At 36.3% G+C, this 72,089-nt stretch overlaps 1 protein-coding gene across 1 annotated transcript; it reads right to left on the reverse strand.

Annotated features, from left to right (window-relative positions):
• Nucleotides 1–527: 527 nt before the first annotated feature.
• LOC130232962 (cadherin-related family member 5-like) lies at nucleotides 528–25,704 on the reverse strand. Its single transcript, XM_056462949.1, is given in 15 exon segments — nucleotides 528–1,030; nucleotides 1,033–1,360; nucleotides 1,528–1,685; nucleotides 6,195–6,261; nucleotides 6,652–6,765; nucleotides 7,206–7,412; nucleotides 13,421–13,518; nucleotides 13,923–14,013; nucleotides 14,132–14,317; nucleotides 14,409–14,513; nucleotides 16,128–16,214; nucleotides 17,066–17,155; nucleotides 19,755–19,817; nucleotides 20,735–20,910; nucleotides 25,513–25,704. Coding segments are annotated over 15 exon segments (2,184 nt in total). The 5' UTR covers nucleotides 25,685–25,704; the 3' UTR covers nucleotides 528–788.
• Nucleotides 25,705–72,089: the final 46,385 nt, after the last annotated feature.

Raw genomic sequence — 72,089 nt, forward strand, 5'->3', positions numbered from 1 at the left:
GTACTATATGCATAAAAGCACTTTGGTGCATGGACATGCATTTTTATAGAGATTTATTTATCTGACATATAATCTTTGTTTGTTTGTTTGTTTTTTCAAAGCCAACCAGAACAAATAATGAAAAGCATCACACTCTAGGCCCAGCCTGATAACTACTCTTTTTTATTTTGCTCAGAGAAGTGTTGGTGTAATGCAGTCAGGAGTCATGCTAACGGGGCCCTCAAGTGGTAGGTATTAGTTGGTGCCACACATTTATCTTTGAAGGTTGTTCTAAACACTAAGAAATGCAGTTATATACTGCACAAAAGATGCCCATGAGGCAACTTTTGTATACACTTAACAAAAAATAAAATACATTTTAAAAAGCCTTTGGTTTGTCAAGGTTTGAAGGTTTCTCATATAAAATGCTGTCTGATGCATCAGTGAAGGAGCTTATATTTATTTCTTAACTAAGTTTTTCATTCATTCACACTACATCAAATGCAGATACATTCCCAATAGATTCAGATTCAATTTATTCTGTATATCTTCCACATAATCAAATAATTTACATAATTATACAAAATACTGTATTCAACAATATATTAACATGAAACAAGCAAAAATTCTGAGCAGTTAAATTATAAACACATGTCATTAGTTTAGCATTAGATTTGCATATCACACAACGGGGAAAACTGCATTGACAAATATAAATATCGGTGTCATTAATTACCACGTTTTATTTGAATAAACATGTATTATTTCAGCTAAGCTGGAAATTCAGTCTCTGATGTGTGAAGGCAACTTTACTGGTCTCTTCTGTCTGTGTTCAGTCCATCTCTGCTATCAGTAATGGCTGTTTCCCTGCTTCTCGAGTCCTGTATATTCAACATGGTCAACTCCCCTAGTACCATTTCACCGTCTTCTGGTGGATGGGAAGCAAAATCCCCTTCGACTCTTTCCTCGTTGTCTTCAGTCTTAAGCCCTATCGTGTCCGGAATGATCTCCACCTCGATATCGGACGAGTCCTCGCTCTCTTTGAACCAACTGTCTTTTTGTCATCTTTCCTCCTCTCCTTGGCCAGAATGGATTTGACCCTATGTTTACTGGGCTTTTCTTTGACCTGGACGCCAGGACTGTGGTGTGAATGGTTGGCGTGCACCTGGAATCCGCAGGAGCTGCAGTGCCTCTGTCTCTCACGAGGAATCACTCGAACCCTCGCCCCTTGAACCGCATCCAGCCTCCGTTCCCTCAGGTCAGCACGCCTGGATCTGGATCTCCCCATGTCCCCTTCATTCAAGAAACCATCATTGGTGAACTGCATGCTATCTCTTGGCCTGTTAGGGGGCTGAGTAAACTTCAAGCATGGCCCTAAACACTGAATGAGGGCAGAGGGTTAATCTCACAATTTCATGAGCTGCACATTACCTGCTGAAGTACATGGTTATGGAGTTCTTAGGGAATGTTTTTTTTTTAACTGTCAGTTCTTTTACAAAGGGGACACTCAGAGCTGGACTCACTGAGCTTTGATGGGAAGATGCTGACCTCAGACAAATTGAATGCGTCAGGATTCCCCTTCTTGACACGGGATATCAGATAGCCGATCACAATGAGGCAGAGCACTAGTACAGCTGCCATTACAAAGCCCAGCAAAGCCATGTCTCCTGCACGGTAGCTCTCGTCTTGTGACTGGATGCCCACTGCTGGATGGCAGAAATGTAGAGGGATATTAAGCAGACTGAATGCTGGAAAGATAGAACTCCTGAAGGGTTAGTTCGACTAAAAATGTTAATTCTGTTGTAAATTACTCATCCTCATCTTGTTTCAAGACCTTCGTTTAACTTCCGAAAAGAAATTAAGATATTTTTGATCATTGGTTCTCAACCACATTTATGGAGGACCACCAGCTCTGCACATTTTCTATTGCTCCGTTCCAGTTTGCATACTATCCTTCCTAAAGAGTATTTGAAAATAGAATTAGTAGGTTCCAAATCATAATGTTGAAAAGAGTATGCCAAAGGCTCCCGAATGGTTTACTATTTCCGGTAAAAACTCGAAGTGTAAAAGCGTCCATACTCTAACTGCTAATATTGCACACAATACATTGCATGCTGGACGTGAATTTGATTAGAACTACAAACGTGAGTGAAAAGTGTAAATAAACTACAAACATGATGGACATGCGAGACCAACCGTCAAGTAGAGAGGATTCGGTAAAGATGCTTATATGACTGTTAATTAATATCTAGCCAATTGGAACATGTTTAAATTGCGTTTTCTGTGTTATTTTTTATCTGCAACAACAATACTGAACTTAAATGTAGCAGGCCAGTTAGTGAAGTGCTGTGCAGGTAAACCTTACTCCTTTGACCACTAAAGGTGCTCTAGCAACGGACGCTAGAGGCCATGGTTTTTAGCCTCCTTGGTAGAACAACCAACTCCCATGTGGAAAGTTGCAAGTTTGATCCCAGCCTGAAGCGGGTTAGGAGGTGTTGAACCGTGGGGTTACATATATAAAGACGTGTTTGGACATTAATGTCTGAATGCATAATTATCCAATGACCTGAGGAGATTTCTCTGCATGAAAGAATTGTGAATAGGATATTACTCTACTGCTGCTTCTCCAATAAGGTAGGTACTGTAATTAAATATGACAGAAATGTGGAGAATGTGTGGATGATTAACAGGGGACAAAACTAAGCAACATAACGATCTGTTAACAAGGAAGTAGTATGTCCCAAAGCTTGCATACTCTTCTGTTACACACTCAAAAGTATATACTTTTCCTACACAAAAAAGTACATACTTTTAGGGCATAGCATAAATATGCAAATTGGGACGCAGCATATGTCTCCTTAACAAGCACATCTGATTAAATTCATCAGCTAATTAGAGGAGACCAAAGACCTGTGCTGCATCCCAATTTACATACTTATATTACGCCCTAAAAAGTATGTTATTTTTGTGAAGGAAAAGTACATTTGAGTGTGTAACAGAAGAGTATTCAAGCTTTGGGACAAACTACTTCCTCGTTAACAGATCGTTATGATGCTTAGTTATGTCCCCTGTCAATTATCCACACATCATCCACATTTCTGTCATATTTAATTTCCTATCTTATTACAAATTCAGCTGTGTGTTAATCTGCCATTCGTGAGTCTTTCATGCAGAGAAATCTCCTCAGGTCTTTGGGTAAGTATACATTCAGAAGTTAATGTTCAAACATATCTTTATTTAAGTTCAGTATTGTTGTTGCAGATGAAATATAACACAGATGCAATTGAAACATGTTCCAGTTGGCAAGATATTAATTAACAGTCATTCAAACAAGTTTACCGAAGTCTCTACTTGACAGTTGTCTCCCCCATTTGCCATATTTGTAGTTTATTTACACTTTTCACCCACGTTTGCAGTTCTAATCAAATTCATGTCCAACGTGCAATGTATTGTGGGCAATATCAGCGGTTAGAGTATGGACACTTCTACACATCTGGAAACCTCTGCATACTCTTTTCAACATACCATGGTTTGGGGCATACTACTATTTTCAAATACTATTTAGGATGGATAATATGTGAATTTTCACTCAGCACTGGGCTGCGTCTGAAACTCGAGTATGTACTACATTTGAATTTGAAAGCACTACATGACCGTTAGAAAATATGTGCTATAGCTAATAGTATGAATGGAACTCGGATGTACTACATCCACCATTTTCCATAATCATGTGACCTACTCACATCAGTTGTGTCGTTTCACTTCCATTCATGAGTTTTCTCGTGTGGCATTATGGGATATCGTAGCTTTCATCGAATGATAACTTCCGCATCTTGCCGGATGTAGTAGGTCATTCGAGTATTTCTTGCATACTGTTTTTCGAATGCTATGAATTTGGACACACTACTCGGCTCACATAAGCTGTGTCCCAAATAGCACACTATACACTATGCACTTATGCACTTACACAGTCAACAGCATAGTATTTGTATGTAGTGTCATCTCAAATGGAACACTAATGTTTTTTTACTAAGCAGAAATTTAAACCGTTTCTCTGATGATGTTTGACGGTTGCCAAATTAGTGAAATAAATGACCAAACTACCAAATAATACCTGCAATGAGTATAACCGCATTCATCATCGGGAGGCGCTATAATCACTCTCGTAGGAGAATTTTGCTTTGACAATCCAAAATAAAATAATGTAATCTAACATAATAATAATAATAATTCCTTACATTTATATAGCGCTTTTCTAGACACTTAAAGCACTTTACACTATGGGGGGATCTCCTCATCCTCCACCAGTGTGTAGCATCCACCTGGATGATGCGACGGCAGCCATATTGCACCAGACTGCACACCACACACCAGCTGATTGGTGGAGAGGAGACAGAGTGATGAAGCCAATTATGATATGGGGATAGTTAGGAGATGATGGACAGAGGCCAGTGGGCAAATTTGGCCAGGTTGCCAGGGTTAAACCCCTACTCTTTTTCAAAGGACATTCTGGGATTTTTAATGACCACAGAGAATCAAGACCTCGGTTTATCATCTCATCCGAAAGACGGGAACATGAACAAGAGCACTCGAAAGCTCCACTTCTTCTGCTATGTAAGCCAAACAGCGGCCGTTGAGTGTGTGAAGCGGCCATCCTTCCACACTTCTTTTTACCGGTTGAATAAGTGCATCATCCAGGTAATTAAAGTGCACTCCTTATTTTTAGAGTTTTTAGTGTGAACGCTCTACTTACACTATTTATACTACAAAATGGCATAGAATGGTGTACAAGTATGGGATATAGGATGCACCTATACTGTTTTTAATGTACTATAAAGTAAGGAAGTATGCAATTTCAGACACAGCCCTGAAATGGGATGACAGAAAAATTAGACATGTAGTGTACAACATGCAGTGCTGGTGGTCCTGCAGGAACGTGGTTGAGAAACAGTGTTTTAAATCAAATCAGAGAGCTCCCTCATCCTTCATAACAGCTATGGTTCTGAGACGCTCAGAGTCCAGAAAACGAGCCAAAGAATGGTCAAAACATTCCATGTGAGCTGATTGGTTCAACTGTAATCATACAAAGCTCCAAGAACACATTTGTGCACTTAAAAAATGACTTTGTTCGCCTATGTCTTCTTTTCTGTGACAAGGCTGCATGTTTACTATGGGTAGTACGACATATTGCCATTAGAGCCCATAAAAGCTCAACATGCAAGCATTGTATTGATCAAAGGAAATGTGATGCGTAAAACATAAAATAGTTCTTAAAACATAAAAAACATTTTAAAAAAGTGTTCTTGGAGCTTTATATGACTACAGTTGAATCACTGAATCACGTGTGTTGATTCAGTGATGTTTTGACAATGTCTTTGGTTACCTTTTCTGGACTTTGAACATTTCAAGACCATTGCTGTTATATAGGATGAGAGAGCACTTGGATTTCATCTAAAATAACTTCATTGTGTTACGAAGATGAATAAAGGTCTCGGAGAGTTGAAACGACATGAAAGTGAGCAATTAATTACAGAAATGTTAATTTTTGGGTGAAATAATGCTTTAAGGGGCTATATGTAAAATATCTTGTTATTAGTGTCACCAGTGGTCATTATGTGTGTTGCAGTCAGCTACTTGCTGCTCATGTTTTTGCATGTGATATACTAATAATGAATATCCAGAGTGACGCTTAGATGAATATATAAATATAGGTCACCCAATTTCTTCACAATACTTATATCACCACTAAACAAAAAAATAAATACATTTGCATAAGAAATGATCTGATCACAATACACTATACAATTCACTGGCATCATACTGTATGTAAAGTAGATTTTTCTATTATTTATTGTCAATTATGTGTATATCTGACTGTAGATTTTGCCATGTAAGACTGACATTGACATGACTGTTTAAAATAGTTTTTTTTTAAAGAAAAAAAGCATATTGATCATGCAATTATTGATGTTCCACAGAATATAACATAACTTAAATGTGGCTCCCTGGATCTCACATACGCGCCAATGTTTTTTTTTTTTCATTTTCATCCTTTTGCCACATAAAAATCAGTCAACACACTTTCATACAATTTAGGAAAGCGAAGTTCCCTTACAAGCTGTTCATACACTGACAACAAAAAGAGGATAATAGTATATCAAATCCTTACATATAGCCCCTTTCACAAGGTGGTACATTTTTGTAAGAAAACTTACGTGGTAATACAGCCACAGAGAGAGCAGCTGTCCCTGACTCACCAGTAGAAACATCTACTGCCCGAAGCTGGAGATTAAAGAAAGAATTAGCCTTAACCAAGACAGTATTAAGCAACAAAGCGACAAGTCTTTTGGACCTACTTGCTGTCAAAGATTTGGACTAATTAAGATTCATTAAAATTTAAATTTAAAAGAACTTTCTTATCCACCAAGGCTGCAATTCTTCAATTAAAAATAAAGTAAACACTAATAATTTGATTAAACCATGTTTAAAATTATATTATTCATTTTTGTGATCACAGGAATACATTAAAATATATTAAAACAGTTTTGTTAAAATGCAATAATGTTTAACATGTATAATCATATATTAGGACTCTTGTAAAGGTTGAACATGCAAAAAACTTCAGTGTTTAAAATATTCTTGAAATAGATTCAATAAAATATAATCACTTGCCTGCAAAGCGAAGGCATCAGTCCGAACTGCTTTTTTCAAAAGTATAAAGCCATCTGTAGTAATATTAACGTAGCTGCTATACTGCACTTCATATCTAATGTCAGGATTGATTCCCTGAAAAATAAAGGCAGGAATTTTATAAGAATAATATGAACCATTACTGTATTGTTAATGTCCATTTATAATATTTTGATGGTCCTGGAAGAACATACTAGCAAATGTACCGTAAGTATCAACTTTTTTTCCCAAAACCAACAAGACGTCATGTTGCTTTACAATCAATTGAACATGCAGTATTTGCATACATAATGCTTTAAAATCAAATCTCTAATAACACTGATCATATTAAAATGATTCACCCAAGAAAGGTAGTTCTAAAAGCCAGCAGCACATGACATCTGTCGTAAGAATAAAATGTATTGTGTTTTCCAAAATGCTTCAAAATATCTTTAAATAGTCTTCAAAATATGAAAAGAAACTCAAAAAGCTTTGCAACAAGTCGAGGATTAGTAAATTCTAAGAATAATCACTTTAAATGTGGTTTTCAAACTTACACTTGCGAAATCTTCATCTCTTGCTCTGACTCTGAAGGGTTTGTTGGACGTCCTGTCCCTTAACACCATGTTTTCAGGGCCTGAGTTACTGTAAACATACCCTTCGTATCTTTCCTTCTCAAACCTAGGAGGATTCCTGCTCTTTTTCATTACATCAATGGTGACTGAAGTGGTGGCAAACTGATCTCTGTTTAATAACTGGGAAGCCTGTGGTGGACAAATAAAGGAGCGTTGCCATTATCAAATAAAGCAGTGATTTTGGTAAAGACTAGAGTAGACATTGAAAAAAATGTGCATAATTCAATGGTTCTCAACCATGTTCCTGGAACCACCCCAGCACTGCAAATTTTGCATGTCTTATTTGTCTCACATCCATTTCAGGTCCTAGGGTACTTCTCAATTCGTATTTATACATCTTTGTTTCTTTTCCTTGCTTCCTTTCCTCACAGCCTTAGATTTGAGAGAACGATGCAAGAAAAAAGATGCGAATACAAAGGAAATAAATTCAGTGAATTTATATATCTTCTCTTCCTTTTAGCATCATTTTAAAGAATTCAAAGCATTGCATTTAATGAATACTGTACACCACTGATTTTGCTTGCATGTCAGGATTCTTGAATATTATAAATAATTATTTATACTTTAATAGTTTCAACCTCCACAAAACACTAAATTTGTTTGTATTTTGTTTATTTTCCCTGTTATTATTAACAATGGAGGATCATGTGCTTATGATTGATCACAGCTGGTCCCGCATTAACTAATGCATGATTCACCAATCAGATGATTCCTAACTTACTATAAATAATCCCCTTCGGAAGGGGAACTTCAATGCTATGTGGAGAATCCACTATGGGTATTTGAGTCAGAAAGCCAATCGTCTGAAAGAGTATATAATCGGGCCAATGAAATGCAAATTAGTTGGCAGCATCAGCTTGCGCAGCTGATGCTTGTTACAATCAATTTGGCAATATAAGCACAGCGAGAGCAAGGTGAGGCATCCTTTTCGCTTCAGAGACTTCACAGCCTTCTGAGAGAGTTGATGGGGGTTCCTCCTGCTGATCTACAGCGATTTTGAGTGAACGAGAGCGATCTCCCGGTCCCGGAGTTTGATACACGTGGCGGCAGATGGTCTAGCTGGGTTTTCTCCCTTGCCTGGCGTTCTTTGGCATGTCTGTTGCGCAGTTCAGATCGCGGCTCGCTCTTGCAAAAGAGCAACCCAGCCCTGTTGTCCCCCGCTCCGTGGCTGGGCACTCGGGCAGATCTGAGGTTTACAGGGGGAGTAAATCTGTCGCCCTCTGGCTTGCGGACCTCTCGCTCCTCCACGCGCTCCATCCAAGCTTTGAGTGAGAGAAGCGCTCCGTCCTCGGATGGCTCCGCCTTCTCACTTGATGACACCGAGGCTCAGATGTCCACCGCTGATGGTTTATCCCCCAGCCCCACAGCTGGACCGACTAGATGGGTATGTGGAGGGCTAAAAAGGCAAGACCTTCTAGCCTCCCATCCCTTTTTCCCGGAAGTGCACAGTGGGCTCACACGGTCTTGGAGGGCACCTTTCTCTGCGCGATCTGCGTGCACCTCTGCCTCACCACCCTTGATGGTGGAGCAACCAGGGTGTACGAGTCGATTCCCCAGATTGAGAGTGCCACTGCGGACCCACGTGGTGCCTCTTTCTGCTGGAGTCAGCCTCGTCTCCCGTCCAAAGCATGTTGGTCTTCTGCCTTCCCGGAGCTCCCACACAGCCGTGGGCCAAGCTGCTTCCACACTGCACACTAGGGTCCATGCGCACACGCTGGCCCAGCGGCTCGAGGGTGGTTTCAACCCAGGCTTGTTCACTGCGTGTGCCCTGGAAAGGACGATGGCCACATTACTGGTCCAGAAGGGCCACCCTGGGCTAACCTGGCAAAAGATATGCATGGAGTTGACAAAGTTTGCTTTCTTGACTCCCACACATCCCAGGCTGGTCTGTTCGGCGACACCGTCGGTGGATTCACCCAGTAATTAACGGCGGTGCAGTCGGATAAGGGTCATCTATCGGCGGGGATGTAAAACCGCTCCCCCCGCCGAACCATCCACATCCACTTCTTGTCGCGAGAGCGCCCGTCTACAAGAGCTGCCCCGCCCCGCCTGCGCCTCCGGCCAAGTGGCAGCATCGAGCACCTCGCAGGAAACCAACGCTTCCTGCCCCAGGGCGCCACTAAGTCCAGTAAAACGAACCGCAAAGCTCTCCTGAGGCGGGCCATCTGGAGAAGAGGGAACTTGCTCTCTCCCCGTTTGGGGGCTGGGCTCTTCTTCCAACGGCGCTTAAAAAACTTCACCAAACCTCAGAGAGAGAGCACTTTCCCACTCCCCCGAATGTGTGGTATTTAGACACGAGGAAGACTTAGGTAACCTACCGACTCCTGTGGTTAATACCATCACTCAGGCTAGAGCCCCCGAGAGGAGGTGCGCCTATGCCCTGAAGTGGATATCTATTCATATCTATTCGCAGAGAAGACCTCCAAACTTGCCAGATCAATGTGCTTTCAATGTGCTGGAGAGAAGGCTGTCGCCCTCCACACTCAAGATTTATGTGGCTGCCATCTCCGCTCACCATGACATGATGGCTGGCAGCACCGTGGGAAGGCATAACCTTATCATCCGGTTGCTCAAGAGGTGCTAGGCGAATTAATTCACCCCGCCCCCTCTCATGCCCTCTTGGGATCTCACCCTCATTCTCACGAGCCTGAGTACAGATCCCTTCGAACCACTCGACTCAGTATCTTTAAGATTTCTGTCCCTGAAGACATCTCTGCTGGTCGCGTTGGCATCGATTAAGAGGGTCGGGGACCTGGAAGCACTTTCGGTCAGTGACTCGTGCCTGGAATTCAGGGGGGCCTACTTTCACGATGTCCTGAGACCCCAGCCTGGATATGTGCCCAAGGTTCCTACCACACCATTTAAAGACCAGGTAGTGAGCCTGCAAGCACTGCCTTCAGAGGAGGCAGACCCAGCCCTTTCATTACTTTGTCCAGTTTGCACTTTGCAAATCTATCTGGACCGCACTCAGAGCTTAGATCATCTAAGCAGCTCTTCGTCTGTTGCGGTGGTCGGCAAAAGGGAAGTGCCATATCTAAACAGATCTGTAATGTTGTAGGTCTGCCCGCTGGTCAGCCCGCATTCCTAGCTATAGGTGCCTGCTATGCGCAATCCCCACTAGACAATCCCATTTGCTTATTCAGCCACGGTGCAGTCCCCCCTCACAGATGGACCCGTGTCTTCCCTCACCACTAACCATCTTAATTTCATATGCGTCCTCCCCCTTCTCAGGGCTAGTCCATATGCTCTCTTGCCACCATATCTCCCAATTTAGGTAGCAGGTGGCCTCTGCAGCATCCTCCCTATCGGGACTGCACGCTTTCCCAACGTACTGTTATATTTAAATTCCTAGTATTATCTAGACGCTTTGCTGCTCCCGAAAAATATATCTAAATCCGTAAATCTTCTGTTGAAGTGGGATAAGTAAGGGCCAGGGAACACGTTGGACGACCGCGCCCCTAGGTGATGTAGGTGCGCTCACGCTTTCTTTCGCCTGGCAAACCTCTCATCGGGGGCGAAGGTAAGGTTCAATCATTATGGCGTTTTCCAGACATTTCCCCATAGTGGCTTCTCCACAAAGCATTGAAATTGCCCTTCTGAAGGGGAAAGCTCCAGTTACTAAAGTAACCCTCCTTCCCAGAGGGGGGGAACGGAAATGCTATGTTCCATCGCCATAATGATTGCCCCTTAGCTGTGAGTTTAAGTCTCTTTAGCTACAAAAGGATGCCTCACCTTGCTGTCGCTGTGCTTATATTGCCAAATTGATTGCAACGAGCATCAGCTGCGCAAGCTGACGCTGCCAAGTCATTGGCATTTTATTGGCTCGATTATATACTCTTTCAGATGATTGGCTTTCTGAACGAAATCCCCATAGTGGATTCTCCACATAACATTTCCACCCCCCCCCCCCCCCACCCCCCTCGGGGAACAAGGGTTACTTTAGTAACCGGAGTGTTTCTTACCTCAGTTATCTTCACCTTGAAGAATCCCCCCTTTCACCCCTACTCCTCCACCTTTCCCTTTATAGGGTGGCATGGTGGTCCAGTGGTTAACACTGTTGACTCACAACAAGAACATCACTGGTTCAAATCCTTAACAAGCCAGTTGTCGTTTCAGTGCAGAGTTTACATGTTCTTCCCATGCTCACGTGGGTTTCCCCCGGGTTATCCGGTTTCTTCTGACAGTCCAAAAACATGTGTCATAAGTAAATTGATCAATCCAAATTAGCACTATAGTCATATTATATAGTATATACTATAGTAGTATATCTCTACATAGCAATTTAGAATCTGTTATCAGCTCTAAATAAAGGGGGAGTTCTTGAGACCTTTCTGAGCTCAAACTCCCCTCCTGCCCAAATGGAAGTGAGCCCCGGGCTCAAAGATCTTTTGAGCTCAGGACTCTGTCCCGGGACAGCATACCAAACACGCATTATAATCAATCATCAGCTAAGTGTGATCTCTTGAAAGAATATCGAGTCAATAAAACACTTCCCCAAAGGATCCACCTGTGTATGCTCACTCACGCCTCCTCAGAAAGGATCTCCTCAATCCTTGCCACCTCGTGGTGCAGTTAGAGTCTTGAGATGTCCAGCAAGATGGCTGGATAGGTTTTTGGTAGAATGGAGAATGGAGGATTAAGGAAACGAGAAAACGTGATATTGAAAAGCACCCATGGAGTCTTTGCTAATGAGCTGATGAGTTGAATCAGATGTGCTTGACTAAGGAGACATGCAAAACGTGATAGGCTCCAGGAACGTGGTTAAGAACCACTGATATAATCAATCAATCAATAAATCAATCAATAAAAAGATAAAGAAGCGCATATTTTTAAGTGTTCATCCAAAAAAAAAAAATCATCATCATCATTTATTCATCCTCAAGTGGTTAAAGGGTTCCAAAATATCTTCCATTGTGTTCAACTGAAGAAGCTCATAAAGGTTAGAAACAAGTAAAGGGTGAGAAAATGATGACATAATTTCCATTTTTAAGCAAACTATTCCCTTTAAGCAAGAATGGGCAAAAATATAGCATGGAATATAGCACTATATCTCTTTATTGTGTTTCTATCCATTGCGTTGCCAGTAAAATTGACACCATCTTTTAACATTAACAGTCTTTTATTTTAAAAGGATGATATATGAAGAGGTTATTTAATTTTTTTTTTTTTGCAATATAAAATACTATTACAATTGTTTTTGCAATTGAAATCTTCAATACTTAATGTATAAACATGATTTTTTGAAAACAGCCAATAAAGTATTGTAGGTACTTATAAGTTGTAGGACTTATATTAATGTTGTTTGTCTTATTTTCTTGCCATCTACATCAGCAATCCATCCAAAACTACAATTATTTGTGCTGTGCAGTTTACTCTTTCTACCAAGTGTTTTTCAGTTCTTCTTTAACTGGAAGAGTCTCAGTTTACCCCTATAGTGAACACCAGTGCACCATCTTTAGGTGTTTTTATATTTCTAAACTTCCTTTGCATTTCCGCCTGCAGCACTGAGACTAAGAATGATTATGTGCTAAAGGCTCCATATTCCTGTTTTTTGACTGATATTTTATTCCATCTAATTTCCTAAGCAAATATGCTGATGCTAAATTGTACACTATACTGCCATTACATATTACTGGAGCATTGTGCAGTATACTATTTCCAATGACTGTGAAATTGCTTCCAAATATACCTATGCCATTTGTCCCTTATTATCTTTATGTGTGCTTAATTTCAATCCATACTCCAAGCATTGACCACTTTCTTTAATATCAGTCAGTTTTGTGTTCTGACCTGAAATCTAGGCAAATAACTGAGAAAACACCAATCAGAGGCCACATTTTGATGATGTCATTATGTAAACTTCTTACAAAGTATTTTACAGTATTTTAAAAATACATATTTGTACCCCATCAAATACAAATTACAAAATAATATTTTGTATTTGAAATACGTATCTGAAATACATAAATACTGCCCATCTCTGCCTTTAAGAAAAAAAAATTTAACCACTAAGAATATTTTGTGGAATGAAAAGACTCCATGTGTGTTATGAAACCATCAATGTCAATAGTGAAACTTTTTTTTAAGAGTTGAAACTAAAATTTCCAAAGTCTTCAAAATATGAACAACAAACTCACCAAAACTAAAAGGGATATAGGACCTGCTATGTCTGCTGGTTTCAGCATGGATATGTTTCCAGAATTCTCATCAATCTGAAATATGTTGTCTTCATTTCCTAGGAGATCGTAAAGAATAATGTAATATTTTACAATAACTTAACAGTGAGCATTACATTTGTTCCAATATTTTTTATTTGGGATTCTGGGTGGGGTACTGTTTGTGTTGAAGTCTATTGAATATTATTAGCCATTGCAACTTTATACTGCTTTGTAAGTGTTTATTGTTAATTCATATTAACTAATGTAGCTACTTAATGTGTTAAAGTTAAAGTGTTGGCTCACCACAAAATTATGTTTTTGTAATTTCATTTTATTTTGCAAACCCAGAATATTTTTATTTTTATTCTTTATCTAAGGTCTTAACAAATGCATTTTTATCGTATAGTCATATTATCCCAAAGAAATGATATTGTGTGCAGTTTAGGCTAAAGTTGTTAAAAACTCTTAAATGTATTAATACCCCGAACAATTTTATAGCTTATCTCTTCATTTCTGCTTCTGTCTCCATCTCTTGCATACACTGGACCTGGCTGCAATTGCAAGGCTCCATCCTGGAAATACACAGTATGTATGCTTATGTTTGGATGTACAATTAAAAAACAAAAACAGGATGCCATATATTATGTATATCCGTTATTTGAAAGGTAATAAAGAAAACATTTATTGTACCTGTTTCTCTGTTAGGTTAACCCTTCCCCTGTACCCCAGGCTCAGGCAGATTTTGGCATTTCCAACAGTAACTTTTGTGCATGGTTGAAACCAAGGAGGACGGTTGTCAATGTCTTTAATATTGACAGTGATGGTTGTTGTAGCTGTGAAGGAACGTTCGCTAGGTTGTGACTGTAGTGGAGTATCCTGTTAGAGGCAAGACTTGTTTGTGTTACACAAAGCAATGAGCAAGAATGTCTAACATTTCTAACAATTCAAATTAAACAAATTCACATACCTGCACATACAAGATCAGCTTCACCTGCTGGATGACATCATAATCTAAAACCTTGTTCACAAGGATGTTTGGTGTATATATGGTCTCAAGTCTGAAGTATCTGTTCTGTAAAAAATCCTTCATGTTATAAGAGAAGATCAAGCAAATATGAGAATTATGTCGTTCACACATATTGATTTCTGAAGACGATGCCATTGAACATTAAAGCCAAAGGAATTGTTCATCACTCCCAACAAGCATTGTGTTTAAACAAGCCTAATATACATCTAACTGAGATCTAAACATGTATGTCTTGAATAAAACAAGGCTATATCTAATAGACATCTAACAATGGTCTAAAAATAGATTATTATTAGACGTTTATTAGATTTTCACTGACAGCTGAAATTTAGCATTGTTTTATCAGTGATGTCTGTGTTTACATACTGTATATATAAGACATCTATTAAACACAAAAGTGATTGGCGGGTTAACATTACATCTTGAATGACCATAGTTGAATGTACCATAAAACATCTATAAGACTAGAAGAAATTAAAAATGAAGAAATTAATATCTGTCCTTCCACTGAAATTATTTATGTAAAAAATTTTGTGTTCAACACAATTCACTCCATTCACCACTTCAAAAAGTGATGTAACACAGTCACATGCTTTAATCTAAACATTCTAAAGAGACACTGCTACCTAATATGATGAACCAATTTAACATTTTTAGATCTATTTCTTGGTGATTTTGCCTTTATTGTGATAGGACAGGTGTTTTACATCTTACGTCCCAGGGAACTCCTGCAGAGATCGTGTTCAACACTTATCATCATGGTAGTATGAAGCAGAGTAAAAGATACTGTATGAATGCAACACAGCACTCAAGCAGCATTGGAGCTTTTATTATGCCACAGTCCACCACTTCCATTTTTTCCACTCGAATATAAAACCAAACCATAAATCGAAGGTGTTAAACATCATTAGGACAAGGTCTTTGTCACTGTAATTAAAATGGCTTGAATTCTCTATGAACACTCTTCAAAGCACGTCTGATAAACTACATAAGTCAGCTAAAGACATAACATTGTTCTAGTGTTTTCTGACATTTTTTTTATTACATATTGTAACTTTTATATTATTTACAGCATTTGTTTAGCATTTGTAGAGGATTTGTTTTTTTTTCAGAAAACAGGTTAAACCACTCAATTCATAGGGGCTGTGTGTACCATATGTGATTATGAACTTAAACTTCTAGCCAAGCTAAGATTTTGAGTGAATGAAGATGAGGGCAATTAAATCATATTAGTTTAGAATAATAAGAGGGTTAGTGAATCATATTTAAAAAGTCACATTAGTCACATTTAGTATATTTTAATGTTTCTGTCGTTTTACTTCACTGAAAAAAAATGGTAAATTGCTAATTGTTGCAAACAATTGATAAGATTAATTTAAACAAACAAATTAAATTGAACATTACAAAATGTTATTTGTTTGCTTAAATTAAGCCCATATACATTGTTTACAACCACTTACCTTACAGTAAATTAGTAAATCTAATTAATCCTTTTTTTCAGTGTGTGCTAACAGTTAGTTGATTTCTGTACAGTACTTTAGTTGTTTTAAAACTAAATCAAAATTTATCTTGCAATGATTGCTGCTTTGGAACAATGATGGCAGACTTATCTTTGTTGAAATATTCATATGATATATTATAAAGGATCTGGTTACCTACCACAGTAGGTTCCAAAGAATAATAGAGAACTTCAGAATCATCATCTGTTGCTTCAATCAGGGCGATGCTGGTATTAACTGGTGTAAGCTGGGCAATACACACAAAATGAAACATTTATAAACAGGAATGACAGCATCTTTCAAGGTACAGTAAGTCTGGAACTGTTGGCTGCCTTAATTATGATGTATGTAGCTGCAGTTTTGCCAAAAAGAACATGTACCTGGATCAACACTTTTCTGGTCCTACAAAAACATTCATAAACAGACATGGCTCTGTTTCTTAGCTAATCCTGAATTTACTCCAGAATATTTGTTAATTTTGATTGATTAGACTTTTGTTTAATGTACAAAGCTGCTTACTATAAAATACCAAAACATTCCCAACTGAGAAAAATCATAATTATATCTTTAATTTTTATTTTTAACGTTAAGGAAAATGAATATATTCTCTATTAGACTGCCTTTAATAGATAGGATAGTATTGAGACAAGAAGCGAAGTTGGAGAGAGAGAGTGAGGGGGTAGGGAAATGTCCTCGAGCCGGGATTCGAACTCGGAACATCCTGATGGGCTACTGCACCATATGTCTGCGCGCTAACCACTATGCTATTGCACTGACTTTTCACACATTTTTTTAATGGAAAACTATTTAAACATTACAGCATTCATACAACGATTTACTGTTTTTCCCCTTTTCAAAATATATACTATGCTAAAAACATTATAAATATACATTGCACAATATAAATAAAACACGAATTTAATATGAATTTCAGCAAATAAACATCCTTAACGTATTTGTTAATTTTGATTGATTAGACTTTTGTTTAATGTACAAAGCTGCTTACTATAAAATACCAAAACATTCCCAACTGAGAAAAATCATAATTATATCTTTAATTTTTATTTTTAACGTTAAGGAAAATGAATATATTCTCACCTCATTTATGTCAAGTGTGTACTCGCGCTGACCAAATGATGGAGGGTTGTCATTGATATTTGCAACATGAACAATCACAGTCAAGGTGATCTGCAGATAAAATATAGAAATAAATACAAAAAACTGCAAGCATAGCTGACTACAGCTTTAAAATAACTACTATAACAATCCTCAACATAACAGTGATTTAGATAAGACTGGCATCTGTAAATGAATGGAAATTGCTAAAGCTTTTCTCACAACAGCGGATTTCTCTAGTTATTACTGTCAATCTTTTTCTGAATGTTATGGAAGTCAGTTTCTTTAAAGATCAAACTGAAAATAATATTGCTATAAAAATAAAATAAAATAAAATTGTGAATGAAAAAGAAAAAATAACATCAACTTCCTAAATTTATCAACCCAGGCTCATTCTGAAAACGTAGCCCTAAGCTACCCCAGGAGCTACATTTTTGAATCCACCAGAGGCCGCTGTGTACGCTTTTTGAGATTTCAAATTTCTTTCCCGAATGCCATTCGTGTATGTCCATCTCACATGAATCCACCAGAGGCTGCTGTTGACTGACTGACTGACTGACTCAACGTTCCTCCTTCCCTAATCCCAACCAATTGTGTTTTCAAAAGCGCCAATTGATCCGCCCACCCACTTCCCTAAACCCAAAAGCAAATACAGAAAATGAAAAGCCCTTTTGGCAGCCTGATTTTCACCATTTGGTCAGATTTAACCACATTCTCACTATGTTGTTTACTTGTTTGTTTTATTTTTGGCTTCTGTTTTTGGCTAATCTGTTTTCTTGAACTGTTCTTCACGACTCAAACTCTCTCGTCATGGTCAACTCCTCTCTGCATCTCAAGTCCGCCGGCATGTGTGGCTAGCCACTGGACAAACTGGTAACAGCGGGAAAGCCGTCCATACAGAGGTAATCGATTAGTTGCTGGCGTGAAAAGGAACGGTGCCCCGTACCGTTCGTTATAAAGACAAAATGCAGCCATATGTACTTCTAGTTTTATTATTCACAATTTCCAGAAATGTGTATAGGGCTACATTTTCAAAATGAGCATATGTTTCAATTTATGATTAATATTACTGTTTTCAGCAATGTATAGCATATATAAAAAGTGATTAGTTACTTTACTTGAAAAAGTGAGTAAACGTGAGTTGCCCTATGAGCACATTTTCACTGAATTACTTTTGCTTCAGAAAAAGTAAGAAACACTTCAGAAATGCCAGTCAAGCATTTTATTTTCTGTTGTTGACAATGGAAAAAGCACATAAAAAATTCAACCCAGACTCATTCTGAAAACGCACTGCTATATATTTCTGGAGATCATGAAATATGTCCCAGGAGCTACTTTTTTGAGATATATTTAGCTGCACACCCGCAGACTTTTCCGGCACACACAATCTAGGCAGGGGCGAATCGTGGCTGTTTCTCAATTCCAAGAACGCAGAGAACGTATTTGCGTTCTTGTGGAGACCGGTCTTGCCAGGTGTCCTCGGAAGAACAAACTCGGCAGACCACGAGAACAGAGAGAACACGTCCTTTGAGAAATGAGATGCTGTGTTCTTCCTGATGGTCACATGACCTTCACGCATTTTTTTTTAAAGATTTATTTTTGGCCTTTAATAGATAGGATAGTATTGAGACAAGAAGCGAAGTTGGAGAGAGAGAGTGAGGGGGTAGGGAAATGTCCTCGAGCCGGGATTCGAACTCGGAACATCCTGATGGGCTACTGCACCATATGTCTGCGCGCTAACCACTATGCTATTGCACTGACTTTTCACACATTTTTTTTAATGGAAAACTATTTAAACATTACAGCATTCATACAACGATTTACTGTTTTTCCCCTTTTCAAAATATATACTATGCTAAAAACATTATAAATATACATTGCACAATATAAATAAAACACGAATTTAATATGAATTTCAGCAAATAAACATCCTTAACGTGTTTATTCCTTTATTAAGATGTCCATGGTAATGTTTACTTTTACCGTTTCATTCAGAGAAACTCCTGAGGTAAATAAGTGATATCTCTGAACTTTAATAATAAATCTAAATAAAATGCTGCGCTTTCCACCTCCAGTCGCAATGACTTTCTAGAGCGAGATTGGTGCTCAAGTCTGCATCTGTGTGTCCTCGATATCAAGAACACATCCGGGAAGTTTTACTCGTCCTCCGTTCTTGCGGTCTTGAGTATTGGAACTGAACTTTGGCAGTTGATGATGACGTTACACGAGAGATTTGCGATCTCCAAAAATTTTTTTGGTTAATCTGTTTTCTGGAACCGTTCTTCACTGGACTCGAACTCTGTCATAATGGTCAACTCCTCTCTGTGTCCACCGGCATGTGTTGCTAGCCACTGGACAAACTGGTAACAGCGGGAAAGCCGTCCATACAGAGGTAATCGGTCAGCTGCTAGCGCAAAAAGGAACGATGCCCCGTAGCATTCGTTATAAGGACGAAATTTACTTGTATATAGGGCTACGTTTCAAAATGAGCATTTGTTGCAATTTATGATTAATATGACTGTTTTCAGCAATGTATAACATATATAAAAATTGATTAGTTAGTTTAATTGACTTTTAGTAAGGCAATGATATTTTTGAGAACTGTTTAATGTACAGTACATTCATCCACATAGAATTTAATGAACTGTAAATTGACTCATGAGTAACTTACGCTTCTATAGCCAGTTTTGTTACATCGAACTTGGACAGTCAGCTCTTCATGACCTGAAAGTGTCTGGGAAATGGTTAAAGTAAGAATCAAACCGCTATAATCTTTTATTGTGAATGTGCATCGGTAATCCAGTGTTAAATCATTTCAGCTTAAAAGGATAATACCCCAAAATAATGAGTAATTGATTTTAATTTTTTGGGTGAACTATCCCTTTAAGATGGTCAAGATGGCAGCCAGTTTGATCCTGGTTCAATTTAGTCCACCAACAGAAGAATCTTGCACAAAAGTTGAATCAAGAAAGCCAGGATAATGAAAAAAGCACAGCTTGACCTAGTTTAATCGGGTCCTTCTGGCTTAGTCCGTTGCACGTTTGCTGATCCAGGATGAAAATGAGCCACTATGTCTAGCCTGGTGTAGATAGCCAGGATAAGTGCACATAAGCAACGTTTCGTCACCTTGGAATTATAAGGTTCTATCTGCGTTCTGAATAATTTAATGATTTTATTTTATCTATTTTATTTAATCATTTATATGATCATTATATGTATAGAAACACATATAAAATGATTGCTAATATAAATAAACATACTTATTTTTATTTATAATAATTTGAAAATATATGTAAATAGCCAAGAGTTTTGAATAATTGTAAAACACATTCATTTTATGTAGCATTGACAACAAAACTCACAGATAAATCACTAGGATTAATCTTATCCTGATTGTTAGGGTGTTCATGAGCAGGCTAGCTGCAAAGAATAAATTTCCATACTTAATTTAGCTTAATTTAGCCTGCTTTCATTCAACTCAGTCAATGCTAAATTCGGCCAGGATAGCCTCAAAATCCCAGCTTAATTTCTTATTTTTTACTTTTGTGCAAAACCCCTCACTCTACTGATTAACAATTCCAAAGCAGTTCATATTAGAATAGTGTCCATGGATTCATTTAAACACATTATGAAGTCATGAAAAAAACATACTTCGAAATCCAGGCCTTTCTTTGCTATCAGTTCTGAACCCCTCAGCTGGAAGGCATTCCCAGGATTCTCTGTGAGGTTCAGTGTTACATCTTTTGTTGTTGTGTTAATATGGACAACAACAATATCTGCCGTGTTGTTCTCTTTAATTGTCACTGGCTCTGAGGGGACTGTACAAACTGCAGAGAGAAAACAATATTCACAATTTTTTCTAGCAATATTCCATTCACATGTTATATTTTTTTTTCAGTTTAGTGATTTCAGTAATGGTTTCTGAATCGGAGTCTAATAATGTTTTGGCTACACTGTATTTTAGTGGTCTCATTTAGGTATATCCTGTATATCATTTAAGTTAATTCTGCTGTGGCAATAAATATATAAATATAAATGAATGAATAAATAAATAAATAAATAAATAAATAAATAAATAAATAAATAAATAAATAAATAAATAAATAAATAAATAAATAAATAAATAAATAAATAAATAAATATAAATTTACCTTTGTAACATGCTTTTTGGGTATCACTTTGAGGTTGAAAAGTTTAACAAAGTGACTTTTATTGACTATACTAATACTTAAGATTAAATAATATTTATATTGTATGACAAATATTACACAGCTCTTGAAAAACTGAAAAACCACTTTAAAGTTATTGGCCTCTGGATTAGCCACTAATAGGTAGGCCTACAGTATATGTCTTTAGTGAAATATCCATTTGTGTGTGTTTTTTAATATATATATATATATATATATATATATATATATATATATATATATATATATATATATATATATATATATATATATATATATATATATATATATATATATATATATATAATACTGACAGTGCGTCTTCAAAAATTCATTAAAAGTCTTTTAAGGAATATTTTCATTCAGAGTAATTCATTTTATTTACAGATAAATACGTAATTACACTGAAAAAATATTCAAAGATGATTCCTTGGATCTACTAAATTTGTTTAAGGTAAGTGGTTGTAAACAATTTATTTGGGCTGAATTTAAACTTTAAAAATTAAGTTGCACATTACTAAATTTAATTTGTTATTTTAAATTCAACACATACAGTAAAAATTGTTTGCAACAATTCAAAAAAACATTTTCAGTCAGATATTCCATGCTTTCAGATTTCTATAGCTCTGTTTCACCAATATCACATCCTAATTTATTTACATGACCAACTCAACAATATACTGTTTACTAAAAAGTCAATTTAAAGTAATAGTTCACCCCCCAAAATGGAGAATTTACTCACCATTCACTCACTATAGGGATTCAATATCTTTATGAGCTTCCATTTCTTTTGAAGACAAAAGAAGATTTTTTTTTTTAATTTAAGAAACCTGCAAGCATTTACTTCCATAGTAGAAAAAGCTAATAACATGTAAGTCAATAGTTACAGGTTTCCAACATAAAAAAAAAACTCCTTTATGTTCAACAGAAGAAAGAAACTCAAACATGTTTGTGACAAGTGACTTGTGAGTAATTGATGACAGAGTTTTCAGTTTTGGGTGAACTATCCCTTTAAGTCACTTTGTTTAAAAGTTCACCATCAAAAGAGTAAACATTAAATTCTCACAATGCAATTTGAAAATGAAATTAAATACTCTCAAACTATTGGAAACTGTTAATTAACCTTTTTGGTCCCACTTTCTATTAAATTGCCTTAACTATTATGCACTTCTGTATACAGTAGTTTACATTTGAAGTGGAGCAAAACTGTTTTTCAAAATTGTGCCAAAGCAAGAATGGGTGTTGTTCAATATTTAAGGACAATTTTAAGGTTTTGATCCACTTCAAAAATGTTGAATACTGCATGCACTTACACTATATAAATGTAAATTAATTTATATCATTTAAATTAGGCTAATCATTCAGTACAATACACACTTTATGTCCATGCATGTATTTACAGTGTACTTATATTTTTAAATGATCTGCATGTAATGATTATGTAATGACCTAACATTACCATATATCCCACCTCATTAGCAGCATATACTGTATGTTGTGCAATACAATACAATACTATATATATATATATATATATATATATATATATATATATATATATATATATATATATATATATATATATATATATATATATATATATATTATTATTATTATTATTTTATTTATTTTTTTTTTTTTTGATGTAGCACATAGGAGTTAGGCCAAAAGTGGGATAATTTTTTTACAGTCTAATAATTAACTTTGAAGTATGATTGTTCTTATTACCTGCTAATGATTTAATTTAAATTTCACAAACATTTATTAGTATTAGTTTGTTTGCTTATTCTACTAGCATACAGCCTACTGATAGACTCACTCAAACAATTATCATAGTTCACTTGTAACTTGTAGTGTGTGAATTACAGGGGGTTTGAATTGACACAATGTCAAAACAAGATGTGAGGGGGTCATCCCTTTAATTATTGAGATGTAGTTTGCTCTGATGTGTATCTTAAATAATAATATTAATTATTATTATAACAGAAAACATAAATATACATTTGACCACACCTGGTTCATACCATTATCAATGCGTTATCATGCCCACTATACCACGCTTGAAAATATTCAGCAGCAGTCTGGAACTGGCAGATCTATCTAGATGGCCAAAGTAGGGCCTGCGGGCCAAAGTTGGTTCATGATAACCTTTGACTTGGCCCACCATTCCATCTGAAAACTGGATGAGATTGATGAAGAGGGTTTGAGCGAATGCCTTTGACAGAGATCGTCATTTCGATTTTAACATAACCTTTTGTTTCTTCGTTTTATCGCTGACCTACTAAAAAAAATGACCTGAAGTTAAATGATTTAATAAATGTTGTACAGTAAATGAATTAGACTTTTAAAATGTAAGTACTGTCAATTGACAGATAGAAGACAATGCACAAGTCATCTGCAAGCAAATCAAGGTGCAGGCAGGAGTAGCTCGACTATAGTGTATTCAGCATTGAACTCCATTGTGTTATGGAATTGTTTATGTTTTTATAGTAATAAATTCATTAAAAAATGTAAATAATACTAAGTTAGTTAATATGATTTAAAGCAACATTTCCTAGTTTTATTTAAATATTACCAAATAAATGAGGAAATTCCCCTTGGCAAATGTAATATGGTTTGGTATATATTCGACCCACAGCCCTCAATCAAATTTGGTTTTTGGCCCTTTATTAGAAAAAGTTTGGGTAACACTTTATTTTGATGGTCCATTTGAGTGTTAGTAGACTGTCTGCTTAATATCTGTTGACACTGCTCTTTCACCAGACATTGAACTGACTATAAGAAACTGCAAGTACATGTCAACTTACACTAACCCTAACCCCAACCATAACCCCAACCTAACAGTCTACTTATAATCTAATGAGAATTAGTGGCAATGTAACTTAAATTCAACAAACGGACCTTCAAAATAAAGTGTGACCAAAGTTTGGTCACCCCTAATCTAGAGTTAGAGTAAGTGTTCACAAGACACTTTTATTTTAAAACAGTTGTTTTAGTTCTACATATAGCCTAAAAGTATAGGAAAATTAGACCCATAGATTGTATTTTAAGACAGCCATGCTCACATTTGGACTGTAAAATAGTAAATGCAATCTTTCATCCATTTATTGATGCAGGAATGCAAACTTCCTATTCCTATGTTTATTTTATATGAGAAATAGATTGTCTTTGAGCATCACACATCTACCAATCGGGTTTCTGTAGGTCAGAATGCACTCAATATTCCTCAAAACACTGAAAACATTAATAAGTTTGGTTAATAAATTTGATGTAACTAAATGAAATATATGGCTCACTGAAGTATGAATACAGCATGTATTACACAAACTAACACCACCTAAAAAAATGTATTTACTGTAAATGAAATTGACCCCCAATAGAGTGTAATTCACACACTTGCAAGCTAAAAGTCAACAGATTGTCTAAATGACACCTAAAAAAACATAAAATAATGATAATTTCAACTAATGTCCAATATACACTGTAAAAAAATTGTAAATTAGCAGTTTTCTGTATTTTGTGATTCAATTTGTTTATTTATGCATTTGAATTGCATTATGGGATCTTGATCTTTCTGCCAACAACTTTTAATTGTGAAAAGTTCAAAAAAGTGAGTCTTAATAACACTTTTATTCATTTAAAGTGATATATTGTTTTGGTTGGTGTTGTATAATGCTACAAAAACCTTGTAATAAACTGCCAGTTACATTTTTTGTTAGTTTACAGTCCCATTTCTTTATACATTATTTCTCATACAGCACATTATATTATTTCGAACTACTAAAATGTTAATAAAAGTCACTTTGTTTAACTGTAGAGTTGAATTATCAACATCAAAAGTCAACAGAGCATAGATACACTTCCTATAATGTAGTTCATGACAGTAAATTAATGGAAAACACTTGCACAAAATACGGTAACTGTTAATTAACAGATATTTTATGCATGCAGTTTTTGACAGTTTTGTGTAAAATTTACAGCACATTAAAAGTACATTTGGAGTTACAACAGTTTGTGTAGGAAAGCATTTTAAGCATCTAGATCATTTTGAAGCTCTACATTCTTGAGGTCGTCTATAGACAATGACAACAAACAGACATGGCGTTCCCATTGTCACTGTCTGAGCTGAAATAACTGACATCATATGAAAAACCCACTAAGAGAGACTGACACATGTCGCACCAACATAATAACATTGCTGATGACAAATACCTCCATCAGCGTGAAACAAAAGTTACTTACTTTTATCAGTAGAGCAGATTTTTGGAAGGATTGACGCAAATAAACAGCCAAAGATTAAAGATATGGTTTTATGGCTAAATGTCATGTCCATTTCCCAGATTCTGATACACACAAATAAGCATGGAGGACTATGAGACCGTGGCACCAGTTGGTACTTCTTCACATAAAGCATTGACTGTGCTGCCCGTTGAGTGGGAGTCAACTCCAGTCGCAATGTTTGTGACTTCATCTGACGGTCATATATTGCCTAAAGAGCCTGCCAGCAGTGCACTGCTCCCTCCCACCCGAATACTTGCATCTGTTTTTCAGGGCTCATTTTGTATTAGTGCAAGTTTTCCACTGCTGTTTGGGAGGCCGTGTGAAACCTGGGCATGAGAAATGTGCCGAAATGACTTTGACAATGTAAATAATGACCATCACATGAATGCAGACCTGGATTCATCAAAATAAATGAGGTGTGACATAAAGTCATGTTTCAGTCAATTGTGAGCCCTTTTGAATAATCAACCTCCCTGTATTTTTTCCTGCCAATTTCTGTTTAACGGTTCTTAAATCTGATTGGCTGATAGCCATGCTATATTCCAGTAATAACAACACTTGTACAGCCTCTTCACTCTTGTGTATTACCCCGCCCACATAGAGCGACAGCAGATCAATACATCACTACAGTTTGGCAAATATTGCAGCTGTTAAAGAATATAATGTACTTTTGAGGCTTTTTTAGTTGAGAATGTAGTTTAGATTGCAACTGTGCAGTCTATTTATAAGGATAGTGCCTTTTTTTAAATATTTATAATTTTGGAGATGCAGCATGTCGGCATGCATCTGCCTGTCATACTGAGCAGAGCAAAGACAGTTGACGTTCTGCCACAAGATGGCGACAGACACTGCATAATAAGCTGTTAGGGAAGAAAAACCCAGCGTGTTTTCAAACTACAGCTCATCAAATAATTACAAAACAGGTAAGTGACTTTCTAAGTCGATCTCTCTCTTTTGTATGTTGTAGTGCTGTATTTATACCATAGTCTGATAATGTTTCTGGTAGTGTTTGCTTTACTTTGGTTTTTTAGGAGTTAATTATTGCGATATCCTGATTGCAACAGAGAAATATGGGAAATGTCTTTAGACTGATGGCATTTCATGCCGTTCAGCCTTATAATTTTAAAATGTCAGCAAAATTATCTGTTTTGTCAAAAAATTGCTTTATTTTAGGTGAAATAAAACAAATAAGACTTTCTCTAGAAGAAAAAATATTATCAGACATAACTGTGAAAATGTCCTCGCTCTGTTAAACATCATTTGGGAAATAATTGTAAAAGAAAAAATCAAAGGGGGGCTAATAATTCTGACTTCAACTGTACATGATTATGCCGTTGAGCTGTTGTATTTGCATTTTATGAAATATTACAATAACCTTTAAAAAATATATATATTTAAAATATGTAATACCGGTGATAGAAAGATCTGAATTTTGGCAGCTATTCATTGCCACACAATCATTCAGAAATAATTATTCAGTTTGAATAAACTATATTATTTATGATCAATAATTAATAAGTACATTATTTATTATAAGTCCAATAATTAAATGTCCATTGCTATTTAATAAAATAATATTAATATTCATAATAATAATGAACATTATTGTTATCATTATTATTATTATTATTATCATCATCATCAATATTGTTATTAGAAACAACAACAATTTAGGTAAGGGTGCGGTGTCGCGGTGGGTAGCGCTGAAGCAAGAAGGTTGCTGGTTCGAACCTCGGCTGGGTCAGTTAAGAATTCTGTGTGGAGTTTGCATGTCCTCCCCGTGATCGTATGGTTTTCCTCTGGGTGCTCCGGTTTCCCCCACAAATCCAAAGACATGTGCTACAGATGAATTGAGTAAGCTAAATTGTCCGTAGTGTTTGGGAGTGTTTGGGTGTTTCCTAGTGATGGGTTGCTTCTGGATGAAGCTTCCGCTGCGTAAAACATATGCTGTATAAGTTGGCGGTTTATTCCGCTGTGGTGACCCCAGATTAATAAAGGGACTAAGCCGAAAAGAAAACGAATGAATGACTGAATGAATGAATGAATGAATGAATAATTTAGGTAAATAAGATTATTATCATTTTATTTTTATTATTATTATTATTATTATTATTGTTGTTGTTGTTGTTATTGTCGTTGTTGTTTCTAACAATACTGATGATGATGATGATGATGATAATAATAATAATAATAATAATTTAGGTAAATATATATATAATAATATTATTATTATTCATTCATTCATTTTCTTTTCGGCTTAGTCCTTTTTATTATTATTATTATCATTATTATTATTATTATCATTATTATTATTATTATTATTATATTAGTAATAACATAATGTAATGGCAATAATATTTAATTAATCTTCACAATAATAATTCTTATTATAATAATGCTAATAATATTACAATTCTTATTATAATAATAATAATAATTATTATTATTATTATTATTATTATTGTAAATCTTGTTTCATTCAAACCTTTGAATATCAGTGTAACAGTTTCCACAAAAATATTAATGTTATACTTTCTGATTCTATAATGTGTGAAAGTACTGACCAGACTGCCTTCAGACCTCCTGTGGTAATTTGTGCCACTATTCAGTTTTGACCAGCACTGAGAGTAAGAAAACACACCTTTCTTCTGCAGTGCGCTATTTATCTTAGCCTATTTTTGTTTATATAGGACTTAATTAATTTCCTTGAAAATATTTTTCCCTTCCTTTCGGCCAATCAGAGCGCTCCTCCAGCACATGCGACCATGACATCGACTGGTATAATACATGTTTGTCGACAAACAAGAAGAAGCCCCTCGTTCACCCCACTGCTTCTCTGAGTGGGAACAACGGCTGCACAGTGTCACATGAAGCAAATGCTTTGTGCAGGCATGTAGACGTGAGATGTGTGTGTTTCTGTCATGGATTCACTTTAGCAGTCCGTGAGCAGAAACATTGTTGAGCGAGGGTTGGGCAAAGATTTACAGCCTAACCTAATGCTTCCTTTTACAATTTAACCCTTTCTTTGTTTTATGCATATACTGTACACTTGAAGTCAAAATGATTAGCCCTAAGAGTAAAATATTTTTCAGATATAAATGCTGTTTAATGTTGAGAGTTTTTTTTAAATACATTGTCCAACAACATAATAGTTTTATTAACAAATTTCTAATTAGTAATTTCTTTTGTCTTCGCCATGATGACAGTATAACATTTTACAAGTTATTTTAGGGAAATTACAGTTTGAAATGACCAAAAATGACCAGTTTGTCAGATGAAGAAGAGCTATTAATAATATTCAAATTAATAAAGTTTACTAAAAATTGTTTGCTGTCTCGTCAGAGGCCACTCGCAATGAGTTTGCATAGGCTGCTCTGCTTACCATCTCAAGACATCAATTATACACTCAAATAACATCACTAACGGTGTCATACATATACATGAAGTCAGATTTATTAGCCCCCCCCCTTTGAATTTTAATTATGACACAAACTATGTTTTAACAGAGCAAGGAAATTTATTAATATTAAAATTTATATTTTTTCTTCTGAAGAAAGTATTATTTGTTTTATTTTGGCTAGAATAAAAGCAGTTTTTATTTTTTTTATAAACTATTTTAAGGTCGAAATTATTAGCCCCTTTAAACTAATTTATTTTTGATTGTCTACAGAACGAACCATCGTTATACAATAACTTGCCTAATTACCCTAACCTGCCTAGTTAACCTAATTAACCTAGTTAAGCCTTTAAATGTCACTTTAACCTGTATAGAAGTGTCTTGAAAAATATCTAGTAAAATATTATTTACTGTCATCATGACAAAGATAAAATAAATCAGTTATTAGAAATGAGTTATTAAAACGATTATGTTTAGAAATGTGTTGAAAAAAATCTTCTCTCCATTAAACAGAAATTAGGGAAAAAAATAAACAGGGGGCTAATAATTCTGACTTCAACTGTAGGTGTTTTAACCTGGTTGGTTAGAACACAGATACTTTCCATAAAATTTCCACGTGGGTGCATGCGAATAATTCTGAACGATATATCAAGTATACAAACGTCAGACAGCCACTACACTGTAAACCCCACTGTCATTATTAAAGATATTACGTTAATATAACTTGACATTACTTAAAATACTAAGTTTTGGCATCTAAACCTAAACAGGTGTGTTTAACTTACTCATTAGGCAGAAAAAAATCTTTTAATTAATACTTAAAGTTCTCTGAACTTAACATTTTAATTTCTTTAAATGATTCACCATGTCTCAATTTAAAATTATTGGTTGCGCTTGAAATTCTGCCTTGACAACCGCACTGATTGGTTGATATGTTATATGACAAAAGGTGGTCTTTTTGCTTGTGATGCTGAATTTTGCTGAAGCGTAACGGGAAAGTGGACGAAAGAGAAAAGTTAAATTATTAAGTATATATTTAAATGTTTATAAACATTTTTCTTAATTGATATACACAAAGGGGCAACATGGTGGTGCAGTGGTTTGCATTGTCACCTCACAGCAAGAAGGTTGCTGGTTCGAGTCCCGACTTGGCATTTTTTGTGTGGTGTTTGCATGTTCTCCCTATGTTCATGTGGGTTTCCTCCCCCCACAGTCCAAAGACATGTGGTATATGAATTGGGTAAGCTAAATTGAATTGAGTAAGCTAAATTGTTTGTAGTGTATGTGTGTATGTAGGGGGTTGAGCATTGGGCTAACTACCCATCAAGTAAAAATTAGATGTTACGAAACACCAACATGAGGTGGCTAAATATAAACTTCAATATAAACAGCCCTGGGAGTAAGTAAGTAGCAAGCGGCAACCTCCCGCTCTCCCTAGTGAAGCAAATACGGAAGTAACTGAAACTGCAAATGATCAAAATTCCGCTAGTCCTGGCTGCATATAGAGCAAATTTCTATTGAGCCCACTGTTAAAATGTTCAAATTTACAGCAGAAAAAAAGGTGTTTACAGCCTGGCACAAAGAACCATTTTGGCAATTTTAGCTAATATTACCCATCATGACAACTGTGAGGGGGTGAATTTTTTTATAACTCTACCGTTTAATTAATTAAGGGCATAGCCACTTGAGTGACAGCTAGGTCTCGCAGCCTGCTGTCACTTCACCTCAGCTGATTCCGGCTGATTAGACACTGAACTCGGCATATTCATTGTATTTTTGTTTTGTTTTATGTGGCTTGATCAGATGATATGGGATGCTGTGTGCAGTTAATTGTGCTCACAAACCATTCACTTGACCTCTATTTCCCAGGTGAGTGAAATTATATATTATATATCATGTCTATAAATGTATTTGTTTTATTTAAGATCATTTATCATATATAATTTTCTTTATAACTGTAATACACTCCAGAATCTGACAGATTGATTAGCTGTAGGCTGTAGAACAGTCATCTGAAACATTGTCATACACTGTTATGCCTGGATTTCATAAATGGACTTGCCTTTACAGACTATATTTGAAGTGTTTGGAAGTAGTTAGCATTTTCCTCCTGTAGAAAAACGTCCTAAGAAAAATGCTTATTGGCTCAATGTATTACAACAGTGTTTTCAAAAGACTAAACACTTTATTGAAATAGTACACAGCCAAGGACATGTGGCCAGAACACAAATGAGTCACAGGTAATAAAGTATTAAGCGTTTCTCCCAAAGAAAAGCCTGTCTAAGCAAAACGCTAGCAGGCATGTAGCTCCACTCATGCTCACGCTCCGCCTCCTTGCCCTTGCAAACAAAATGGCGATGGTTGGCCACGCCTACTTGTAACTTTTTTTGCGTTCTTTAGAAACCTATGGGTGACATCACGGATACTACCTCCATATATTTTACAGTCTATGGCATGTAAGTAAAGAATATAAAAGCTGAAACAATTGGAAGTTTAGTCTATTGGCATTTTTAAGTTATCTGTACTTAAACATTTTAGTTATTTCAATGAAGAGACCACATTTAGTCAACTCAATCGATTGAGTTGTCGATTTCCCATTACTCAAACTGGGGGAATCACTTTCCTCAAATCATTTGAGTAGTCCCAACTTATTAGGGTTTACAGTGTAAGCTGTTTAGAGCTTACCCCAGACCTGAGAAAAGATAAAGAATTGAACAGAACAAACACACACTCAAAAAACAATCTGTGTCTTTCCCAAGGCCGGTGTACTCTCAGCAGTCTATCACAACTGGTTATAAACTGGTATAATCTACATCTAAACTAGCAGCTTACACACAAAGTAATTCACTTTAAAAGATGTAGCACTTAAAATAGCAAGTATCACTTTATACACAATTAACACATTAGCAAACAATATGAACAGTTGTTTCCAATTCCAGTCCAGGTCCACTCAAGAGGTCTCATTTGGCATACAGAAAAAGGAATCACACACATATTGTTCCAGTTTTATGCTGCGGTTTGAGCATGCGAACAGTGTTGCCAGATGTTGCTGAATCCAGCCCCAAAATTATCCAAACCCCACAGAAATGCTAAAGCAACTGGCCAGACATGAAGGCTGTCTTAAACAGTTTAAAAGTTGATGACTGGGAGGGTGGTGGGGGTTGGGGTTGTCATCTCATTGGGAGAACATAACAGGTTTATAAGTGAAGGCCGGGGGGGTGCACCGTTGCAAAACCGCCCAAATTTTCACTACCCGCCTATATCATTTTTTACCCACACAATCTAATTTAAACCGCCCAATCTGGCAACACAGCATGGGAAATTCTGTTGTACAGCTCTCCGAAAAGGGATGAGATTAAACAAAATGATTAGACATTAAAAAAGCGAGCAATTGGTCAATGTCTTAAATTTCTGTACAGAGAGGTCTTGTTTTGATCTTCGATTGGTTTCACGCAATCATGTGATGTGATTTTGCAGGTCAGAGTTCACCAAGCTTGAACTTTCCAATGTAGCGAACTGTGAAAACTTGCTGCACAAGCTTGCGTTTCCAGTCTGATTGGAGTCAACTTTATTAATAATCATTAAGACATAAGGCAACACAGGCTCATTGTGAAAACGTAGACCTGCGGACATTTCTGGAGACAGCAAATTACGTAGGCGGAGGTACATATGGCTGCATTTCATTTCTTTAAACAAACGCTACGGGGCGGTGTGAGGCCGTTCCTTTTCGCGCTTACCAGCTGACTGCTTACCTCCGTATGGACGGCATTGCGGCTGCAACCAGTTTGTCCCGTTAGCGCGCCACGTCCGTTGGTGGATTTGAGATGCAGAGAGGAGTTGACCACGAAGACGGGGCTTCGAGTCAGGTGAAGAGCGGTTCCAGAAATCAGGTAACACAAAAACAGAATCTAAAATATAAAACAAACAAGTGAATAGCAGGGTGAGGATGTGGTAAAAAAAAAAGTCAGACGAGGGCTTTTATTTTTTTGGATTGCTTCAATCAATAAAATTGGATGGGTTTAGGGAAGGGGGAGGGTGGGTCAGCCGATCGTTCGCTCAGTCAGTCAGAAAGTCTGTCCAAAAGTGCATCGACAGCGGCCTCTGGTGAGTTTACGCGAAAACATCAGGCGAGAATGGCACTCGCGAAGGAAATTTGAGATCTCGAAAAGCGTACACGCCAACCTCTGGCAGATTCGTGAAAACAAAAACTGCAGAAAAACGTGCCGCCGGGACGTATTTCGCGGTCTCCAGAAACGTCCGTGGAGGTACGTTTTCAGAATGAGCCTGGGTTGACATAAGGACACTCCACCCTGGAGCAGACATCTATTAAAAAATCCATGCCATCAATACTCAGCTTAAAGTGTATTTTAAAGGCTTAATTAGGCAACTCATTGGATTGGACAACAGTGGTTTATTCTATAGCCAATCTAACAATATATAATGTTAAGGGGGCTAATAATATTGACCTTAAAGACTGATTTTTAAAAAACTGCTTTTATTCCAGCCAAAAAAAAAAAAAAAAAACTTTCTCCAGAGGAAATAATATTATGGGAAATATGTGAAAATTTTCCTGGGATTGCTCAAAATTTTGTATTGGGGCAATATGAATGAATTAAATTATTATTATTATTATTATTATTATTATTATTATTATTATTATTATTATTATTTATTTTTTTTGTTTTTGTTTTAACAAATTTAAGTGAGGCTCAGCGTCTCTCCAGTTTCTGCAATTTTGCAGTATTATTCCTGCTCATTCCGGGTGTGTTTGTGCAGAACAGCAGTGCCTTTACATCGTACACCCGACAGGAGATTTTGGATATTGGTTTGTGCATTTCGGACAGTTTTATTAGCAATCTTCGACTCATCCCTGAGATCGCCAGAACACCCGGGCCTGAGCTTCCTACCCGGCCGTGCAGAAGTGCTCGAAGGCAGCGTAGAGAACGTAAACAAAGACGGGGGAAACGCGGCGGGCTAAGAGCTAAGCTAAAGCTAACACCACACCGGCTCTCTTTACCCAGCATCTTTCTCGCCAATGTACGATCATTGGTGAACAAAATGGATGAGATTGGACTGCGCATCAACCACAGCAAAAGATTATGGAACTGTAATGTCATGATTTTCACAGAAACATGGCTAAACAGCGGGATACCAGACAATGCTGTATCGCTAACTAAGCATCAAACATTCCGAGCAGACAGAACAGCGGATGACTCCGGTAAGACCAGAGGCGGAGGATTATGCATTTATATTAACAAAGCTTGGTGCATAAACTCTGTCGTCGTTGAGAGACATTGCTCTGTTAAACTGGAATTTCTAATGGTTAAATGTAGACCGTTTTATCTGCCACGGGAGTTAACCTCCACCATAATGACTGCTGCCTATATTCCTGCCGATGCCAAGCTTGCTATGAATGAACTTCATGCAGCCATTAGCAAACAACAGACTGCTCATCCGGAGGCTGCTTTTATTGTTGCGGGGCATTTTAATCACTCAAACTTAAAGACAGTGCTCCCCAAATTCCATCAAAACATTTTCTGCCACACAAGGGGAAACAAAAGTTTAGACCAAGTTTACACAAACATGGCTGAAGCATACGCTGTGACCCCCCTCCCCCACTTGGGTCAATCAGATCACCTTTCTTTGTTTCTCACCCCCATGTACTCACCCCTCATCACATGTGGCTCTCACACAGACATTGACAGTTACACTTCCTCTGTTCTGGAATATATCAACACTACCATAGACAGTGTTAGAACCCAGAAACAGATCACCACATACCCAAATTAAAAGCCATGGATGAACAAGGAGGTGTGCCTCCTGCTGAAGGCATGCAACACTGCCTTCAGATCAGGGGATGCACAGGCCTACAGCACTTCCAGGGCTAATCTGAAGAGGGGCATCAAAAAGGCCAAGCACTGTTACAAGCTAAAGCTAGAGGAGCACTTTACCAACTTTTATCCTCAGCGCATGTGGCAGGGCATCCAGGCCATCAGCAACTACAAACCCTGCCAGTCCACCCCCACAGACACAAATGTCTCCTTCCTGAACGAGCTAAATGACTTTTATGCCCGCTTTGAAAAAGACAATACAGAACACTACACTAGGAACACTTCCTCAACCGACCACTCACCTATCACACTCACCTCCTCAGAAGTTTACACCACACTGAGTCGGATCAATGTGCGTAAGGCTGCTGGACCAGACGGCATTCCTGGGCGCGTCCTCAAAGCATGTGCAGAACAGCTTGCTGGGGTATTCACACTCCAGCCCAACACGCCTGAATGACTACCGCCCTGTAGCACTCACACCCATCATCATGAAGTGCTTCGAGCCGTTGGTCCTGGCACATCTGAAAGACTCTCTGCCATCCACTCTGGACCCACATCAGTTTGCCTACCATGGCAACAGGAGCACAGAAGATGCAGTCTCCATAGCGCTGCACTCTGTCCTCACACACCTGGACAATAAAAACACTTACGCATGAATGCTGTTTGTTGACTTCAGCTCAGCATTCAACACTATCATACCCTCTAAGTTACTGATCAAACTCAGAGACCTGGATATCGACACGTCTCTCTGCAACTGGGTTATGGACTTTCTGACTAACAGACCTCAGAATGTTAGATCAGGCCACATCTGCTCCACCACCGTCACACTCAACACTGGTGTACCACAGGGCTGCGTGCTGAGCCCCTTCCTCTCCTCCCTTTTTACCATCGACTGTAGGCCTGTGAACAAATCCAACACCATCATCAAATTTGCAGATGACACCTCAGTGATTGGTCTAATCAGCAATAATGATGAGACTGCCTACAGGGAGGAGATACAGCATCTGGCCACTTGGTGCACCGACAATAATCTGCTCCTTAACACCAACAAGACCAAGGAGCTCATTGTGGACTTCAGGAAGGGACGAACGGGCTCACATGATCCCATCCACATTAATTGGATGGCCGTTGAGCCTGTCTCATCCTTCAAGTTTCTGGGGACCCACATCTCAAAGGACCTTTCCTGGACCACCAACACCTCCAGCCTGGTCAAGAAGGCTCACCAGCGCCTTTTCTTCTTGAGGCAACTTAAGAAGAACCAGCTTTCATCAGCTGTCTTGGTGAACTTCTACGGCTGCACAATAGAATGCATCCTGACCAACAGCGTCACAGTCTAGTATGAAAGCTGCTCTGTTGCTGAGTGTAAGGCACTGCAGCGGGTGGTGAAAACTGCCCAACACATCATAGGGACAATACTGCCAGCCATTGAGGACATCGAGAAGAAACACTGTCTGCGCCGAGCACACAGTATTCTTAAGGACACCTCTCACCCTGCTCACAGACTGTTTTCTCTCCTGCCTTCCGGCAGGTGCTTCAGGCTCCCCCGGACAAAAACCAGCAGACTGAGGAACAGCTTTTTCCCCAGAGCTGTCTCCCTTTTGGACTCTGCCCCTCACTGACTCTTTTGCCCCCCAATACACCCCCCACACTCCTCTAACTTATACTCCTCACAATTACTGCACTATTTAAAATTTGCACATTTAAAGTTTGCACATATTCATTGCACTGATTCATTTATTTGAACTGTACATACCCACTGCACATGGACATTTGTAATTATGTACACACCCCTCTGCACACTTCAGATTATTATTAGCTACCTGTACATATATTCATTTATTGTTAATCTCTGTTCATAGCTAATTCAACCTGTATATCATAGTACATCCATCTGTAAATATTACCATAGTTTTTCTATAACTGCACTTTATAACTTATACCTATATCCTGCACGTGCTGCTATTGCACTGCTGGTTAGACCTAAACTGCATTTCGTTGCCTTGTACTTGTACATGTGTAATGACAATAAAGTTGAATCTAATCTAATCTAATCTAATCTAATCTAATCTAATCTAATCTAATCTAATCTAATCTAATCTAATCTAAAGCAAATAGTCATAAAAAGCATAGTGTTTTGAAAAATCGTGGACAAAAATTAATCATTCACTCAAAAAACATTGTTTGCTGCTTGTTCAAACTATGTTTAAAATGAACCCAAATAACACAATTCTTGATATTTCTTTAGGGCAACTTACTTGTTTTATGTTCAGTCCACTTAAATTTGTGAAAGAAAAAACTTAATCAGTTTGTGTTGGGACAACATAAAGGAACTGTTTTGATGCAACAGTGAACACAGCCATTTTCAGAGTGTTGATGTGAGGCTATAAAAATAATTAAACAAAACCTTCACAAGTTTACCATGTTCAGGGTTCTTTGTTTTCACATTTACAAGGATTTAGATATGTGTTTTAGAAACTTGGGAGTCAAAATTACAGCAATCCATTCTTAAAAGATGCTCACTCGCAGCATTCATGAATGAAATGGTTGGTTTGAACAAATCAGTGAATCAGTTGAATCAGTGATTCTGTGATTTATTTTTGAGATTCTCTGTCACACCAAATAAATAATGGATTAATAAATCAATTAACAATGAAAGAAGTGCCTGAATCCTTTTGATTCAAATTGTGGTCACATTTTAAACAAAATGGCCAACAAAGCCAAGCAACACACCAAAGTAACTTTTTAAGTAGAAAGACTGAAATATTTTATTTTATTTTATTTTATTATTATTTTTTTATAGAGTATTTTCATATATCATGTATTTATAAAGTCGAATATTTCTATATTCAACATATAACAATTAAATGATTCATTTTCATTTAACTGTAGTACACTGAAAAAATTAATTATACTGTATATAAAAAGCTGTAAATATAAATAAATGTAAATAAAATCATTGTGGTATATTTTCGTTTCAGTCTTTTAAAATATCATTATTTATTAATGCGTTGGTTGTTTCTTGTTAACATTACTTAATGTTGAAACAACAATGAACATCTTACAATGAACATTTTCATTAACTAACATTAACAAAGATAAATACATATCGTAACAAATTTTGTAACAACAACATTAAATATAGTAGTGTTTTTGAACGAACTGTAGCAAAGTACTGGAATTCATCTACAATATACTACAACACAGCTCACTATAGTAAAAACTAAAGTATACTGCAGTATTCATTACAGCTTATCAGTTCAGTGTAATTAGTACTTCAGTATGCTGTAGAATTCATTGACAAACTATAGTATATACAGTACAATACAGTTTACTATATTATTCAAAATCACTATAGAATTTACTATAAACCATGATAGTATGTATTCGGCGTGGGAATCTTTGTTCATGTTAATAAATTAAAAACATTAACTTAAATTTTTGTTTTTAAATATATATATATATTTTTAATATTTGACAGCCTTGTTGTGAATTGTGTTGATTAGCAAACGTGAATAAAGGATTTTACACAATGTGTGTAACTTTTTAAGTATATATTATGAGGTTATTTTTATTATGTACAGTGCTCAGCATAATTGAGTACACCCCATTTTAAAAATGAATATTTTTATGCATTCTCAGTGAATATAGGCAATGTATTTTGATGTATTTAAACAAAACAAATTTATTAAACAGATATATTTATTAAAGTAATATTTTAGTCACCAAACATATTTGAAACATAAAATAATTAAATTCAAGCAAAATATTGAAACAAATTTTTAACAAATTAAAACCTACAAAGTTTCAAATAAACGTTTCAATTTTTTTTTTTGCTTCTCTTGATTTTTCCTCTTTTTTTTAATGTGTATTTAATATTTTTCTATACATTTGGGTGTACTAGTGGACCTTTTATCGTAATTTATTTTGTTAGATAAGCTCCCGATTTTGCTTCAGTACTGACTAATCTAATGCTTTTTCAAAAAAATAATATTGTATAGCTTCCTATAAAAAAATATGAATTTAAAAGATTTGTCAGGGGTGTACTTATTTATGCTGAGCACTGTATATACATGTTCATTTTATTTTTTCACTTGAGCACCTGCTCCACCAGCTGTTCCTGGCGCTGATTTCTGAGTTTTGTATTTCTTACCAGCAGAGGCCAGTGTTCTGCAGCTTTAAAGAAATAAGTGTTCTGTGTTTGATCAAAGTCTGCTGATCGGCCTAATCATAAAAACACTGAGAAAAGAAGAAAAAAACTGACAATAACAGTGACTTTAATAAGCTGGTGTCTGATTAATTTCTGGAATATCATTCAATTTTAGAAGGTCTATTCCAGACATTGACAGTCAGAGAATTTATTTTTTTTGTCAAAGTCACAGGATATAAGGTATTTCGTTCGTTACTGTAGACTATAGTTTCCATTTATCAAAATGGCAGATTTATGTACAGTATTTTGAATCACGCCTATTGTTGTGGCTAGGCTGTTTTGAGCTCTATTTTATTTGTTAATCCAGCCACCAAAAGTAAAGCAAATTGTTGTTCTTACAGTGGCTAATAAAGGTGCTGTATGTATGTTTTTGCTAAGTGAACATCTATCTAACATTTATCTGAAAAACTATGCTAAAGCAGGCCTGATGTTTTGTCGATTTGGCCTACCTTGTCAGATTGTCCAACCTGCCATTAAAAAAAGTAGGTAGCACATTTTGATGACGCAATGATACCCATTCGATTTTGCTACCTGTGTAAATTTTAATGTGGAGTAGTGTGATATGAAGCTGACCTACACGCTAACCTACCTGATCCCTAACCTCAACTATAGAACCATTCAAATACAGTGCTGGTAACATAATCTAATTGGTAGAATAAAATGTCAGGACACCAGCTCTATCTTTGAAATTTAAGGTGGGCCAAGTGTCATTCATACTGCTAATTTAGGTGACATGACGTCTCGTTGGTTCAAGTCCCAGCTATGCCAGGAGGCATTTCTGTTGTGGAGTTTGCATGATGTTCTCTCCATCTTTGTGTGGGTTCGCTCTAGTTTCCCCCACAGTCTAAAGACGTGGTTTATGTGAACTGGGTAAACAGAAATTGGCTGTAGTGTATATGTGTGTTAATAAGAGAGCGAATGGGTGTTTCCCAGTGCTGGGTTGCAGCTGGAAGAGCATTCGCCACATAAAACATTATATGTGATGGTTCATTCCACTGTGGCGATCCCCTGACAAATCAGAGACTAAGTCAAAGGAGTGAGTGAGTGAGTGAGTGAGTGAGCGAGTAAAAGTAATTTACTGAGACTTTTAAATGTTACATTTTTTTAAATGTGCCATATTGACAGAAAAGCAAACAAGAAAATATTTACCTACCAAAAAACGATTATTTGTCCCTCCATAATTTTTTGAGTGTTTGCTTGCTTGCTTGAGTGCGTATAAGAAAGATAGTTATTGGCTGATTTTTTTGTAGGACAACCATCCATTTTAGCCACAAATCATGTTTTTTCTCCATATACTGCGTGCTTTGAATGCATTGAATAATGCTGACAATAAATTGCAACAGAGCTTCACACACATGATTGGATTTTGAGTGGATGGATGATCTTTACTGCTGAAACCGCCTGGAATTTGCTTTCTGTACAGTACATCCCCTACTGATAGTGAACATGTGTTCATTCGGTAACACTTTACAATAACAGTACATGAATAATGATGTAATATTATGTAAACTAAACATTACTTTATTATGAACTAATGATGAAGGCTTGCGCTAATCATGAATTAACTTTAATTACAGCTAACTTTATTACTTGTTAGTATGTTTGTTTGTTAATTAATGCAATAATTACCACATTATTTTACCACTGTATTTAGACCCATCTCCCGTATTGTTCTGTCTCCCGAAAAACTCCTGGAATTCGCAACCATCTTCAAACCAACTCAACCCCCCTGCCCCCGGTCTCCCAGATTTCATGAACCAAATGTTAGCAGGTATGAAATAAGGATGAGTGAATGGTGATGTGTCCCTCTAAGTAAAGTTATGATATCATTATACATTAACAGCTCATGAGTTCATGTTGTTTACATTTAGCTTAAACTTATATTCATTAATTAACAACATGTACTAACAAGTATTTAAGGTAGCTGCTATTCACACATGAACTCTTGTGACTCATGTTGTAATTAAAGTTCATTATTAGCGCCTTAACTCATCATTAATTCATTATAAAGTAATGTTTAGATTACATATCATTGATCAAAATATCGTGTTAAAGTGTTATTGCGGAAGTGTTATCTCTTCATTATTCTACTCAGTGTTTTCTCTAAGACTTTCTGTTTTATGCATATCCGATAGCAAAGATGTAAAAGAGAAGAATGTTTGGTAATGCCGTTAATCAGATCTCTTTTGTGTACTGCAGCTTGAATATTTTAAAATTGTCAAAACTTAAGTTTCAGGTTACTCCGTTAATTGGCAATTGAATTGAAGTTTGCCATTAAAACTGGCTGCAGATAAGATAATGTACCTTGGTGTAGTTGTTCAAAGAAGAATTCAAAGAATTTAGTTAAACAATTGTTTAATTGTTAGACAATTTATAGCAGGACATAGAAAGATGGAGATCACTTCCCATATCAATGATTGGCCATCAACGCAATTAAAATGGTGAGCCTACCAAGATTTTTATATATATTTTCAAAACGTACCTGTTCTTCTACCTAAATCATTCTTTAAATCTATTGACTCCATTACAACGTCTTTTAAATGGGGTTTTAAAAATGCTCATATATTGAAGACTCACATGTTAAAACCTAAGCATTTAGGGGGTCTGGGTTTATCTAACTTTCGTTATTACTACTGGGCTGCGAACTGCAGGTTTTTAATGTACTGGTGGGATTCTTTTCCATGCATTATTGGAGCAGACACTCCTGCTTGGTTAGCGATAGAACAAAGCGCTTTCCATCCTTCACTTTCTGCTCTACTCTTTTCAGCACCTCTCCTTAACAAGGATATTCCTAAAAGTAATTTAATTCTTAATAACTCTATTAAAATATGGTATCAAATTAGAAAATTAAACAATCTACCAAATACCACCCCTCTTACTCCTATTTGTTACAATCATGCATTTAAACCCTCTCTTACAGATAAAGTTTTTGAGCAATGGCAAGATAAATGAGTTTCCAATGGTAAAGATTTATACGTTAATAATATTTTTGCCACATTTTCACAACTCTCAACCTCCCCCCTTCTCATTTTTTTAGCTATCTTGAGATCTATGTCGGTCTAAATATTCCAGATTTTGATGTTTTATTTCTAGAAAGAGAAGTATTTGATTTATTTTTAAACTCTTCAAATGCTAGGGGCCTAACCCCTTTATTTGTTAAAGCTTTTAAAAACAAAACAGATTTTTCTTCTCTTTATTTGAAAGTCGCTTGGAAAGAAGACTTGGGGATTTCAATATCTGAGACTGATTGGGATCAATGCCTTTTATCGTTTATTCATGTTCTATAAATTCAAGACACAATCTTATTCAGTACAAAGTATTACACAGACTTCACTATTTTAAAACAAATCAAATAAATTCTACCTCTCGGTTTCACCCCATGTGACAAGTGTAAAGCTGCTGAGGGTACCTTAGCACATCTTTTTTGGTCCTGTGTTCAAATTCAGAATTTTTGGTTAAAAATATTTCAGTTCTTTGCTAAAGTTTACTATTGTGTTTTACTCCCTGACCCAATGATAGCAATTTTTGGATGGTCAGATTTTCCTGAGACTCTCAACCGAAATGTATGGTTAACTGTTCAGTATGGCATGATCATTGCTAAAAAAGTTATCCTTTGTTGTTGGAAGAAAAATCTTAGGCCTCTTTTTTCTGACTGGCTTCTTGGACTCACCTCCACTTTACATTTGGAAAGAATTAGTTATACCATCTCTGGGAACTGGGAAATTTGACAAAATGTGGGATCCAGTCTTTTTTTTTCTAAAACACCATAAAGACTAATAGTGTTGTTTAATTTCTGAAGATCTGTAAGTTTTTTTCTCTATTTTTTCATCAATTGCTGTGTCTTTTTGCAGGTCATATGTGTTTTGTATGTCGCCATTTTCTCTTGTTTCATGCTTTATTTTACATTTTGCACAGATTATTGTTTCATGATGGGTTTGTCTGTCTGTTCTTTGTTTTTATTGTCTGCAAAAATTATAATAAAAAACATATTTAAAAAAAATGTCAAAACATCAAGACTTTAATCAAGATAGTAAAAGGGACTGACTTGCTAAAACCATTTTTTAAACCCCACATGGTCACATTTTATGGTCCTTACTCAGTTATAAATCACATTGCAAAAATTTGGTTGTTAACTGATGTGGGGCTATGGGCCAAGGTTGGGTGGGCCGGGCTCAACCTGCCCTCCATGATGGAAAACATGGCAAAATTAATTTCAGTCATGAAGGCTGTGTCAATGGCCATAAATATGACCTCTGGAGGACAGTAGAATAAGATTCAGACATCCTGAGTGACATATTTCAAATGCTATAGGGTTCAGATGATGGGATTGCAATGAGTGTTACATTTTTATGGGTGTCATCTCATTTTAGAGAAAAATAAATGTTAAGTGCTAAAACTTAATATAAATGAGTAGAAAATAGAAATAAACAGATTAAACAACTTCAATATAGCAAGACTTAAGGCTAAAATGGAGAGTGTATTTAAACACTCACACACATTAGAAGCAGGTGTTAAAACAATAAGAAAAGGACAGACCAGAGATTCAAACATATGCAGGGTTGTAGATTGTGATTTTCATTTTTATTACAATTTATTTAGGCAAAATAAGTGAACATAGTTCAGTTCACAGTTAAATGAAGAAAAAAAGAATATGTCCTGATTTACACTCAGTGATCAGCTGGTGCCCGGTGTCTTTTTAGTTGTGAAGTCATGACATGTGGCCAATAATGGTGGCCGATACTGGGAATTCACCCGAGCTATGCTATTGAGGCTGAAAGAGAGTTCTAGTTATTTACTCTCCCCTCCTACAATTCACAATCCACAACCCACTTCCTCTCCCCCTACAATAATGCACATTATGCTTTAGCCACACGTCTAGCCAAAACAAAATATAAGCTACAAATCAGATTATGAAGTCACAGCTTAGATTTAAATATATTTCTAATAATAGCTGATTATGAATACCTGAACTACTTTCGGTTAGATGCAACTGTACCAGTCAATCATCGTTTGAAGATACCATAAAATTGAAATAGAATCTTGTCACAAAATTATCTGACTTATTTTATGAAATAGCATTTATTTTGCTGTGAACTGTTCAAATATATAGACACACTGAAGATTAGCAAACATGTTTCTGTTGACAATTTAGGTATCTGAAAAGGTGTCTAATCATGAAAAACATGTCACGATTGACAATTTGTACTCTAGAATTACATTTCAAGAGTTCACACTTAGCTGATGATTAATTATAAGCTTGTTTGGCATGCTGTCCCGGGAGAGAGCCCTGAGCTCATAAGATCCTCGAGCCCGGGGCTCCCTCCCGTTGCAAGGCGAGAAGGGAGTTTGAGCTCAGGTAGATCTCGAGAACTCCCCCGCTGTAATAACCAATGAACAGCCAGTGATTGCTCTTAAGAGATAACCATTTACTAGGAGCATGTCAATAGTGCCGGTTTGGATTAGTCAATTAACTTCTGTTGCATGTTTTTTGGATGGTGGGAGGAAACCGGGAAACCCGGGGGAAACCCACGTGAGCACGGGAAGAAAATGCAAACTCCGCACAGAAATGTCTGCTGGTTTGGTAAAGCCTAGAACCAGAGACATTCTTGCTGTGAGGCAACAGTGCTAAGCACTGGGCCACCGTGTCACCCATCTAGGAAGAAGGAGGAGTAGGGGTGGATGGGGGGATTCTTCAAAACGAAGATAGCGGTGGTAAGTAACCCAGGGTATTTGTAGTAGCTTAGGAGTCGTCTGATTGGTGCATTGAGAATTGGATAATGCGGATCCAGCCGCTAGCAATCACAAGCACGTGATCCTCTCGAAATTTGTTTATAACTAAACTTCACTTATTAAGTTTTTAATAGGCCTCAGCTGGGTCAGTTGGCATTTCTGTGTGGAGTTTGAATGTTCTCCCTGCGTTCGCGTGGGTTTCTTCCAGGTGCTGCAGTTTCCCTCACAGCCCAAAGACATGCGGTACATCTGAATTGGGTAGGCTAAATTGTCCGTAGTGTATGTGTGTGAATGAGTGTGTATGGATGTTTCCCAGAGATGGGTTGCAGCTGGAAGGGCATCAGCTGCGTAAAACATGTGCTGGATAAGTTGACGGTTCATTTCGCTGTGGCGACCTCAGATTAATAAAGGGACTAAGCCGAAAAGAAAATGAATGAATGAATTAAGTTTTTGATAGTTGCAAAAAAAGTCTCCTTCCATAGTGTTTTTGTAGTTATTGATGACCCTTCTACGTAAAAAAAAAAGCCTGTCAAGTACCTGTATCATCATCCTCTATGCACAGTCAGGACTTTGTAATGTGTGCAGAATGAGGTTTTGCATTGTCTTGTTGAAATATGCATGAGTGTCCCTGGAAAGGAAGGCAGCATATTGTCTCTTTTCAGCATTAATGGTGCCATCACAGAAGTGCAAGTTACCTTTGCCAAGGGCACTTGACCATGACAGACTCTGGTTTTTGGACTTGATAACAGTCTGGATGATGCTTTTCTTCTGTGGTCTGGAGCACACGGCATCCATTTCTCTCCCCAAAATAACTGAAATACTGATTCATTTGACCACAGTACACGTTTCCACTGTGTGATGGTCTATCCCAGATGCCTCCAAACCCAGAGAAGTCGACGGCGCTTCTGGACACTGTTAACATAGGGCTTCCTTTTGGCACAATATAGTTTTAACTGGAATTTGTGGATGTAACAACGTATTGAGGTAAAGTTGTCTGAGCCCACATGGCAATATAATTTAAAGATGAATGACAATTCTTGATGCAGTGCCGCTTGAGGGATCTGAGATCACAGTTGTTCAGCTCAAGTTTGCGTCTTTGTACTTTACACACTGAAATTCCTCTAGATTCCTTGAATCTTTTAATTATATTATGCACTGTTGGAGGTGAAATATCCAGATGTGTTCATTGTTCATTGCTTTTAAATATTTCAATAATTTTCTTAAGTATTTGTTTCCAAACTGGTGATCATCGGCCCATCATTGCTCCTAAAGGACTAGACCTTTCTTGGATGCTGCTTTTGTATCAAATCATAATTACAATCACCTGTTGACATCACCTGCTTCAAATCACCTCATTATTTAACCAGTTTACCTGATTACTAGCCCTAAATTGCTCCTGTCCCAACTTTTTCGGAATGTGTTGCAGGTCTGAATGACAGGAAAGGGTGTATATTTACAACTGAAATTAAGTTGACCAGACAAAACATGAAATATATATATATATATATTTTTTTATATTTTTATATTTTTTATATGATTGTTTATTTAACAGGGAAAATACACTTACATTGTTATATAAAGACAACCAAAGTCGCGTACATAGGGCATATAGGAAAAAACTACTTTGCAGCCCTTGTCCCTGGTTAGGCTTTGCATAAAAAAATAAACAAACAAGAAAAAAACACAATACAACAAACATATACTGTATATACAAAGCCACAAACATAACATGTAAGTCAATTTGCATACTAAAGAAATGTAAACCTGACCAATCTGAAAGAATAATACTTAATGTTCACATTGCTGTAAAGATTTCAACCACTCTTTCAGTTTTACAGAAAAAAAAAACTGGGAGTTCTGATTGTAATTTTAAATCAACAGGTATGACAATCCATAGATGTGAACCTTCCACTGAAAAGGATGACTGGCCCATGGTGGTTCTGCATTTGCGAATTCTACAATTCCCACTTACTGTCACTCTAGTCTTTGCCCCATCACTGCTGAATTTATGTATCAACTCACAGACTACTTTAGGGGCAAATACACTTAATGTACTTGTATACACTTAAACATGGTTTTTAAAAATTAAAACTTAAAAAAAAAAACCATCTTTTATTTAATAGCTTTTTATTTGTCAGAATATGTATTTTGAATGGCTGTCAGTCATTAGAGCAGCTATAAGGTCTATGTACAACTGACAGCATTGGTATAGATCTAGCTGTCAGTGCTAACCACGCAAACCTTTACCCTTGTAAATGCAGATGAGTAGAGCACACTTAAGTATTTGAAGCCTAAAATAGAGATTTGTTGTTTATATTTTCTGGAATTGGCCTTGGTATGAAAAAAAAATATTTTAGAAATGCAGTGATCAGTTGATATCCAGGGGAACGCAAAGTGCCTAAATACAAATACCAACAATGTGTTAATCTTCTCAAAACAGCATGCTCCATTTCACAAGTCCTTGTGTAGAGAGGATAAGGTAAATCCTATTTCCTTCAGTGCAAACCATGCCAGCTTGGCGTGACAACTAGGGCAGGGTTTGACCAAACAGGTTTTAGCATTGATGGCACAAATTCTTGCTTTTTAAACAGTAACTGAGTGCATGTAGTGTGCTGTCAAGATAAGCGCTTTGAAATTTTTAGTGTGCAACATCAGTTTTTCAAAACAAGCTCTACGCTAACCGTTAAAGGAAGCCGAGTTTATGAGCAGCTTAACAACTGAAATAGTTCAGTATATAAACAGTAGCTCATATATGAGAAACAAGCAGCTTGAAGATTCAAGGATGGTAACATAAACATTGCAGGTTTAGTCATTGAAATTAACTAATGATTCCGGGAGTTTCTGTGCCAATAGGTGAGCAGGTACTTAAACTTAACATACATTAATCACAGTGAAATCCTCTTGAGGCAGCAGGGTGTTACGTCACAATCTGCCAAATGACTTAAAGCAAGTTAGACTTTACTTCAGTTCACAATAAAGAAAAAAATATATATTTTCTTACGCATTGCCATCAAAGAAATGGTACTATAATTATATTATAATTGCTCAGACAGATTATAAAAAACTAGCTGCAACTTTTCTCTCCAGCTTGTCTGAGCTAGCAGACACAGCACAAGCCTAACTAAACACAAAAATCTACAAAAGTAAACATTTTAAGTGATGTCACATTTAAGATGTAGGTAGGAAGAATTGTCTCAGATGGACAGATTTAAATTCCAATTATTCTATATAGACATATCGTCACCTTGGAATTATAAGGTTCTATCTGACATATTTGTCAAAATTGAGTTATTGACATATTCTTATTAAATGACATCTTATTTACATTATGGGATGTTTTATATAAGTTGTTTACATTTTAAGACTTTTTATTTAAAAAAAAAATTTTACACACATACTGTTTGCTACATGGAATGTAAAAATTTTGAAGCTCAATATCTCAAAATCATCCAGAACGCAGATAGAACCTTATAATTCCAAGGTGACGATATAGAAAAACTCTGATATAGAATTTTGCATTAGGTTAATTTTGCTGTTGTTTTGAGTTTACATCAGAAATGGATGCAGTGCTTCTGTAGAAGTAGCTGAAACCGTCATTCAAGGAAAAAACAGGATGAAACTGGCAAACGTTCAATAACTTTAATTTGTTTAAGTTTACTCAAAATAAAAGAATCCACCCAGAGCTTCTCTGTGGGACTCAATGCCACTGGCCTTGGCCCCTACAACAGCTCCTACAACCGCCCACACTCATCACCACAACAAAGCTGACCAATCACAGATCTTGTACTCTGCATCATTGAGTACATTTACATGTACATTTAATACGATTAAGACAATACTCTGATTAAGAGTCTTGAAGATGCATTAAGAGAGGCATGAAATGTTCCCAAATGAAAGTGAAAGTGCCAAACTGCAGTTAAAGTTGACAAATTAAAAAAGAATCACTCAAAATTACATGAAACTCTGGAGGAAATGTGAATAGCGTGAAAACACAATGACGTTAATCGAATTATGTGCTATAACATGTAAAACATGGTCATGAAAGGAACATTTAAAAAGCAACTCATGTAAACACCTTCATCATATTATTGTCTTATTCAGATTAAGGCAAATAATTTAATTACTGATGTCCATGTAAACGTAGTCAGTGTGACATATAGTCACCTTTTTAGGTAGGCAAGTGTGACTGCATGCGACTATTCAAAGTCTATGCCAGACCTAACACATTCAATGCAGAAGAATAGATTGGCCTTAAGGTGAAGTCATTCACGTTTATAGCAGAATTATGTACATTTTAAGTCAAAACAATAAATTTAATAATAACTATATAGAATAACTTTTAATTAAATGAATTCTGCTGATGTGGCTAACATATCTGCCTACTGTAGAAGCCCAACTATTAGCCCAATGACGAAACTAACAGCATGGTCGAAGGTTAAATGCAGGTTAAAAAAATAATAATAAATTATATATATATATATATATATATATATATATATATATATATATATATATATATATATATATATATATACATATATATATATATATATGTATGTATGTATTTCATACATTCATTCATTTTCAACTGCTTTTCCATGGCCAGGTCGCGGGGGCAGCAGTCTTAGGAGAAACCCTTAGACTTCCCTCTCCCCAGACTCTTCCTCCAGCTCCTCCCAGGCCAGCCGAGAGACAGAGTCCCTCCAGCATGTCCTGGGTCTTCCACGAGGCCTCCTCCCGGTGGGACATGCCTGAAACACTTCCCTAGGTAGGCATCCAGGAGGCATTCAAAACAGATGCCCGAGCCACCTCAGCTGACTTCTCTTGATGCGTTGGAGCAGCGGCTTTACTCTGAGGTTCTCCCTGGTGACAGAGTTTCTCACCCTATCTATAAGGGTGCGCCCTGCCACCCTGCGAAGGAAACTAATTTCGGTCGCTTGTATCCAAGATCTTGTCCTTTCGGTCATGACCCAAAGCTCATGACCTTAGGTGAGAGTAGGAACGTAGATTGACCGGTAAATCAAGAGCTTTGCCTTTCAGCTCAGCTCCTTCTTTACCACAACGGATCGGTACATCGACCGCAATACTGCTGCCACTGCACCAATCATGGCAAACCCCCTTTTTCCGGTGAAGCACCATGGCCTCGGACTTGAAGGTGGTGATTCTCATCCCAGCCACGTCATACTCGGTAGCAAACTGCCCCAGTGCATGCTGAAGGTCCATGTTCGATGAAGCCAACAGAAAAACATCATCTGCAAATAACAAATGAGATTCTGTGGTCCCCGAACCGGACGCCCTCCAGCCCAAGGCTGTGCCTTGAAATTCTCTCGATATAAAATATGAAAAGAATTGGTGACAAAGGGCTGCTCTGCCGGAATCCAACATGCACTGGAAACAATTTTGACCTATTGCCGTCAATGCGAACCAAACTCCTACTCTGTTCATACAGCAACGAGACAGCCCTTAACAGATCACCTCTGACCCCATACTCCCAGAGCACCCTTCAAGGAATGCCACAAGAGACACAGTCGAATGCCTTCTACAAGTCCCCAAAACACATGTGGAGTGGTTGGGCATACTCCCATGAACCCTCGAGCACCCTGGTGAGGATATAGAGCTGGTCCAGTGTACAATGGCCTGGACAAAAAACGCATTGTTCTTCCTAAATCCTAGGTTCAACCATCGGCTGGATTCTCCCCTCTAGAATCAGAATCAGAATCAGAAAGAGCTTTATTGCCAGGTATGTTCACACATACGAGGAATTTGTTTTCATGACAGAGCTTCTACAGTGCAACAGGATAACAGAGACAGGACAAAAAACATATAATAAATAAATAAAAAAAAGTAATGCAAGTAAGTAGTGTATGCAATATACAAATTGACAAGTGTATATACGTGTTTATTATTATATACCACGTTATATGTGCAGCTGTTATGTGCAAATTGGCATGTAAAGTGTGTTGTTAAATAAGTGTATATGTATATAAAAGTGTATAGCAAGTAATGATGTTGGTTCCACAATTATTATCATCAAGTGTTCATGAGATGGATTGCCTGAGGGAAGAAACTGTTTCTGTGTCGGGCTGTTCTGGCGCGCAGTGCTCTGTAGCGTCGACCAGAAAGTAAAAGTTCAAAGAGGCAGTGTGCTGGGTGTGAGGAGTCCAGAGTGATTTTGGCAGCCCTTCTGCTCGCTCTGGATAAGTACAGTTCTTGGGGAGTAGGAAGGGTTGTACCAGTGATTCGCTCAGCAGTCCGAACTATTCGACGTAGTCTTTGGAGATCGTATTTAGTAGCTGAGCTAAACCAGCCAGTTATTGATGTGCAGATGACTGATTCAATGATGGAGGTGTAGAACTGTTTCAGCAGCTCCTTTGGGAGGTTGAACTTCCTCAGCTGACGAAGAAAGTACAGCCTCTGTTGAGCTTTTTTTATCCAAAGCGACTTACAAATGAGGACAAGGAAGCAATTTACACAACTATAAGAGCAGCAGTGAACAAGTGCTATAGACAAGTTTCAGGTGTGTAAAGTCTAAGAAGCAAAGCATTATAATTATTTTTTTTAAAGAGAGAGAGAGTACAATTAGTGGTATAGCCAGAGAGGCAGTTACAGATTAGGAAGGAAAGTGGAAACTAAATAGTTGAGTTTTTAGTCGTTTCTTGAAGACAGCAAGTGGCTCTGCTGTTCTGATGCAGTTAGGGAGTTCATTCCACCAACTGGGCAGATTGAATGCGAGAGTTCGGGAAAGTGATTTCTTCCCTCTTAGGGTTGGAACCACGAGGCGACATTCATTCACAGAACGCAAGTTTCTGGAGGGCACATAAATCTGCAGAAATGAGAGCATATAAGAAGGAGCAAAGCCAGAGGTCGGTTTGTAAGCAAACATCAGAGCTTTGAATTTGATGCGAGCAGCAACTGGCAGCCAGTGCAAACGGGTGAGTAGCGGAGTGACATGTGCTCTTTTGGGTTCATCAAAGACCACTCGTGCTGCTGCGTTCTGAAACAGCTGAAGAGGTTTGATAGAATTAGCTGGAAGCCCGGCTAGTAGAGAGTTGCAATAATCCAGTTTGGAGAGAACAAGAGCTTGAACAATGAGTTGACCTGAATGTTCAGATAGGAAGGGTCGGACCTTTCTGATGTTATAGAGTACGAATCTGCAAGATCGAGCAGTTCTAGAAATGTGGTCAGAGAAGTTTAGTTGGTATTGGGGTGATAGACACACCTTATTTTGTTTTATCTATGTAATGTCTCATTGTGTACAGATGTGCCTTATATTGGGGCCAATACCAAAAACCTTTTTCAATATAGCATCAATTTCAACATTCTGTGGGTATAAAAACTGGTTATGTCAGTAAGTCAATCCAAGTTCATCATTCAAACAGCCATGAACAACATCACTTAATGGACGAGCAGTGCCACCTGGCCAAGGTGCGCCTTCAGGTTGGTAGGCAGCAGGTAGTCAGATGTTGCTCATGAACTTTGTGTGTCTCAAAGTGTCATCAACAGACTTGCATCAAGACACAAAACTAGTGACAAAGTTTATGACAGACCCATGAGTGGAGCCCCACACATATGACAAGTTGCAACAATGACACCAAAACACCACCATGAACATTTCAGTGCACACAAGACAATGTGACCTGTGGTTTACCGTCTTGTTCACTGATGAGTGTCGAGTCACCTTGCACAGAAATGATGGTCATCAGTGTTGCTGGAGAAGGTGAGGTGAGTGATACGCTGAGGTCAACAGGGTCCCCAGGGTTTGGTTTGGTGGAGGAGGTGCAACAGTCTGGGCATCACCAGTCAGCGCAAAACAGATTTGGTTATGGTAGATGGTTCAGTCACTGCACGTTCTTACCTCAGAGACATCATAGAACCCATCATCATCCCCCATTTCTGCCAGCACACCCCCAACTTTCTGTTCATGAATGATAATGCTCCACCACATCGTGGCGGAATTGTCACAGCTTGACTTCAGGAAGTTGTAGTGCCTTATATGGTATGGCCATCAATGTCCCCTGACCTGAACCCATAGAGCATGTCAGGGATGAAGCAGAGACTGGATGATCGTACCCCACCCCACGTGACCTGGCAGAAATGCATGTAGTACTTGTGAAAGAGTGGAACACATTGCCTCAGAACAACATCATAAGGCTAGTGAAAAGCATGAGAAGTCGCTGCCAAGCTGCCATTGCGGCAAATGGTGGAAACACTACTACTGACATTGTCTATTTTTTGTTGTTTGGGGCTGTTCTTGTTATTGTCTAAATTTTTAAAATTTATGAAAATAGTGTTTCTTCTCATATATTACTAGTAATATCAAAGAGAACTTTTACTTATTTCATTAAAATTCTGAGCAAATAGAAAATGAACTCATGTAAATAACAATATCCCTAATCCCTAATATCACTACTGTGAGTAGTGTATATTGAAGAATGCAGAAAACGTGTAACCATTGACTGCCATAGTCAAAAACAAACACTGTGGAAGTCAATGAAACAGGTTTCCAACATTCTTCAAAAAATCTACTTTTGTGATTAACAGAAGAAAGAAACTCAAAACAGGATTGGAACAAGTAAAGGATAAGTAAATGAAAGAATTTTTCAGTTCTGGGTGAGCTATTCTTTTAAGTGAACTAAATCTTTGAAGAAAATAGCATACATAGAAATTTGTTGGGTACAATGCATGTGTGTGTGTGTGTGTGTGTGTGTGTGTGTGTGCGTGTGCGTGTGCGTGTGCGTGTGTGTGTGTGTGTTTTGTGATTTTTACACAGTATCACAACACAAATTTGTATTATGACATCATGGGTATGACATACTGTAGATATAACAAGGAGAAGGTGACTTATGAGAACACTGTCCATGTCCCCATTTTACAATAGGCTTATAAATCCTACTGAATGAGCTTTTGTTCATGAAGTTAAAATAGAAACAGTATCCTGTGAGGGTTGAATTTAGGGAAACGGTTCAAGTAGGGCAATTTGAAATACAGTTTGTACAGTAGTTTCTGATTATGTTTTTGTCAGTGGTCATAGTTAGCTTGCATAATGTGAGAATGATTCGAAACCTGTTCTTCATTTTTTTTCATTTGTTTCAGAAGTTGTTTATTTTTTTGTCAAGTATTGTTTCCAGGCTAGCATACTGTTTCTTTTTTGTGGATTACTCACTTTAATGTGGTTCATTAATATATCAAACTCCACTCCAAAACACTTCTGTTGTAACTGAGCGTGTGCCACACCTTGATTTTCCTTTCTTTACTATGTTATAGAATACCAGTCTTAGAAATGATATATAGATATTACAGCTGTTAACATCCTCTTCCTCTCCCTTGAGGTTTTTAGACCTCATCCATTATGATGATGCAAGCCTCTGTGTTCTTCCAGAAGTGAACATTCATAAGACATGTCTGCTCAGAGTTGGTTTTTAATGGATGTTCGAACAATTTGTGGACTATGTGCTTTGTCTTTGTGGTTCCCCTTTACCATCAATGAGAGAGAAGGATCTCAGTGCACATATAGTCTGCATCACCCACTCTTCTGAGACCGAGCATACCACCATACACCCAGAGATAATGCCCACCACAGGCTATAATCCTACATCCACACTCTTTTTTGAGCAAGAGCTTGATGTCTAGTATGATAAGCTAGATGCTAAGACCCCAGTATATTTCAAATGAAAAAAGAAAAACCTCAAATGACAAGCAAAATTTGTCCAAAACAAAGTTAAGAAAGCTGTTTGCAGATTGTTTATGATACTGTTTTTCTCTCTCAGCTGCCATTGTTGTTGTGTTTAGCTGTACACTCAAGTAGCGTAACCAAATTTACAACCCAGCCCACTGCACTGCAGGGGTGTCAGAAGGTTTACAAACTGTATACCGCCACTCTGACTTTTTAAACTTTTTTTTGCCCTCAAACAAAGAATGACAAATAACTTTGTCTGAAGTATACCAAGGCTTTAAAGAGTGAGGTCCCCCTCATCAGAGATAAGATTACCTCAGTCTAAATGGATAGACTTATTGATGGATTTCCAAATCTCATTCGCCCTCCACTAATTCTAAGGCTTCTTCTTTTTCTTGTCTTCTATGATCGACTAGTGTATGTCTACTTTTTTTGCAGTTGTTTAGAGATTACGGCAAAAAAACGAATGCTACGGGGTGGTATGACGCCGCTGACAGCTTTTGTTTCTTTTCGTGGTAGCAGATGGACAGCTTTTACGCAGTTACCAGTTTGCCCAGTAGCTCGCCTAGTATGTTGACAGACTTGAGATGCAGAGAGAAGTTGACTGAGACAATGGGGTTTGAGTCTGGTAAAGAACTGTTTCAGAAAGCATGTAAAACAAAAACAAAAAGCAAAAAATAAAATGAACAAGTAAATAAAAGGGTGAGAATGTGGTAAGTTCTGAAAACTTGGTAAAAATCAAGCAGCCGCAAGGGCTTTTCTTTTTCTGATTGCTTTTGAAAACACTGTCAGTTGGGTTTAGGACAGGGGGTGATCGGGTCAATTAGTGCTTTTGAAAACACTATCGGTTGGGTTTAGGGATGGGGGTGGTTGGGGGCATCGTTCAGTCAGTCAGATGGTCAGTCAGTCAGTCAGTCAGTCGACAGTGACCGCGACCCAGTGGATTTACACAAGAACAGCAGGCGCAAATGGCACTCACGAGAGAAATGTGTGATCGTAAAAAGTGTACACAGCAGCCTATGGTGGATTTACAAAAACAAAAACTGCAAAAAAACATACTTCCTGGGATGAATTTTGCAATCTAGAAATGTATATAGGAGTACGTATTAATAATCTAATTTCTCATTTCTGTTCAATACCAAGTCTTTGTTGTTTGTTCCTTCATGGTTCCTTCCACTATCAGCTTTCCTGTGGCCTTTTTGCTAGTCCTGTCACTTCCTCCATCCAGATTCTCAATCATCCAGCATTTCCTGCAGAAATACAAGTCTTTATCTTCAGTACAAGTTCTATAGATTGTCCTGTAAAGCTTTAGGGAACAGTAGGAAGGTAAAAGTACCTTACATGACGTCAAACAGTCACACATGTACTACTCTGTTTATACAATGAGTTTGACAGAAGTGGAATGCTCTAAACTAAACCTTATTAAATCTGCTGAATGTTCACTGTGGTTGACCGACAAGTCACCCTGCTAAGACCGAGAGAGGTCAGAAAGGGTTGGAGATATTTCAGGCATGTTTGACAGGTTTGTGCAAAAGACTTTCGCTGTTATAGTCATGTTCTGTGGTGACACAAATACTTTGTGGTTTGTAGATTGTAATGGTGAGGCTGTTTATAAAGTAAACTACTAGAGAAGTCTAGCCAGTGAAAACATTCTGTTTTAGGTCACCCTCCATTTTTAGAACACAGTTTTGACCTTAAATTCACATTTAGAGAATGTCTTGCCTTGCTGAACTTCTGGCATACTTTTCTGTCTTTCCTCATTTCAAATGAGACAGAAGGATACAAAGTGAGCATAGTTTTATGTGGCAAAGACAAAGTCTGCTTTTAGAAGTCAAAAGACAATTAAATCCATCCATGCAACTACGATCATACAAATTTACAATGCTTCAGCTTTCCTACAATTTAAAGAAACATTTAAGAGGGTTACTATTTAGAAATAGGACAGTAAGGTCTGACTTAGCTTAGACACAGATTTTGTCACTTAACAGAAATAATGTACAGTACACTGTAAAAACAAAATTGTAAAAAAGATCAAATGACTGGCAGCTATGGCTGCCAAGCAAAAACCATAAAATTATAGTAAAATGTCTTTGTTGAAATAAAGAGCAAAAATAATAAATATACAGATATTTTCATTAAAATGTTTACAAAGAAGCACTGTTAATTTGCAGACTTTTCCTAGATTATTACGATCATATACGTTCAATAAAGTTACACAATAAGAGTTTTACAAAGAAACACTGTTATTTTACAGACTTCTCAGAGATTATTACGATCAAATACGTTCAATAAAGTTACACAATAGGAGTTAATTTTGTAAAAAAAAATTTAAGGTCAAAATTATTAGCCCCTTGAAGCTATTTTTTTTTTTCGATAGTCTACAGAACAAGCCATCTTTATACAATAGCTTGCCTAATTACCCTAACCTGCCTAGTTAACCTAATTAACATAGTTAGGCCTTTAAATGTCACTTTAAGCTGTCATTATGGCAAAGATAAAATAAATCACTTATTAGAAATGAGTTATTAAAACTATTATGTTTAGAAATGTGTTAAAAAAATCTTCTCTCCGTTGAACAAAAATTGGGGAAAAAAGTAAACGGGGGGCTAATAATTCAGGGGCCTAATAATACTGACTTCAACTGTACAAATTAAGTTTAGTAATGTTACACTTAATTTGTTTGCTTATATTTGGCCCAAATAAATTGTTTGCAACCAATTATCTTTAAAAAAAATTCTGTAAATCCAATTTTTTTTTCAGTGTAGTAAAATAATAGTAGTAGTCATTATGCTGAAATGTTAAATAATGTTATTACTATACTAAAATAAAACAATATGTATGCATCATGCTAGACCATCATGGTATGTAACATGTAGACCATCCAGACTTTCTTGTGCGATGCAAAAACAAATAAATATTATGGTTCAGGCAACAGCAGAGCAAGTAACAGAGCTGTGAGAAATATGTGCAATTGACATTGATGCATACAGTATATTGGCACAATACAGAGCCATACTGCCATCAAGATGACATCTTTCATGGCAAGTCTATGGTTATTAAATCAAGTCTCATTCTACATGTGCCACAGCAGCATGGTTTTGAAAACAGAATGGATGTGCTAGACTGGCCTTCCTGGAGCCCAGATCTGTCATCTATTGAAAATGTATGGCTCATCTTAAACGGGAGAAACATAATGATGACCACTGACTTTTGACCAACTGAAGTTTTGTATTAATTATTAAGTTTGTATCATCAATTTCCAGATGAATAAACATTGTATTAAAAGGAAAGTTGATGTGAAATGGTGTCAAACATGCCTCTGTCTCAACTTTTTGGGAGTGTGTTGCAGGCATCAAAATTTAAATTTGATCATATTTTCAAAATACAATTAATTTTCTCACCAAAAACACTAAACCTTTTTTTCTTTGTACTTTTGACAATTAAATGAAACTCAAAATTAGCAAATAGCATATATTTTTTGAAAATTCAGGTTGGGTAATTACACGAAGATAGTCCATGTAAATATACTTAATGTGTAAAAACAAGGTGATCCCTGCTGAAAAATGCTAGTCCTTTGTTAGTTATACTGGGGTCTTTTGCTGGTCATACTGTGCCCTGGTCCTGACCAGCACATTACCAGCAAAGGACAAGCTTAAACCATCTAAAACCATCCACCCAGCATTAAAAACTTGATAAGCTGTTATTTTCAGCAGGGACAATATGCTGCTAACCTGATAGGACACAGAAAACACTCATGTTACATAAATATCTAACAATGGCCTTAAAGCCAGACAGAACGCCCATGCATGTATGTATCTGTCTGAGAATCTTACAACACTCAAACGTTAAGCTATTAAAATGACTTTTAACTTTTAAATTGCTTCAAACAGTCTGTCTGAAAGACTTTAAATCACCTTTAAATGTACAATTTAGTAGTACAAGTTGACTGACAGATTAATGTGTTGCTTAATCTTCATAAAGTTCAGACCTGAAGAATATTTAATTTCAAGCACTGATCTTTTAGTAATAAAGCAGCCAATGAATGAATGAATGAATGAATTGAGGTATTCACATCTACTGCTTATTTCATACTAAATAAACGTGACTGTTATCTGACAGGTCAAAACCCACATAATACTCATAATGTTAAGTGTTTCTAAAAAATATTCTAGCATCTAGCATATTAAAACTGGTTTGTTTGTAAATGATTCATCGATTGATCTGTCAACACCTTCAGAGACTAATGCTGACAAAATAACCATTTTTTGCACAGTACAACCGTATAGACCAATTACCAACCTACGTCACACATGACGTCACACAGGTCCCCGGATGCAAAAAAAAAAAAAAACAGGCTGCAATAGTAAACCTGTCATGTTGTGCAATAGGATGCCAAATTCGAGTCCAAAAATAGAAAACTTAACTTTCCCATACACCACACTGCTTCAATGCTAACTGCAGACGTATTTGGCTAAAAGGGAGCTGAATGAAGTTACGACCTAATTATAAATGCAGTTCTCATGTTATATCAGATAAGTTCACTCTATGCTGAATCATACATATTACTCGTTTTTGATTGCAGAAATGATTTCAGCAAAAACAGTTACATATGGTTAATTAAACTGCGAACATGAATGCTAAGAATTAAATGTGAAAGTGTAAGTTATTAACTTGGCTTTATATTCATACATTCATTTAGTGACAACTTGTGACACACTCCCTATATTGTTTACCACGACACTTTGAAAATTCGGTCTGAAATAACCTGCAAGTGTGATTTGAAAACAACATTAACACTGTTTATTTGACTGTAAACAATGTTGTACTTTGATAGTCATTGGCTGCTAATATGATTTCGCTATTTAGAGTTTCTAAATAATACTTTTATGAAATTATATTATTAAGGAGAAAGTCAGAATGTGCGAATATAAAACCAACTTTACCTCTATGTGTAAGTTCACATACTACATAGTGTTGAATCTGGTAATCATGGAAGATTATTTCTTGCACATGATAACACAGAACAACATTGTTTGCATCCAAAGACTTGTAGATCTTTAACTTCTCTCTTGTAAAATCACTTGGAGCTTCAATGAGATTGTATATTTTGGGCTGGATGCTTGGTCATTTCATCTTATCCAAATGTTCAATGGGGAAGGTGCTAACGCAAATGGACCTGTCAGATGAGCGCCGCTCACTTTAACATTAATTTTGCCAAATCACTGTGCTTATATCTGGTCGAAAAGCTGTTATAATTCTTTGAAAGCATTATGTAAATAATATATATAATATGTAATCAATATATCTTATTTCTAAATCAACAACAAACTCTGTACTGCATTGGATGTCATTCCCTTGCTGTAAATGCAAGCGCTCCCTGTTTTTTTTTTTCTGCCACCTCCCTGCGCGCGCATTCTGAATGTTCACAAACATGGTAATTGGTCTATTAAATGTGGTTATCTTGTTGTTGTTGTTTGTATTATGGTACTTACATATAAGGAAATACCTTTTATTCATTAAAAAGATAGGTACATTAATTGTTGTAATGTGCACTATACACTTTAAAAAAAAAAGGTTGTTGCCTAAAAGATTGTTAGTTGAATCCAATAAACTTTTCTACTCATCTCAACTCACATCAGTCAATCTGATTAAAAATTTTAGGTAAAATTTTGTATAATTCACAATATTTAGTTGAAATCTGATTAACTGGTTAAAATGAGTTAAAGTAACATAAAATATTTGTTGTCATGATTTCTTATTGTATATTTTTTACAGTGTATTTGTTAGTCAACTTGAACATAACCCTGTGCATAATTATGTTCTCTCTCTTTCTTGTCTAATTTTTTATGAAACCATAAAATTTGACCTTTTGTAAAACCCAGAAAAAGAAATCTCTAGAGTCTCCAGATGTAGATGGCTGTATATAGCTAACCTATTTAAAAGACATTTTCACTGCATCCAACAAATGCTATATATGAATCAATACATTCTGTACAGTAAAAAAATAAAGGTGCATTAAAATAGTTCAGATTTCATTTTTTTTTAAATAATACAAATACAAATCTAGGACTCAGCCAAAGAAAAATTAATCAATGAAAAAAATAAAAAACAAATTATAGGGTTCAAGCGTTATGTTGACTGTGTTATTGGCAAAAAAAAGAAGCCTTTACTTTGGATAAAATCCAGTGGGAACATTTGGTTGCCCTTGTATATGTTTGCCCTCTGGAGAAACCAGGTGTGTCCTTAAGCCTGGAAAATTAAAATAACAAAAATGTAATAAATTCTAAGCCAATAATATCAAGGAAGGACCAAGAAAACAATAACAAGGCATGATATAATATTATTGAAACCCTGTTTCATTATTATTCCAATATCATAATGTTTTTTCTCTTTGCTTTTATATCACATACAGTACAAGATGGTTCATATAATAAAAAAACTGAGCTATTTTCTTGTGGATTGAGTTGTGATTATGTTACATAAGACATCAGGACTGTATGCAAGTGTTCTATGAACTGTATCAAAATAGTCTCTGTAAAACTTTGTTCAAATATTTGAAATATCAAATTATATGGATTTGTTTTGATAACAGCCTGGGAAAGTCTTCCACCCCTAATTATCTGTTGAGATTGATTTTCTTCCCACATAGCAGCATATGCAAAAATAATAATAGTAATTTTAAAAACATTTTCTTTTCAAATTCTTTTAACATGGTACTCTGACCTAAACAAATCTGATACCATTAGCTTTAACCCGCCATTGTTTTGATGTAAGTAGGAGACTAGATGTGCTTTTTATATAGGAACTTTCTGTTTGGAGTTGACTTGACAGAATGTCATCTAATGGCTTTATTTTATGTTTTATTTGGGTTCTCTGACACATAATTGTGTAATGAGAACTCCGTAAGAACACTGGACAAAATTATTCACTGGGTTCACAACATTTTTAAGTGGCTGCAAACAATTTATATGCATTAAATTTAAACAAACAAATTAAATTTAGTAATGTTGAACATAATGTGTTTGTTTAATCCAGCCCAAATAAATTGTTTGCAATCACTAAGTTAAAAAAAAAACGACATTAATAATGTATATAGTAAATTCTGTCATTTCCTTATACTTGTTGAATACCTATTTGAGTTTCTTTTTTCTGTTGAACATAAAAGAAGATATTTTGAAAAGTGCTGGTTGCTGGCATCCACTGACTGCCATAGTATTTTTTTTTTCTTACTATGGAAGTAGATGGGTCCCAGCAATTAGCATTCTTCAAAATATCTGTGTTGAACAGAACAAAGAAAAAGCACATGAGGGAGAATAAATGATGAGGTAATTTTCATTTTTAGGTGAACTATCCATTTAATAATATATGATTTATCATTTATTAATAAACAGTTTATGTCACTCAACAATTCTTTGATCATTTACTCACCTTGATGTTGATCCAAATCTGCTTTTGTGGAATGCAAAGCAGTTACCCTGAAAAAAGAGTAAAATACTGAGGTCCATATCTATTCTAAAAATATTGTCTTTTGTGTTATGCAATATTGAACACATAGATGTTTAAAAAGATGAGTTAAAGATGAAAGAACTTTTATTTTGGAATAAATTTATTCATTCATTCATTTTCCTTTAGCTTAGTCGCTTATTTATCAGTGGTCACCACCATGGAATGAACTGTCAACTTATCCAGCATATGCTTTAACCCCTTCAGACCCGAATTATGTTCCAAGTTTCTGAAAAATGTAAAAGTATGTTTTCACAGTTTTTGAGGGTCCTATAAATGAGACCAAATTATAATGATAAAAATTATCATCATCAGGTCAGAACAGTTGTACTTCCTGAATATTATACGAGCATAAAATACAAAACAAAAACAAACATAATTGATGATATAATCTTTTTATTTTTTTAAAATCACAAACATTACGATTGTGACATTTTAAGGTTGTTGTTGTATACAATCTCAGAAATAAATCTGTCAAAAGCTGTCACTGGGGTGTTACCTTTTCAAAAGGTACAAATTTGTACCTAAAAGGTTCATATTAATACCTCAAGGGTACATATTAATTCCTAAAAAGTATTCACAGCCTTTGCTCAATATTTGTTGATGCACCTTTGGCAGCGTTTATAGCCTCAAGTCTTTTTGAATATGATGCTACAAGCTTGGCATGCCTGTCTTTGGGAATTTTTGCCCATTCCTATTTGCATTACCTCTCAAGCTCTATCAGGTTGGATGGGAAGCGACGGTGTACAGCCATTTTCAGATCTCTCCAGAGATGTTCAATAGGATTTAGATCTGGGTTCTGGCTGGACCTAGGTATGGTCCGGTATAAGTTTCTGATGGTATGATAACCTTGAATAAAAATGTTTCATGGTATTTAGGTTACTGCTCTGAAATAAATTATTTTTAAATGTCTGGGTGAAACAAACCAAAAAATAACCTTTTCCACACTGAACACAGTTTATTTTATTTTAAGAAAGATTTGTAATATTTTGGAACAGTAAACATGACAGGATAAATAATTAAAAGAAATCATTGATTTCTGCTCTCTTCATTAGTTTCAAAAACACAGATTTCTTTACAACAAATACATAAAAAAAAAAAAAAAAAATTTCGTGGTATTAAAACCTTGACTTTTCCAAACCGCGGTAAACCTTGAAACCGGTTATCGTCCCATGCCACTAAAGGACATTCACCGAGTTGTTGTGAAGCCACTCGATTGGTATTATGGTGGTGTGCTTTGGGTCTTTGTCCTGCTGGAAGATGAATCGTCATCCCAGTCTGAGGTCAAGAGCACTCTGAAGCAGGTTTACATTCAGGATGTGTCTGTACATTGCTGCATTCATCTTTCCCTCTATCCTGACTAGTCTTCCAGTTCCTGCTGCTGAAAAACATCCCCACAGCAGGATACTGCCGCCACCATGCTTCACTGTAGGGATGGTATTAGCCTGGTGATGAGCGGTGCCTGTTTTTCTCCTAATGTAACGCCTGGCATTCACTACAAAGAGTTCAATTTTAGTCTCATCAGACCAAAGAATTTTGTTTTTTATGGTCTGAGAGTCCTTCAGATGCCTTTTGGCAAATTCCAGGTGGGGAGAAGCTTCCATCTGATTTTGAGGTTTTTGTTGAATCTACACTCTCAGAAATAAAGGTAAATGAGCTGGGGTGGTGCCTTTTCAAAAGGTTCAAATTTGTACATAAAAGGTTCATAATAATACCTCAAGAATACATATGAATACCTAAAAAGTACAAAAGTGTTCCTCTTAAAATTTTTAGTTACTAATAAATACTTTTGAGGTACCAATATGAACCCTTTCAGTACAAACATGTACCTTTTGAAAAGGTGAAGAGTGTAGATTCCATAGTGTATGTGTGTGGATGAGTGTGTATGGATGTTTCCCAGTTCTGGGTTGCAGCTGGAAGGGCATCCGCTGTGTAAAACTTATGCTGGATAAGTTGGCAGTTCATTCCACTGTGGCGATCCTTGATGAATAAAGGGACTTAGCTGAAGGAAAATGAATAAATTTAAGATTGTGTTATGGTACATTTTTTATTGAAAAAATACTTAAACAGCTATAACTTTTGTTAGTTTTGACACTGAAGTCTGGACCATCAAAAAGTCACAAGGGCTCTTTTTTTTTTTTTTTGGAAACTGACATTTATACATCATCTGAAAATTGAATAAATACGATTTTCATTGATGAATGGTTGGGTTTAAATGGGACAATATTTGAGATCCAACAGTTTGAAAATCTGGAATCTGATATATGCTGGATAAGTTGGCAGTTCATTCCGCTGTGGTGACCCCTGATGAATAAAAGGACTAAGCTGAAGGAAAATAAATGAATAAATATATGTATTAACAGAGCTGCAGCCCTTAGGAATTGAGTTTGGGACCCATAGTCTAATCTTTCTATTTGATGACTAGTCTAGTTTTGGGTTATTCTTAGACGTCTATTGGATTTTCACTGACAGCCCAAGTGTAGCCTTGTTTTAGCCAAGCTGTCTATGTTTAGATGTCTACTAAACACAAAGTAGTTTGCTGGAGTGAAATGATTCCATGCTGCTTTTCTGTGTAGTGAATTTTCTTTCAAATTACAACATTACTGCCATTTGATTGGACATTTTTTTACTTTTTCTTTGGAACTGTCTGTACTACTGGGCCTACACCATACATATTATAAAGTGGAAATGACTTTTATTAGAACATTGAGGAAGAGAGGGTTTCATCCTAAGGTTACCCACGAGTTATATGAGACTTTATTTCCCTTCTGAATGAACCATGTGCTATAATTGCCCTCTTCTTTATCTTCCCCCACAATCTGTCAGATTGCTATTCTCACCTTACACTTCCTCCCTCCGTCTGAGTGTATGGAGGTGAAAATATGAGAGCAAGATTTACTCCTCACAGTCCCAGTATTCAGACAAAGCACGTAAGCTTGAAGTCTTTTTCCCCCTGTGGAAAAAAGTTCAAAAGGGCTCCAGATATATAGCTAAAAATCATCTTGCTTGTAGACCTGCATCTCACACGTGATTACAATGATGTCAGCTCCAATTAATATCTTATATGTGTTCCTGCTGGCCTCGGGCAACATGATCAGAGGAAGCATATGTTGCATACTAAAGCAACTTGAGGAAAACCTTAAATGTTAATGAATTATTGAACAGATGCTCAACCAAACCTCTCTCAAAGGTTATTCACATTATGCGTTACTGAGGGTTAGCATGATTTTAAGCCATGGCTTTACAACTGAGTTTGCACCTGGTATTAAGATAAATTCATCCACTGGAAATAAATGGATGATGCAAAAATCATCTGTAAACCTGGGCTAAAATATTTTGAGATCTGTCCTCCTTTGACCATTTCCAAATGTTGTTGAAACCCCTCTGGGTTGCACACAATTGATTTGTATTGAGACAACATGAAGGAATTAAGGTAACTTAGTTTTTACAAATTTAAGTGGACTGAACATAAAACAATTAAGTTGTTGCCAAAAAACCTCAAGAATTGTGTTGCTTCAGATAATTTAAAATAAGAAGTCTGAACAAACAGCAAACATAATTTTTGGATTGTTTTTAATGTGTTTGGATCAAATGTGTTTAAACCATCACAAAACCACCTTCTCCCTGTCCACTGACCTATTTCTTCAAAAAATTCAGATTTGGTGTTGAGAAAATTTTACTACACATGATTTAAACTTTCCAATCTGACATATAGTAGTAAGTTTAAATACAATGTTCTCTTACATATTCTGCAGGGCCAACAGACTACATATTAGTCATATGTAGGCCCACATAGAATCTGCGTGAGGAGAAATCCACAGAAAATGTGTGTTAAAGTGTGTAATTCTGTGTTAATTTATTTATATATATATATATATATATATATATATATATATATATATATATATATATATATATATATATATATATATATATATTTTTTTTTTTTTTTTTTTTTTTTTTACGTTAATTTCAGTAATATTATTGTCTATAATATGAAAATTAAAAGTATTGTTTATATGATTTATTATGAATACTTTCACATCCCCGGCTCATTCCTGCTGCTCCAATCACCATTCCCCCTCACCATCTGGTTCCTGAGCTCCAATCATCACTCTCCCTCTCCAGCCACCTCTCACCACACCCGTGCACAATCACCCGAGTTCTTATTACACACACCTGCACCAGCAATCACAGTTCACTTTATAGACTCACCCAGGGGCGTTGCTAGACATAAAGCTCTACTGGGGCACCCCCCCCCCCTCCTAAAAAAAATTACAAAAATGTATGTATATATATATATATATATATATATATATATATATATATATATATATATATACACACACACACACTATTACACTACTACAATTATTCTTCTAAATAATCTTAAATGTAACAGGAAAACAATGTTAAGACAACTGGAGGGATATGCTAAGATTATTTAAGAAATTACTTTTGCATAAAATTTAATTTCATTTGAACGAAATTCTATAGACAATTCAATAAAAAACAATAAAAAGATGTGTTATAGAATTATATGTTGTAGACTTGACACATGGCAGCTAATTAGGTTTATTAAGTCTTACCTCCCTGACTCTTCATCCCTCCTTTTTGCTTCATACAAAAAATCTATCAGGGGGCATGCTTATAAGATCACCATCATATTGTTTAAACTTTAGTTTTGTCGATTTGCAAAACAAAAAAGGCTGTTACGCCGGTTTTACAACACATGAGCGGCGCGTAACAAGCAGGTAGCCTGCTTTTTTTGCGCGCATGTTAACTACCGGGACTCGCACCGGCAGAAGACCAGCGCGTGCGAGCGGCGCGCAGGTTCTCTGCGCACACACGGAGATGCGTCAGTTTGCTTTTTGATTAAACACATTGCTTTCACCAGCGTTGGTTCGGTTGCACATAGAGAATAGTGTCTTTATTTCGGAATTACCACTCTTAATAAATACACTTGCATATGAAGTAAATCATATCTCAAAGCATTTACTGGGGCACTGGAGATTTTTACTGGGGCACGTGTCCCAGTGAATTGGGTCTAGCGACGCCCCTGGACTCACCTTTTCCAGTCATTCATCAGCTGGAATTGAAGTTGGATGGTTCATCGCACCTTCTCCCCCACTTGCCTTCTTCCGTTGATGTCTCCCTCCTCCTGTGGACTTTTCTCCTCTCCTTTGGATGCAAAAGCTGTGAGTAAGGGAAGTGACTGTTATACTCTGGTGTTTGATGGAAGCTCCTTTGTTTACCTTATGAACTGCTTACAAGACCCTTCACTTTCTACAAATATCACTTACCTGCTTCTCCTTTTGTCATTCGTCATTTGACCGTGACAAATACAGTTTAAAGTAATATTTTAGTAGACATTTAGTCTTTTAGTAGACATATTATATGAGAGACTTGCTTTGTTTACCAAATAAATTGATCTAATTGGATTTGCATTGTAAACATTAAATAACTTAAAAGTATTATTTTAAATACACTGTAAAAAGCGATTTATTGACTTTACTTAAAGACAGTAAACTCGTTGCCTTAAGTTAACAAATGGTGTGCATAATTATAAAAGTTATGTTAAGTCAATGGGTTTATTTTTTTTATTTAATTTTTTAATGAATTTTTTTTAAGCAAAATCAACGGGCTTACTCCCTTTTTGAAAGTAAAGTAGGTACAGTGTATTAAGTTTTTAGTTATGATACACCCAAAATCATTCCGCATAAATCCACAGATTTTTTACTAAATTCTCAGCAGAAATTCTGATTTTGTCCCTAGTCATCGGTGGTTGAGGTTTAGAATAATCAAAAAAAAAAAAAAAAAAAAAAAAGAAGGGGGAGGGGGAGATAAAGGATTAGTTGACTTTATTTCAAATAAGTGAGAACTTGTTGCTTGTTACAGTTAAAGTCAAAATTATTAGCCCTGATTTTTTAAAATATATAAAAAAAAAAAAATTCCAAATATTTCCCAAAATATGTTTAACAGAGCAAGAGAATTTTCACAGTATTTTTTTTATAATATGCATTCTTCTGGAGAAAGTCTTATTTGCTTTATTACAGCTAGAATAAAATAAGTTTTATATATATATATATATATATATATATATATATATATATATATATATATATATATATATATATATATATATATATATATATATATATATATATATATATATATAATATTATTATTATTATTATTATTATTATTATTATTATTATTATTATTATTAGCCCCCCTTAAGCAATATTTTTTTGATTGTCTACAGAACAGTCACTGTATTACAATAACTTATTAATTAACCTATCTTGTCTAATTAACCTAAGCCTTTAAATGTCAATTTAAGCTGAATACTAGTATTTTGAAAAATATCTAGTTAAATATTATGTACTGTCATGGCAAAGATAAAATAAATCAGTTATTAGAAATGAGATATTAAAAACTATTATGTTTAGAAATGGGCAGCACGGGCAGTGGGTAGCACAATTTAAGCCCCGGCTCGGTCAATTGGCATTTCTGAGTTTGCATGTTCTCTCCATATTCACATGGGTTTCCTCCTTGCTCCGGTTTCCCTCACAAATCCAAAAACATGTGGTATAGGTGAATTTGGTTAGCTAAATTGTCTGTAGTGTATGTGTGTGAATGAGTGTATAGGTGTTACCCCTGCGATATCCATGAGCTGGATAAGTTGGAGGTTCATTCTGCTGTGTCGACCCCAGATTAATAAAGGGACTAAGGTAAAAAGAAAATAAATTATTAAATGTTTAGAAATGTGTTGAAAAAAAATATTTCCGTTAAACAGAAATTGATATACAGGGGGTCTAGTAATTCTGCCCTCAACTGTGTGTAAACTGTGTGCATAATTATAAAAATTAAGCTAAATCAATTAGTCAATCAACTTTTCACCTTTGAGGCAACAGGTTTACTCACTTTTTTCATTCATTCATTTTCCTTTGGTTTAATCTCTATTTCGGTCACCATGGCCAACCATAAATGTTTTACACCACGGATGCCCTTTCAGTTGCAACCCATATTGGGAAACACACATACACACTTACTAACACACACACACACACACACACACACTCATACAATATGGACAATTTAGTTTATTCAATTCTCTTACTTATGTCTTTGGACTGTGGGGGAAACCAGAGCACCCGGAGGAAATCTACAAATACATACAAACTCTCCACTGAAACACCAGTTGGTCTAGCCAGGACCAGCAACCTTCTTGCTGTGAGGCGACAGTGCTAACCAATGAGCCACCGTGCTGCCCTACTCACTTTTTTAAGCAAAGTAAAATAATCACTTTTTAAAGTGCACATTAGGCCTAAACAAGTTGCATTTTTTAGGTCCTGCATAATTATATGATGACTCAAGCAACAGCAGCTTGTAACAGTCAGCTGAATTGTCAAAAGTCATATATTTACAATAAAAGACAAATGAAATTAAAACAATTCAATAAATAGGATAAAATAAAGTTGTTTAAAGCATATAATCCATTGTACTATAAGTTTTTGTTGAATTTAAACCAAGGGCTATATTGAAAAATAAACATTCATTCATTAATTTTCTTTTCAGCTCAGTCCCTTTATTAATCTGGGGTCGCCACAGTGTAATGAACCACCAACTTATCCAGCATATGTTTTTTTTTTATGCAGCGGATGCCCTTCCAGCTACAACCCATCACAGGGCAACAACCAAACACACTCATTCATGCACATACACTACAGACAATTTAGCTTACCCACCTAACCTGCACCACGTCTTTGGACTTGTGGGGTAAACCAGAGCACCCTGAGGAAACCCACGTGAACATGGGGAGAACATGCAAACTCCACACAGAAATGCCAACTGACCCAGCTGATAATCGAATCAGCGACCTGTGAGGCAAAAGCACTACCTACTGAGCCACCACATCACCTAAACTGAAATTTGTATTTCTACAATACAAATTGCACTATGAATATAGTTACAGAAAATAGCCCTAAACACAACAGAAATGGACCCAGCTATTTAGATTATGGTTATTTAGTCTAATTCTATACAAAAGACAAGAGAGTCATGTAATGGGTGTTAAATAAAAATAAAATAAATAACTCACCTTTCAAAGATCATCTACAACTTCACTGAGCAATAGTCACAGCACAATAGAGCAAACCCCAGCCAGGTCCATCCTGTTTTTGGGACCCCTTGAAACATTTCTGTTGTGTTCCCTGCTATTTGCAAGTGTTGTGTAGCAAGTGTTCTTAATTGTTCGCACTGTGAGACTTTGCAGCACATTTTCTTAATGTGTTTGCTTTGCAGGGGCGATTTTAGTATTTTCATTTTAGGGGGGCTTAGCTCCTTATAAGGTAAAAAAAAAGATATATATGTATAAAGCCTAATATTACATTTATAAGTAGTAATTTAATAGTAATACACTTAAAAACGTTTGTTTAGTATGGGTTGTGTACTAGTAATCCACTGTATTACATAGACAGGCACAGCCATTTGAGTTCTGAATAAGCCAAATAGGCTCAACCCACCTGTTTAACTGTTACTGTAGTAAAAACCATTTTCTATATTCAAGTGCATTTTTTTGTTTCCATGTATTAAACAAACAAACTGCCACTTTTCTAATTAAATTGCATACAAATAAATATATATTTCTTAACTAACTTTTTTAATGATCTGAATGATGATAATAATAGGCTAAATAAAAAGCATTTTTTTAAATACTAGACAACACTTGATTGAGTGACTCAGTGACAGTTATAACAAGTACATTCTCTAAGTGGTTCTATCACTGTGTTTAATTCTTTCTGTGCAAGAATTAATTCCACACATTAATGCCATAGTTAATGCCACACGAACTGTAAAGTGTTTAATATTGGTACTTCATTTTGAAATAAAAATAGCGAAATGTTCATTAAGAGTTACATTGTTCGCTGGAGGAAACAGCTGTGCTGATGAGGTAAACGAGAAAACCCGACTGCTCCTCTGTGACATTGGGGTACAGGTGATACAAGATTATCTATATCAAAAGAACTGCAAATAAGCAAATATTATAAACATTTATCAATAAACACACACCTCGTTCTCTTGCTGTCCACGGCTGTGGTTTGCTCATCAAATGAAACACAAAAGACAGGAAGGAGCCGAATTCTGCAGCCGTTTTCTTATCAAATTTAAAGGGCACTGAGCCAATAATTTAGTGTACAGTTTATGAGCTAATCGCAAATGTTTTAGGGGGGCTGAGTAGAAATAGGCCTAGCAATGCCCATGTTGCTTTGCAAGGATCTGCGACACATACAGTATGCTGTCATACCGGTCTCTTCTTAATTTGCTGCTGTGGAGATTTGTTTTTATACCAGCCTGTATTTCATGAGGAAAATGATTTTAGGTTTTGTCAGTTTAGTGGTTACTTCAGTCATACACAGTTCAGTCGTACAAAAATATATGACTTTAAAAAGGAGGCATGGGACCCAACCACACCTCTAAACCCAAACATCATTGGGAGATGAGCAAATCATACTAAATTGTATGAATGAGATTGTAGTACAATTGAATTCATACAAATTGGCCACTACATCAAAAAGTTACAAATTGCTGTAAGATAGTGTTGGTTGTACCACACCCGTATTGAACCGTGATCCTAAAACCAAGGTATTGTGACTCCAGAGTACCATTAAACCCCTATTGGTAATGTCTTAGGGGCACATAAAGAGTTGAGAAAGAAAATGCATGAACATCAGTATATTTGATCTGTGCATTCAGTCTCAAAATAACAGCAGCCTAATAATGCACTTATTTATCATTCATTCATTCATTCTTTCGTGCATTTTGTTTTTGGCTTGGTCTCTTTATTAATGAGGGGTTGCCATAGCGGAATTGAACTTATCCAGCATACGCTTTATGCAGCGGATGCCCTTCCAGCCGCAACCCAACACTGGGAAATATTTATCATTTAAAAAATGTATAAATTGATAAATAAAAAAAGTCTAAATCACCAACTGATCTATTTAAGCAAGTAATATTTTACACCAGTATAAAATAAATATCATCATAGAACATTTTGACTGATGCTAACAAATTAATTAATCTAGCAAGATGCATATTTTTGTTATTATAATTTGTCTGTAGTCTAAAACGTTTATTAATGTCACAAGTATTAGCTTGTTATGCTTTAGACTAGGCACTCCTATATAAATATAT

Source organism: Danio aesculapii, chromosome 7 (genome assembly GCF_903798145.1).
Source record: "Danio aesculapii chromosome 7, fDanAes4.1, whole genome shotgun sequence".
NCBI lineage: Eukaryota > Metazoa > Chordata > Actinopteri > Cypriniformes > Danionidae > Danio > Danio aesculapii.